Genomic DNA, 60,948 nt, shown 5'->3' with positions numbered 1-60,948 from the left:
CATTTACAGTACTGGAATATTTTAAGAATGTCACTACATATTGCTGCGTTGAAAAAGATAAAGCAGGACGTACCAAGATTCGTTTCACTACAACGAAAAGACGCATAAAGTTCGCGTAAACTGCGCCTCATTCAGCATTTGTGGGGAAAAGTTCGTGAAACGCAGCTTTCTAAAAAAAAAACATATTGACATCATTTATGAGTGTACTAAAGGTCATTCATTCACAAAATATTCGTCTATACCACAGTGGTTCACAATACGTCGTTGCTATACTTCGATTTGTGAATAAATGCACATTGCGGTATTTTTACGTCGTTATATAAACTCTGAGCTTCCATAGCAATCTTACGTTCTCATATTATTTTATTTACAACAGTTGTAGTACAAAATTTGACAGCGCAATAAAAAGTAAGCAACCTATAAGATAGGTACATTTGCGGTATTTGTGTTTAACGGAACAAACGTCACCAACACGTACTCAGTGAAATCGAGCTTAACAATTTCGCTTAAGCTGATACATGTATGACAGCTTCGATGGTAAACCTTGCTTATAATGAACGCTGCAATTGCGGCAGCCCCATATCAACGTAAACATAGAGCAATTACGGCAGAAAGCTTCTCACGATGACCCTGGATGTTTACCCGATTAGCATTGAAGGAATGTAGCGACACACGAAACCTATCACCTCCGAATCTCATTACGCCTGAGGCGCCGAGTACAGCCAAGCTATTCTCTCGAGCTTTGCTCCGGAAACGCAGCGCCATATAGCGGCGCCGCCGAGAAGTGCGCGCGTGCCGCCTGTTTGAATATTTACTCAGACAAAATTGTATGGATATGTATGGCGTAGCTTCAATTCGGCGCAGCATCTGAGCGATTTTGAAGGATTTTTGTTGTCAATAAGTAGGCGCACATACCCAGTGAAAGCAGTTGCCGTCAAAACGGATTATCGAAAAACGACGTGTACGCAGCCGCAAGTGCACAGGGAATCAGGCTTGCGTTAAAGTGGTTCGTTGAAGAACGACGCCTACCGAACGACAGGTGCTCACTGGCCCATGCTGGCGCGAAAGTAGTTAGATGCAGGCAAGCATGCACCGCAACCTGGGGAAATTCGCAGTGAACGCCAATGGCGTTAAAACGTTCGTTTACAGAGTGTGGAGAGCTGGTGCGGTGCTGCCCGGTGCACGTCTGGAAGGGACCACAATGTTTACCTTGGGCCTGACGGCGTGTCCTCGTTTCTCGCTAGATTCTGAGCCACGTTAGATGCATTCGACACCTCCTGCTTACTCTAGAAACGTCACCGAGGCACACGTCGCTCCCCTCTAGATTTAGTTGACCTCGCATGTGCTTTGTTTGTGTCCCACAATTTAGTTCATCACTTCCGGTTTCTGGCGCTTTGTCGCGCTCAGTGTAGGCGTAACATTTATTCGAAATGATTGGGGGGAACTACGGCACACAATGTAGCTATGGCATGGTACATCGCACTCCCCACATGGCCTGCAACATACCATAAGAAAGATCGACGAACATTTAATATTCTTTCATTTGTTCTTAGTCTGCTTGCTGACTCGCAAACATTCTTTTGCTTGCGTAACCTTTTTTCATATCTCCTTTTTTAAGAATATGGCTGAGCTACCAACTCTTACACGACTTTTAAGTTCTGCTCATGTGGTCGTTTCGCTGTGCTACGAAGCTCGTGTAAAACAACCAGCTTTAGAGCTGTACTGAAATAATAACTTGGTGTGGAAGTGGGGATTCTGCTTATCATCTATTGAACCCATTTCTGCTATCAGTAATACCTAATTCCCCTTTTACATAGCATTTGTCGCAGTGCCAGAGCGCACTGAAATGACCACCCGAACTTTCCCTTAACGCATCCTCCTAAGTGCGTATGCGAAATTATTGCCGCTCATCGTCATCATTATTATCCATGATCGTCAACCCCAGTGTCGAGTTGCTGCCAGCAACATCTATGCAATCATTCATTGTTTTACTGCTTGATAAGCTTGCGTGCGTTCTGCTTTATCATCATGATCAGCAGCAGCAGAGTCAGCCCAATATACATTCACTGCAGGCTTCTCCCCCCAGTATTCGAATAAACTTGTCCAACGCCAGCTGACCCTTGAAAATTCCCTCATTTCGACAGACCATGTAATTTTTTTGCCATTTAGTCAGCTTCATTTCTCCTGTCACTGGCTCATTCTTCTATTTGACATTAAAACTACCAGGCATCTGCCAAGCACATTGCGTGGCCTTCGATCTGTTGCGCAAAAGAAGAGGTGTTAGCTTACCTTTGCAGTTGACGTGCGCGTATTACTTCCAACTGAGAAATACATTATGGCAACAGAACGAAAAAAATGAAGCATACCCTTGTTGGTTACTGCACTCGTGGCTTTTTTATAAATTAACGAAACAGTGTTAGTGGAACGGTAGTGTGGAACTCATGCTAGCAAAAATCTGTTGAGGTCAAACGAATAAAATTATTTTTATTTGCAACAACTTTCAGCTCTCACAATACCTGCAGAGGTTGAAATTAAAGGACTGCTTCAGCTCATCACACAAGTATGCCACAAGGCAAGCCGAAAGACGCGATGTCGTGACTTGCTGTGTGGCTTTAAATATTCTCTTATACGTAGCGACAATCATTGAGCGTATTTTCATAAGTGGGTTGTGCGCATGGCTTGTCGATGAAAGGTCGGAAGGATCTGTACACCACCATGCAGTTATTCTTGTGAATAGAGTGATGGGTGTCTCGGCTGGCGGCCATTGCACAGCCCAGAGCACAGTGCAATATAAGAAATAGCTGCTTGCTCGACAGATGAATGCCTGGAAGCAGTTGTCCTTCACTGTGAGACAGACTGGCCCTGTTGGTTGAGCTTACTAGGGCAAGGTGGGCCATCTTCAACCCGACGACGTGGTCCAGAAGCGTATCGTTGGCGACAAATTCGTTCACCCTCTTCTGACGCCACGTGTCATTCTGTCGTGCAAAAAATATAGAAAAAATTGTGAATGCGTCGCCCACGCTGCAAGCATGAATTTTTCTATTAATTTTTAGAGATCATTTTCTACTATATTTCGTATACCTTCTGTTAACTATCCCAAGAATCTGAAGCAAACGAGCCTCTGTCGAGCAAGCCCATATTGCAAGGACGATAATGCGGCCACTCCCAAACAGCGCAGCGTATAATTAAGTGAAAAGGCGCGAGTCCGCTCCTCATCTGAGAAAGAAGTGGAGCTTATCCACGATTTCGAATAAAAGCACCTGCACACCAAAACGGTTCCAATCGTTTCTGCATACAATTTACGCCCATCAATGAAAGTGCATGATGACGTCTACAGTATATGTATTTTCGTGAAGCGATAAAGCGAAAGCGCGTAAATTCAACGTGTTGTGCTATTTTAAAGCAACATGTTAGCGCAAGTTGTTCATTTGCACCATTTTATAGAATTCTTTGGAAATCATCTGCGAAAGACGAGTTCAACTTCCAAATTTTAGCGCCTTCTAAGAATTGCGCGGCTGCTTTCCTCTGTTTACTATATAGGTTTTATTACCCATACTGTGCAAAATAAACAAGCATCACCAAGTGTTGCGACCCAAAATTTTCTGTCATTTTTCCGTCGTTTTTCGTGCTTCCTGTGTTACCAAAATTAAATCAATTACGAAAGTTCGGGTGTATTTGGATAAACGTTTATTGGGATAAACTTCACCTCGTTCTGAACATTGTCGCGGGCATGCGCAGAGCGGCTGCCTGCTTACCGTACCTGCGCATGTGTGTATCTAATCGTACTCTTCTGAATGTAGGTTCGTGAATTTGAAGTATGACTCACGGAGTCCTGTAAATTGAACCCTCTCAATCTCACCTCATTAATCGTAGCTTCCGCGCAGTAAATATTGCTGGAGTCGATAACATCAGAGCTCTCCCAGAAGCGCCGCCAACGTTCGTCCATGGATTTATCCTGGCGCCGTAGATGGTCCACCTTGCGAGCTATTGCTCGACCGACAACCTGCGTGCAGCCGCCAGAACCAACAATAAATGTTTTAATAATTCACAATGGCGTTTCCTAGCATATCGGGAAATCTCACTTCGAATTGAAAAATAGAGACATGAAACAGGGAGTGAAGGGAATGCACATAACGCTAAGTACGCCAGATTTGCAGATTTGCTTGCCGCGTCACCATGACGGCGTGAAGTCACCAAACAATAGTAACACATCCGGGTGCTTTGTGGGGTCATAACGAAATATAGCGAGCGCGGTAGATGTTGTGGGCTATTAGTGAAACGAAAAACGTAGGATGACACTAATCACGCACCAGGCAGCCTGACGTAACATAAATGTAACTTCATAACGTCGAAGGCTGGTCTTATGGGATGATCGTCTCAAATTTGTAACAGTGAAAAGCTAGACAGGGATAGAAAAGGACGTACCCAGCGCGGTGGGTGCATTGTTCTGTCCTTGTGTGTTGCGCTGTTTTAGACTCAAGATTATATACAGACAAGCGCAAATAATGACGTTAAAGAGAGAGTTCCAGAAGCAGAACTTTTATGTGTAGAAGGCGGAACCTTTATGTTTCTGAATCTTTTCGCTTAATTTCATTTCAGTTGATGTATAAGTTCATGTATTACATTCCACCAAACTTCCACCTATTCGTCGCATAAACAGTTGTCCAATGCCGCGTTATGTATTTCTTGCTTCTGATGGCGAAACTGGAGGAAGCGGTCGTCAGCTCCTCGGACGAAATGCGCTCAAAAGTGAGAAAGGTGAAGCATGTTGCAATTAACGCTGCTTACACGCGAGATACTTCCTCCTACATTAATTAAACATTGCTTCTTTGAAGAGTCAAAAAGATCATTTCTTGATCAGCACAGTGTCTGTAGCACAGCGATACAGTTTGTCAAGGATCGCACAACTATGCACACAAATATGGCCGTGAAAGTCAAATGTGAGGCCAACGTACGTGTCCCAGAGCAGCAAAGTTGTAGGCTGGTAATATCCGGGCGTCGTAATACGGCAGTCGAAAGAAGGCGTTCAGGCGTTTTATATCCGCCAACGACGCCATGACCGGAAGTAGAGCTTGCAGCAGCGGCGGGAGGGCATGCCATGCTCGGAGGCGTCTCAGCCAGAGGAGGGGGAAGCTGCTTCCTTTGAGAGAGAGCTGTCGCTCCTTCGTGTTGCCATTATGCTGTATAATAGTGGACAGTCGGTACTTCATATTTATTACGTAAAGTAATCAAACTATTCTTCCTATCGATCCTAAACAGCACAATTCACTCGATCAATTACTTAAACAACTGGGTCAATTTGGCTCAATTCAAGCTACACAACGCTAATCAAGATTTACGAGTACGTTTCTGCCAGGTGAAGGCGAGTTCGGATGAACGATAGACAGTCGCTTTGTGGCAGCAATTATTTGGAACAGTCAGTATTGCAATGTGCTTTTGTACGTCGGCAGACTAAACATCCAAATACCGGGCGAGTAAGTCAAGGAAAGACTGAAAAGATATACGTGGCCAAATTCATAATATTCGCAGTGGCTGAAGATACGTCTGCACCAACTTTTCTATTAATATATGTTCCTACGGTGTTGCGCTGTTAACACGGCAAGTTGGGCGAGCGGGTGATTGAACATGTTCCTAGGGGTGGGCAGCGCAACCCAGAGGATAGAAAAAAGCGCTCGTATTGTCTACTTCGTTTCCTCTTTCGTCCGGGTTGCAGTGCCAACCCTCCCCCCCCCCCCCCTAGGAACATGCGCTGTTAGTCGCGACGTCGTGGGTTGGACAACTGACGCTGCGGCCACATTTGCCCGTGGGAGAATATTAAGATGCACGTCGACTTATATTAGTTAATTTATGTTAAGTGTCACCTGACAGAAGCACATGGGATCGAGATTATTTCGGCGATATGCTCCTTTCCAGGCTTTACGCTCATATTGTGGTTTTCGCATGCAAAATCAGATAAATTATTTTCATACGTATTGTGTATTATTAAACATTTTACTAATAAATTCATTTCTTTTTTTACCTTTCCGATAATTCTTTTCTGATAACGCTGAAAAACGAGTACATCATTTACATGTAGTACAGCATGAACATTTTCTGCCACCCGGCAAAAATAAAGATAAGCATGAAACGTCACTACATCCTAATTCTGACCGAAATGTGGCAACAGCCGGTGTATTCAATAATGCCGCTGCGATTAGTTGGGTGCAATAACTGACGATTTCTGCAGTTTTCGCACTCCACAACTGGTTGTTCGCAAGAATCTTTGCCATAAAGTGACTTGCGCCACTGTCATGGTAAATAGACGCAGAAGATCGACTTCGTCACGTCCAGCTTCCCGCCAATTACCACAACAGAGCCCAGTTTACGAGTGGAGACGTCAACTGTGTACTGAAAAGAAAGCAAAAACCTTTTCGATCACTGTGAAGGCAGTGAAGGGGTGACCACGTTCTGCGTCGACAAGCTGTCTCGCGTTTCCCCCGGGAATGACCACTTCACGCTGCTTCGTAACAATTTTAGTGGCTCCGCCATTTTTGTTTCTCTGGGGGCTGTTGAATACTGAGGCTACGGCGTTCTGGAACTGGACCATGAAGCTGGCCACACTCTCAATAGTGTGAGTAGATACAGCGTCTATACCTGTGCCAGGAGAGCGCAAAATTCCCAATTTATAGTGTTATAGGACTACAAGTGCTAAGATGAGACAAGATAAGTAGTGAGCGTCGCAATATCATAGTGCGGGAAATGGGCGCTTGTTTTTGCAGAACACCTCTGTAGAGCATATAAGTAGAGTGCGCGCTTAAGTTGATTAATGCGAAAAAAATGTCGTGCTTTTTGAAGCACACTACCTTGAAGACGAGGTTAGAAAATTTTCAAGTTCCATAATGAACACATTGATGAATGAATATCAGGGTTTTTAAGCTATTTCTGATTTGATCAAATAGTTTTACCGAAACCCTCAAGGTGGAGAAAAGTATTTATTAATGTGAAATGAGATTTCCACCCAAACGTAGCTTAGTACTAAAAGGAAACCTACATGAATTCCTCGAAAGAAAAGCTTTTATTTCGAGCAACCCGTATGAGTTTCCTTTCTGGCACTTAGGTACGTTTGGGTGGACGTCTCATTTCCCCTTATTAATTACTTCTGATCTGTATAAATTTTCTGTTTAATCTGTTTTATTTATTTATTCAAGTACCTACATATCGCGCTGGATGGCATTACAGTAGGGGGGACGAGGCGAAATAAAGCAACAATTGACAGCACCAAAGTTGTAAATTGAATAAATACAGCCAAAACATACAGCGTGCTGATGAGCATTACAGTAAAGGGTGTGGAAGAATTGAGAAACAATTCATTGCACCAAAGTATTAAATAAACACAGGCAACAAACACGGGTAATCAATCATTGGACACGCAAAAAAAATTAACAAGCTACACATACTGACTAAGCATATCTGAAAACCTTGCACGATCAGCTGCAGTTTCTACAATGTCAGGACGCAGCCGGTTCCGTTCACTGATAGTGCGCGGAAAAAGCGAGTTCTTATAAACAGACGTGCGGGAAAAATTACTTTAATCTTTGAGCTGTGGTCTCGTCGCTCAGATACGTAACTCGGTGCCTGTAAATATCTACTTAAAACTAACGGCGTTTCATTAAACAGTACATCCCGCAAAAATACGAGGCGAAATCGTTCACGGCGCAAGGAAAGGTCCATTTAGTTAATTCGACGTTTAATATAGGAGATCCTAGTGAAAAATCGGTAACCACTAGTTACAAAGTGAGCGGCGCGGTTCTGGATAGCCTTTAAGCTATTAATGAGATGCTGTGTATGTGAGTACCACACAACGCAGGCATATTCAAGGATAGGCCGGTGATTGGTTACATATAGTGTTTCCATAACGTTCTTCGGGGAGGAGGAGGAAATAACTTTAATGTGTCCTGAGGAACCCCTCCCACCCACTCTTGCTTTAGTGGGCGGCAGGGGTCGCGGGCCGCACCCACGTTGGGACGGGAAGCCCGTGAGCCTCCGCCCTTTCGTGAGCCCTCTGGACGGTCCGGAGCTGGGTCTGGTGGTCGTCGCTTTGCAGGGCGTCCACCCAGCATACTTTGATTTTCTTTAGTTACGTGAAGAACACGACCTGCCTTCTGAGTTACACCTTGAACGTGACGATTCTATGACAAATCTGAGTAAAAGGTAACTTCTGGGCATGTAGCTTCGTTACCTGTGGCGAGGGGTTGACCATTAATGTGATAATTTGATTGCATTCGGCTTCGCATTCTGGTAAACGGATATAGCAGCACTTGCAAACATTTAGAGGCATAAGCCAGTTTCCACACCAACGGTATATATTATGGAGATCTAACTGTAAAGCTGAACAGACTGAATCATTTTTCATTTCTCAGTATGAAACACAGTTGTCAGCGCATAGCCTGACACTTTATGTTATTCCAGAACTAATATCAATAATATAAATTGGAACAAGAAGAGACCCTAAAACAGAGCCCTGTGGTACCCCGGAAGACACAGGAGCGGCAGTAGATTAGGCTCAATTTATGATTACTTTCTGTGAACGGTCCATTAGATAATATTGCTGCCATAGAAGAATATTTCGAGGTAAACTGAGAGCGGACAGTTTATGAAAGAGAAGAGTGTGAGAAACTTTGTCAAATGCCTTCTGAAAATCAAGAATGCTGTCAGTTTGAAAACCATTATTGCATGAGCTAAATATGTCTTCGGAGAACTCAGTTAGCTGTGCAACACGAGATCTCCCTAATCTAAACCCAAGCTGATAGTCGACAAATTATTATTATCAAGATGGGGGCAAATGTTAGTGTAAATCACGTGTCTTACAAGAAACGCTAGCTCGAGAAATTTTTCTGTAGTTCGAGACGCGCACCCTTCATCCTTTCTTAAGAATAGGCACTACAGTTCGTATTTTGCATTCCTGGGGGAGTTCAGAAGTACCTAGAGATTTTGCGAACACGTATAAATATTCAGATAGGATCTTTCCACAATATTTAAAGACAAAGTTCGGTATTCCGTCAGGGTAAGGAACAGAATTATGTTTTAGCTTCCGAAGATTAGGAATACTCGACCTATTGATTGTAATGCCAGGCATGACCGCAGAAATGACACCCACGCTAACTGGGGTAGGCCTTGGAGCGGAGTCCGAAAAAACAGACGCGAAATATTCGTTAAAGCAGGTTGCCTCGTCTTCATCGCTGATAAGGATCCTACCTTCATCTTATATCGGTGGGATCCCGACCTTATCTTTATTATTTGCCTTAAGCTAATTCCACAAATTTTTTTGAATTACTTGTGATTTGTGGTTAAGTAAGAGAAAGAACTCTTGTTTGCTAATATGATTTTAGAGTTTATTTCCGCACTCAACTGCTCAAGTCTGAAGAAAGCAGGCGGGTTAGTCTGGCTTCTATAGATTCTAAACGTACGATTTTTTGTTAATAAGTTTGTTTATTTCTTTATTGAACCATAGCTTGTAGCTCTCGCGTTTTATCGAAAGAATTTAGATGAGATATGTAAGTGTCAATTAGGCCCAGAACCTTATGTGTGAAGTCAGACCACAACTCATCAAAAATTCTGGTAGCGCCGTATTGAACAAAGCTGTCAAGTTAACATTGAAAGGCAATGATAATATTATCATAATCTTCTCTTTCAAAGTTGTAAACTTCGTGAGGCTGCGACACAGGGATGACCGGTTTCCGACTGGGCTTCCACAGCGTCACGATCGCTTATTCCAGGAACAACCGAGAGAGACTGCAGCAACGAAGGGGCGTTCGAGAACAAAAGGGCAAGAGTTGAGCGTGACCCATTCCGCCACGTGGCCGGTTTTGCCACAAATTGAAAAAGGCCATGTGTCGAGATAAATTCAGTGAAAGCATTAGACAAAGACCGGTGGAAGGAGAGCACTGGCAATTTATTATTACACCGAACATCAGGCATGTTAAGGTCTCCTCCGGTCAGGAAATAATGAATTGAAACTTTCAGCAAAACATTCGAGAGAGCATTACGAAAATGGAAGTCGTCATTAGGCGGGCGATAAAACGCACCGATCATGAGGTGTTCATGATTCTCAAGTACCACTTTACGCCACACTCACCCACATTTCATATCAGCGATAGTGACCGCATAGCTTTCTACATTTTGTCTTACGAGCAAGGACACGCCTCCTTCACGTGTGTTTCTATCTTTTCGGTAAGGTACACATTCTGAAGGAGACACTTCAGCGCTGAAAATGGATTCATCTAACCAAGGTTAAGAGCGAATAAATACATCTGTGTTCGAAGAGGATAGTAAGGCAGCTAGTTCGTCAGTTTTATTATTTACACTTCGACAATTCATAAGCACGACACTGATGCTTCATGACGCGAGAAAAAACGGGAGGTAGAATTATTATGAGCATCACGACAAGGTCGAGATCGATTACGTGCTACTTTTTTTGCAAACCCACAGTATCCTAGCTAACATTGTAGGCGTAGCTTCTGCCACCAATGACCGGTTTATTGTGTCTGAGTTTAAACGATAAATCTTGGACATTGCCAAACTCGAGAAGCTTTTTGTGGGCAACACGAAGTGGGCATGAAAGGTCTTCGCGAACATAAAATTCAGTGTCTTTAAGCTTGTGACACAGACCAAGAACGGCATCCTTGTCCTTATATCTGACAAACCGCACAATAGGACGACCTCTGTCTTCTCGGAAGGAGCCAACCCTGTGAGCATAATCGATGTTAACTGGGTCAATTGAAATACCGAGTTTGGTAGCGCAAGAAGAGGCAGCAGCGTCTTCCGACTGCTTCTACGTCTCTGTTACGTTATCAGTGAAACCGAAGGACCGAATATTGCTCCTTCGAAGTCTCTTTTCGGAGTCATAAAAAGCAGCCTTAAAGGTCTCTATTCCGGTCGACGGGAATTCCAGAGTGTGGCCAGTTGAACTCGCATCAATACTTTGCTCCAGTACTTTGACTCTCTCCGAAAGGCCTTTCATTTCTTCATCAGTAGAGCATTGTGTATTGAGCATTTTCGGAAGGTCTGACAGAATCTGCACCTGGCCCAACTCAATATGTAATTCACTACGCGTAAAAATATGCGACTGCCTAACACTTTGGTGCAGGCGAAACATCCGATTATTCTAACTCGGCAACATGCCACTCGCAGTTTATTTTTTTTAATTTAAAATACCTTACAGGCCCTATGGGGGCATTGTGCAATGGAGGTTACAAAATCAAGGGAAAAAAAGAAGAGTAAGAAGCCGTCTAAAGATTAATACAAAAGATACGCCTCAATGCAGGGCTCATCAAGATTACTACCAAGATCAAAACATGACAAAGGAACACATGAAGTAATGAAAGGCCCCAAAGGTACACTTAACGAAATAACATGAGTAAAACATAACGTAAGGCACTAATACTATAATGTAAAATGCACGAAAAATGAACATATCAGGGAGTACAATTCTTGAAGGGATATTTAGAGAAAAGACGCAAAAAAAGCAATAATATATACAGGCATTACAGGCAGTACAATTACCTTCAATAAGGTCTATGGCAGTGTAGCGGATGTCGCCCAGTTTCTCCAAAAGCCAATGACATTTGCCCTCAGGATTAGTCTGCAAAGAGAATAAAAAAGCACATTAAGGTTTTAAAGAAATCATTTGCTAAAGAAGCAATACTTAGCTGTGCAAAGTAAGAAGGGAAGTGGCGCATGTACCTACGTATTTGCCCAGAATATTTCTACACTTCATCTTCAGTGCTCAACTAATTCTTCCTTTATTGTTTATGGAAGCAAACATTTTTCCCGTTTTTTTTTCTTTTTAAGTAACTCCACGGTAGAGAAAGTCATGAAACATATTCTCTAGACTGTATTATATATTTAGAGCTCCAACCTCATCCCTAGACATTCTCTTTCATATGCAAGAAATTTCATCTAACTTATCATGACGCGTGCCAGAGCTTCATCACTGATCTATTATCTCTACTTACGTATCGTTGCTGCTAGAGTGGTAAACTGGTTCTCAATGTGCTCTACGTTTCTCATCATCTTTCGCTTTCAACTGCAGTGCAGAAAAATTTGTTTTGTTGATACTTCAGATAATTTTGCAAGTATTCCGCACTGCTTCTTTTCTTTTTATTTCAGTTGTCAAAGGAAAGCATGACATTTGAAATGCCCGAATGAACACGAGTCTTAAACGTAAGCTCACTGCGATATCGTAATCTTCCTGGAGATGGCTTACCAACCCCGTGTGGTTCAGTGCCGCCAACACATCGGCCTTCGCTGCGACCAAGCAACGTATCACGTGCCAAGCCAACAGGCGTCGCATCCTGAGTGCTTTTCCGGCTCGAGCCACATAGGCCACCAAGGCTAGCGACCGCTCGTTCGTCACCACGTATTCGTTGCACTTAGATTGGTTAGGACAGCAACTAGCCAGGAGAACATTCCAGCGGTCTGCGGAAGGTAAGACGTCACGATTGAGATCTGTAGGAACTAATTTTGTATTTGAAGAACTTGTGCTTGCAAAGAGTAGGAAAATATCTTGCCACGAGCATGTTAACTCAGTCAGCGGCTGTGCAGACCTGATGCATTTCGCAAAAAAAAAAAAAAACGAGAGATCATCACCACTTGGAGCTTCCGAGTGGTCTTCTTTCTAAGCCTGACGAAACCTAAGGCACCCTAAATTCTTTGTATGAAGGCAAACAGGGCATGAAGTATTACATTGCCAATGACACTGATGAAACTGCTGTTTAATAATATACAGCGAAAAAAAAACGGAAGTGATCCACACCCGGAGTTTCTTAGAGGTATCTTTTGTACGCAAAAAACGAAGTCCAGTGTAACTTATAGATGCTACAACTGAAGGCAATCAGCGCAAACAGCATGGCATAAGCTCTGACAAAGACTGCATTGTAGTCCCTAAATATTAGGCGACAGAAAAGAACTAAACACTGGGGGTATCCGGCAGCTCTATAATGTATAGATAGACCCATCCTAGCTGATGGTGTTTTGTTACCAAGCAATTCCAGATCCCGCACTAACATAGCCCCGGCTTCAGAAATACGACGAGTCGACCACGGAAAATGGAGGCAGCTTACTATAACAGCATAGGTAAGGCGGGCAGCACAGCGCGTAGGTGAAGGGTTTAGTTCATATGATCACAACGTTCGCGTAAACGATCATGGCCAGCCAATGATGCACTGTATGAATACGTTTACTGTATATTGATGGCAGAAATGTGTTTTCACGCTCACTGTTTAGACGTTATCTCTTTTTGTAAGTAAAAAATCAACACAATTATTTAGCTGTGATTTCATTCGGCGTTAACGCAGTATCTTAACATGGAAATCACAAACCTGTTGTAACACCTGTGGCTCTAGCAAGTTCTCCTATGCTTTTCTTGGCTTGTGTGCCGGACTCAGTGGTTACATTCAGGATGTCGTAAACTGAAAAAAAAGTACCAGATCCAAACTCAGTTATGAAAAGTGCACATCATCATTATCAATACACGTGGGCTCAAAATGTAAGCAGACTATGTTGCACAAATTGCACTAGCTGTCAGGTTAAGTGACATAAAATATGAATATCCTGCAACAGAGCAGTGCGTATAGATGGACTGTGATCTTTCTTGAAGTATACAGTAGGCAGAGCATGCGTAACGTCGGTTGTTTCCATAAACCATTAGTTGCCGTTTGTGAGGGCGAAGGCTTGTTACAAAAGAAATGTTACGAAGGGTCATCTTAGTGAGAGTGTATAATTACAGCGTAACATCAAAGAGGCCCTTTGTTTATTCCGAAACTTGCAGTGTTTATTGTAACGCGATCGAAACTCCGGTAGGCCACTTGACGTAAGCACAAGATATTTTCAGCCAGCAAACAACTAGTCATGGGCAAAATTTTAAGCTTGGCAGGAGATATACGTGTATACCGGAGGCAGCAGTGAAAGTATATTTCTAATTTTCGTGAGTGTGCTTGTAAGGTCGGCGTTTATATATTCCGTATTTAGTCAGGATGGTTGCATCCCGTTATAGGAGTTTTAAGAATTCTCGAAATAGTTTAGCAATGAAATCAGCAGTGTCGCAGTATTTGCAGAGCTTCACTCATCCAAGTTTTGGACATTATTTGAGACCCTGCATCCAAAGCTGCGAGTAACTCACTATCAGCGTCGGCTTCTTGTAGGTGCTGAACAATCTCAGCGTCTTCAACGAGAGCGTAGCGTCTCAGCAGAAGCTGGTAGAAGTCATCCACTGCCTCCTCATTCAAGCTTCCCAAGGACCAGAAGAACTCTTCGAGTTCGCTGCTGACATTGATCTGCCGTGAATAATAACAACGCCAGTGGTTATAAATCTAATATAAAGTAGCTATAAGCGTATTTTATTGACTAAAGTGAGTGATCGCCGAGTCCATGCTACGTGCCAAACCTCCCCGTAGCCTATAGCCCTATAATCCCGAAGGACATCAAGAAAGACTATAAGCGCTTGTTCACATTATTCATGACATTATCGAGTGCATTAGTAAAAAAGCAATAATGAGGGGGGACTTTATTTAAAGCCTAAATATCATAGTGAATACATCTTTCTTTTATAAATAAAATGTTTTTTGGAAATAATGCCTAATTATTGTATAGGCTATTACATAACAGGTCTGCTTTAGTATCTAGAACTGGAAACTGGGTACTGGGTAACTGGGAAGCTGGGTAACTGGTTAGTACAGGTGAAAAAAATCATAGTGCCGGAGCTATAAGTCTTCGGTGAATTTATTCGACTGATGCCAGATGCGGCAAAAGGCTCCCAAAAATCTCAATTAACGCAGACATGAGTCCGATTGCATACAATATCGGTGCATCTTATTAAATGAAAGTTCAATATTCCCTCTGAATCCATGGGAAATGCAACATTCAACCATTCATGGTCATAAATATGTTTTGCAATTAGGTAGATCAACTGAGCATTTATACTTTGTGTCTGGCAAATGCCGGAATTCATGTGCTTCTTGTGCCGCGAGGTAGCCCGATATACCCTCGCTCGACATTATGTTTATCCCCGTGAGTGACAATGACCCCATCTCGGGGAGAGTAAGTATTGCGAGGGAGAGTCTACGTCAATATAAGGTTCCGGAGAGCCAATTGCGGGATACAGACCGTAATGGAAGCTGGGGGAACTAGCGTCCCTTAAGTGGACCACGCCAAGGGATACCGGATGCCGGACGCTGGATGCTACAAACCTAAGCACAGATGAATTACCTCGGCTTTTTGCTAATCTAGATCTTTACAATTCTTGATACCTGCTTATCAAGGGCTCTGGAAACGAGGGCGTCTTGTTGGGAAGGCGCAATGAAGCGTTTGTTTCATTGCGATAGCAACCATACGGACACTCCAGGCGTACTTTCGCCCTCGGTGTCGGCGTCACCGTCTCATTCTGCATAAAGTACGAATGCGATAAAATCGTGGCCGCGCGCCGCCTACTATGGGTGCGAGGGGGAACTGAAGCTCGTGGCGCGATCTCTAGCGCGCAAAGGAGGAAAAGAGGAAAGCAGGGAGAAAGCGTGCCATACTCGTTCGCGGGCAAGGCACCGGGAAAAAGGCGCAGCGTTGTTTTACACCAGCGGCGGCTGCGTATGGCGCGGTTGAGCGCGGTCACGTGGGTTCAATCTTGAGAGCAGTTGGCGATGAGCACAAAGTCTAGGGGCCCCTAAGAGATAAATGGGTCCCTTCATGCGAGCTACATTTTTGCCGCTTATTACGCGTAACCACAAGGGGCCGCACGAAGGTCAATTCGCTCGCTGCTGCTGCCGCATTTCTTCACGCCAGCGTTTTGACAGAGAGGGTCCGCGTTGATCGAGTGAGATGTGTTTGTATTTTCCTGTGCGAGCGTGACACCGTGATTCTTAAATTATTTAATAAGCAAGCTTTTACAAATGTTTGGGGCCAATAAAGCTATTATCCTTCGTACTATTATACTTCGTAAAACTATTACTTCGTGCAGCTAACATTTCGCTATCGCAATTGACGCCTCGATGTTCGGGCAAAACTGCGAATTTTTTATTACCAATGCGTACGTGATGTCCTTGCGCCCGCATGCCGGTGTGTCTGCGTGGTCAGTAGCCCCATGGTTGCATGCGCTGTGTGAAGCTAGACAGCGTAAGTAGTAGCTAAGTCTAGGTGCTAGGCTGGGAAGCATCCGCTCACAATCTAGTATTTTTGAAGAGTAGATTTTTGGGCTAGTTGTGAATGCATATTTGACTTTGGCGAAGCGCAGTAGGCGGGACCTAAGGAAGGCGAGAAAGGCGGCTCAGGTGCTTGTCTCTCTGATTTTCCTTTATCTCGTTTATGGTTTTTCACCGAGAATAAGCAACTTCAGTTATATATCCCTATCTTGAAAATATAGATGTTTACGCACCGTGATATTGTGAGTTATAAAATCAATTCTTCTTTAAGTCGTTACACCTGGACAAGTGTGCGTGTATTATAGACAGCGTACCAATATTCCCCAATCATGTTGCATATAAATGCTGCAGCCATGTCCTTCAGCCTTTTTGCGTACCATTTCCAGAAAGAAAATTAATATTATCTCTTCAAATGCTTCTATACTTCCTCAGCATTTTTTCTGTAAACTACCATGATATCCTTGCAAATTGATCAGTGGAATCAAACGAAGATAAAGCTTTTATTGAAATAATCACAAGCAATATTATTTTTAATGTATCTGTCGGTGGAATCAAAAGCAAAAAGCTGATGCATCGTATATTCACAGTCGTTCTGCTGCCTGTTTCAAAAATGTCGCAAACGTTGCATTAAAGTAGAACATACAAAAAACGGAAGCACGTAAACAACGCAATGAAACATGCTTAAGTTTGACGTCTAAAATCAAGTTAACACAGTGTTTTACTACCTTGCGCAAATCCGCAACCAACCTGGACAACAAAGGCGTGATAGATGTCGGTGGTGACGTTGTAGTCCAGCGAGAAGGAGACCAGGACGTCCAGACCATGCTCGAAAGAGAGCTCAACCATGCGCTGCAGCGGATCCTCAGTTTGGTCCTCTGCGATGTTGCGCAGGTCCAATTTAAAATGCGAGAGAAATGCGAGGATGTCTTCTACCCCTTCCTCGGGGTTCCAAGCATATCGCAGACACCCCTCAGATATATAGCTTAAGCCGTTCTTCTCCTTTGCACTGTGATACTCATTTGTCGCTCCTTGGCCAGATGCGGTTGCAAAAATAGCAGGCGGCACCATTTGTTCGTCTAATGTATTCTGGAAATGTAAAAAAAGAGAGCGTCATCTCGACGAAGTGAAAACATTGTTTAAGTAAAGCAGAGAGCGCATCACGCAAGCAGAGAAATAATTGCAAGGCGATCTGCTAGAGTAACTAGAGTTGCAATTGCTAAGGGTTGTGTATCAAATACATTAGCTGGCGAAAGTACTCCGGACTCGATGCGAACTGAGTCAGTTGGTGCGTAGACGGACTCAGTTTGAGGTTAGGGAGTTGGTCTTGCTGTTGTGTGGCCCAGTTTAGGTTACTACAGCAAAGCGCAGCACGATTTTACACGCTGGTGTATCGGCCAATAACCAGGAAGGAAGGACGCATGTGGGTTCTGCGAAGAGTGTACGTGGGAAACACCCACGCGTGGAAAGAAATCGGATTAGTGGCTGCCCCGTAGAAGAGGCACCGGATCTGAAGGAAAGGGTGCACAGTCCGGGCTGAAGGGTAGCGTTCGGGGAAACGGGCGTGAAGTTAAAAGGGTGCTTCAGGACACCGCCACCGCTGATGCCCATGCGCTTCCCACATATCCCGCCGACCATCGTGGTCACGGAAACTGGGCAACAAGACACTGCTTAGCCAGTTTGAGTGTCAACGTTTGGCATCCGCGTGCGCATTCTGAGAATGCCTGTGAAAACGGCGATAGCTTTACCACCACTTATCCGGCTACGACCGATGGGTGCATTTGCGTGCGATCGCCATCGGGTCCCAATTATGGTGCTTGGCTTCAAGCGGACCGGCCGACAGCTGCACGGGGAACAGAGTGTTCTCAGTACTGGCGGGGCAGCTCATGGTCCGGCAGACATGCAGTCAATAAGCCATGGTTTCATGGAAACATTCTCGCAGCTAGCATGGCGGCCGCTTGCAAGACAAAAGGGCAGGACATGAATGGCGGATACTCGGAGCCTAACGTAGGGGAGAGGGAGATGACACGTGTCTTTGAGCAATCCTATCCCCTGGTTTGTTGTTAAGCGCGCCACTGTTTCCACCAATGCCGTGTGCGGCACGAAGATGGTTGTGCTATTGGTTCCAATCATGATAAGTCACACGTGTGATTCCATGGCTGATTTGCCACTCCTTTATGAAACTGAGGGTTTGAAATGTCGTGTTTGGTTGTGTGAGGGAGAGCGGAGTTTCGTGCTTTGATTCGGACGCACGCCTAGCCATCTGAATAAAGCGTCTCTTTACCGGACAACGGCTCTTCCTTCGCGCTGCCACCGTGCACTCTAAACATCGAGAGGCGCCGACTTCGGACATTAAAACAAGTTCCCTCCTTAACTAGTGTTGAAGTTACCAAAGGATAAAGGGAAAGGAAATAAACTGACGGGACTATGAAGTTCTGGAAGCAGACCTCAACAATTGCTAATGAAGCAAGACTTTGTATTCGCTTTGTGAATTCAAAGCGCCGAATGAAGACATTAAATGCGGTGAACCAATTTCACGCACATCGATCCCATTCAGCCTCCACACGTTTTAACATGTCTAAGTAAAACTGACAGTTGGGCGATTTAGTAAGAGTTAATTTCCTTGAAACCGCGCCACAGAAAAAAAAAGCATCAACACAGAATGACACTCAGCGTTTGTATTCGTAGTGTCATTCCGTGTTCGTGTTTATTCTTTGGCACTGCCTCAAGAAAAAAAGAGAAAAATGAACGTGTCTGACGTCAGCTCCAATCATCTCCACCTTTCGCAGGGCTTGCTCGATTTCTCTCAAAATTTGTTGCTACCGACATTTTGAGAGTACCGCATTTTCTCGGCTTTTACGCGAAAGTGTTGCCGCTCGGTAACTACCTAAGATATCAGTGTGAAGTACCCGATTGAAAAATTGAATGATAATTTGTGAGATGTGGCAGATCACTTAGGTTCGCTTATGAGCTTGATGTCATCGGGGAGACGAAGACATTTTAACACCCGTGTACCTCAGGAACCGTCTTCGGAGCTAAATAAAACTTGTTGTTGGACAAGTTAGTTCAAAAATGCTCAGGAAAAATGTACTGCGTGTGGGGCACCATTTCGGGCCCACTCCAGATTTAGATCAATCCAGGCTGCTTTTTACAGGCGCATTTGGTTTCGTCCAGAAGCACATCCGTGACCGCCGTAATTGACCGGTGGTCACGGAAGTGCTTGTCCGTGTTTATGCCGTGCCATGCTTGTCCGTTTTTTGTTCTTTCTCTATATTTTGCACATTATTTTTCTCAACCAGTATGTTTCGGATAGTAGAGCACAGAGAGAAGATGCGCAGTGCCGTCGCAAAAGATGACGGAAGAACTAAAATTTTATGTTGCCACTGACTGTTGTCTCACACATTGCTTTTAAATATTCGTTGTATATTGTGTCAATGCGGCTGTTCTTATAGGAGGGGCCGGTCAAAACGCCAAGTTTGCAAAGCACAGCTATCAGAAAAGCACAAAGATGCTTAGGTTCCCCCGCAACGCGTAGGTGGTTATATTCATCAGTGGCAGCACAAATTTCTTAATGCTCAGTAGTCATGACGTTAAAAAAAGAAAAAAAAACAATGAAATATGTTTAACACGGTGTGCCAGGGACGCAAGTCTGCGAAGTATTCGAGGAGCATCATCCACATGCAGGTAACGACACTGACCTTTCCAGCCGTTGCATCCCAGCTTGGAAGCATCAGAGAGGCATTGCAAACGAAAGTGTTGCGCTCTCTGCACGGGTCAGCCTGGCTCACTACCACCTCCTCAAACCACTGCTTAATCTTGCCGCACTGCGGGGTGTCGCACTCCATGGTGCCGTTTGCCCCGATGACCTGTGGCGACTCGTAGCTGCCTGTTGGCGAGTTGTCCTCCTCGTCCTGCTGGACGATGGGGACGAGCGCTTCGTGCATCGTCGTTTGGCCTTTGAGCTCCGCGTCCAGCGCTGCTTCCCCGCCGGGTTTCTCCCCGGCTGCCCGAGCCAACGGCAGCCAATTGTCCGCATCAGAAGTCTGCGAAAGCGTTTTGCTGCAGAAATGTTTGGCACAGTGCAACGCGCTATGCTTACTACCTCTGCAGCTGGAGCCACCGTCTCGAAGCGTCCAAAGGGACCCTCCTGGCGTTGTGGTTGGGAGTCTTTAGGGCCCGCCGCCTGCAGATCATAACCTATGAGATCATCCGTTCTGAGGAAAGAGAAGTACTAGTTTGATCTCGGACATCTATAACATCTTCGTGGGCAAAAAAAAAGAAGCTTCCCATGAGATGCCTCATCCTTGTAAACTTAACTGAAGTTATAATCATCATCTTTCGCTTGTCAATTTAAAGTGACATTGAAATGCTGTATTCAACTTGAGCCATTCTTTAAATATTTTGAGAGTGTATAGCGAATAGTCATAGAGTCTATAGCGAATAGGTGGAAACCATCGCGTTAACTTGGGAGGTTACTCGAGCTGTTTCGCTAGGTAGAGAGAGCACTTCCCGTATGTATGAAACGCGAAGAAACAACACTCCGTGTATTCGCAATGCCAACACCAAATAGATACTTGAACAAGTAAGGTGACCGGCCAAACCCACGCACGTATTTCGTCTCCTCTGGACGTAGGTATCAGCTTTTGTGCACCAGCCATCAAGAAAACGACCACTGTTATGGCAGCCTAGACTATTCAGTAGTGCCATTTCTTTCGAGCATGTTGCCAAACTGAGACAAAAAAGTCGTCAACATTCGGCCAAATTTCGCGGCAAAACTAACAAATTGTCGTTGGAGCGGTCCAATGACTTCAGATATAGCCTGTTTGGGAGGCTATAAAATCAGCTAGCTGGATGCACTCGCCGAAACGTTGCGCCAGCATTCAGCGGCCACCATACTTATGAATAAAAAGTAAGTTTACCAGCACGGTACAAGAAGCTTTAACTTTACTATCTTTACAAAACAACGAAGGATGATAGCTAAATGTTTGTGTTTCCTTTTAGACAGTAATTTTAGAATTCCGGCACCATTCCTATGAATACGTGTAGTCTGGTCTTCAAACAAGGAAACCGGCTTAGTCTAGGCTATGCCTGTAAACTTGCTTTTGGCCCCTGTGAGAGGACAATTAAATTCTGGGGCAAGCGCCTGTTAATTTTGTTATCATGGCACATGACAATCATGGTATCTTTCTACAAGTCAAATAACACGTCGCCTGCTCTTGCTTCACCGGAGAGCTTTGTGCAGAATTCCTCTATCCGAAATCCGTGCGAAGTGCTGAAGTAGGTTTGCGCACTCATCGCGTGAGTGTCTACTCAGTCCCTACGACCCACGCACTTCACTAATATATAGTATTATTCACCTGCTGCGTTCCTTATGTCTGAATCATTTTTTTAATGGTAATCTAGTTTACACCTAAGCCTACTAACGTTCCCTAACCGAATATAATTAGCGAAACTACAGCAATCATGTGTAGCGTAAAGGTCCATTCTAAGTGGTTCCTTAAAGAAAAAAAAACTAAACAACTAGAAATTCGTGAGCATGATGCTAAGCCTGTTGCTTCAGGCAAAGCTAACCACAACGTATAGGGTGGTCTTAAGCGCAGAGCGTGGTTGTTTCGCTAAAATCACAGAGTACACACGCAATAGAGCCAGTTTACGTCGCCTACTCATAGCTGTTGTAGAATTAAATGCGATCTAGAAAGTAATCTTCTTATCAACTTCCTCAACTTCTAAGTTGCTAAAATAACGCAGGGTGCTTGTCATTGTCAATTGTCACCTATCGCAAATAAAAGAAAATCGCTATACATGCCAACGAATCAACAAACCTAGCGTGAATGTCAAACTATCGCCATATACATTTAAGCCTGTTCTAGTGTCGTGCCTTGCAAAGTCCCAGCAATTCATATATCAGATATGTATTTCACATACCATGTGTGTCAGTTGTGAATTTTACGTATCGCGTGTGTACAGTTGATCACACCAACAGCTTTATACAATGTCGCAGGGATGATTACAAAGTCCTGCCGTCTTGTGGTAAGGCTCACATAGTCCAAGCTGGTCTATGTCTGATTCGCTTGAAGTAACACTACAATTTCCTAAAATGTACACCCACCTTTCATTTATTCAGAAATTTTAGTTCACTTGTCTGCTTACCAGATTCAGTTGCACTCCAATACTTCTGACGCACATAGATCGGCGCACCCGCAAAATTTCCGAAGCTTTTCATATTGAAACTATTACGCATTCTTATTTAAGGGAACCACCTATGGCTTTAACTAAATCGGAGTGTTTTTTTAGATAACGCATACCACTCCCTCACCCGCCTGACTACTTAGTTTTTCAGACCATTTTCGTTAGTTTATTATTTCTGTGGCATTTGCATTTCATTTGCACATTATTGCAAGAAACCTCCGGTTGAAAGCGAGTTAGCTGGAGTTTTTGTCCGCCCTAACTTTTTTCTTGTCTCTCTGCTTTCCCTGTCTAAATCATAAATTTTACAATTTACCCAGTAGGCTCCATTGTAATACAGTGCATTGCCGATTTATGAATCTACTATTTACGTTTGACCTGCCAATGTTAAAAGTATGACAGTTAGGCTCGCCAAGTTGGGGGCTTCATAATGATATAAACAAGCAGTTACTTTAATGATCCCGCGTCCAAAGCTCGTTATAGTAGCATTCATTTAATGTGCCAGCATAGAAACATGGCAAAGTGCATAGTAATGCCCAAAAAGTAGTGCTCCGAAGCACAATTCAATAGCCTCTGAGCCAAGGCCTCAAACTGAAATTAATCGTCCAGCAGGAGTTCGGTATGAATTTAAGCCATTATAACACAAGTAATGCTCGCATCGCAGCATGTAGTTGCGGTTTAATGACTGAAAAATTGGAGGACGCTTAACCTTCGCCTTCAAGAGTGGAACGCGACAGCGTTCCCGTCCACCCGCCAAGGGGTGTAAGACAGTGGCGTACGGCGCAGCGACTACACGCCCCGCATCGGACGCGGTGAGCGTCGAGCAGCGCCGCGTTCGGCGCGGCAACGAAATCTGCGCCTGAGCAAGCGACGCACGCCTGAGCCTTAGAAACAGCTCGTTTCTAAGGCAACACCGCATTCACTAGAGACGCTTTTGTACCGCTTTGAAGCATCCAACTCGTGGCTGAGTGGTACAATAAAGAAAAAAAACTCGTGGCTGAGTGGTAGAGTCTCCGTCTCACACTCCGGAGACCCTGGTTCGATTCCCACCCAGCCCATGTTGCAAGTTGTTTATTATTCATGAAGTGCCTGCTGGGATTTATCGCTCACGGCCAACGCCGGTAGCAAAATGAAGGCGTGGGAGGCAGCGCCTCAGCTACAATTGGGGCACTACTATAAAAAGCACCGACGCCAACTCAAGTTTTCAATGCTTGTGTGCTTATTTTTACGTGCCTCGCTGCAAAAAAAGTTATGTTATTGATTTGCCTTTCGGAGTGAGGTATACCCTGAACAGCGTAACGTAAGGGAAGGTAAATTACTAAAGTAAGAGTAATACAACATTAATACAACAAATGCGAATATTTATTGGGCAAAGGTCCATGGACATGCGACGGGCATTCATACTGTAGCCGATTTATACGCAAGATGTCCCCCGAGACGTCCAATCCTGAGCCTAATTTAAACCTTAGCTGGAAACAGGGATGAATCTTTAAGTGTCACAATGCACTACAGCGATCTAGTCATTCTCGACTTAAATTCCCGTTCATTGATTTTCACCCACGACTTTTCAAGCTGAAGCACCGGAATATATAATATCGATATGAGAACGTGCTCTACCATCCTTCTGTTCCAAGCGCTGATGACGAGGATAGCCATGATGAAACAGGAGATGACAACCAGAGATGCGTAGATTTGCTTCCACCGGAACCTAGTCGCGGCACGGCTCCGGAGTCTGACGAATCGCAAAGCTGGGCTGCGATATTCGCTGGGAAATGAAAGGATGCAACGTTATGCAACATAAACGTGAGACCGCTGCATCTCTTGTTTATTGTTCCTCCTAATACACAAAGTCCATTCGGTTGATGAATTTTATAAACGTTGAAGACCGAGTAGCAGGATTTCCTGCTACTTTCGTTTCAGGGATTACTTATAACGCCGAGGGAAAATGCGTGTACCTAAGTAATAGCTTCACCAAGTCTTTCAAACATGAAGAATTTCGTACAGTAGCTAAAAAACATTTTGCCATAAATACATAGGTTTCAAACCGCACCCGCGAAGTGAATTGCAGATGTATTGGTGCAGCGTGGTGACTCAGGTCATCTGCTTGCTGATGGCACAGAACAATCGTTTCATCGTACTGTATACGTGAGCTCTCTGGTTTTACTGCAGATTTCAGATAAATGCTTTTTATTTGTCTTTCAGGCTTTAAAAGACTAAGCACTTGCAGCGCGGTTGTAAAAAAGGCGTGCGATATCAAACTTATCGATGTCGCGACGCATTAAAATACACCCGTCGCGATTGCTTAGCGGCTGTGGGATTGCACTGCTAAGCACTAAGTTGCGGGATCGAATCCCGGTGTCAGCGGGCGCATTTCCGCGGGCGCTAAATGCAAGAACGTCCAGTGTTCCGTGCATTGGCGGCACGTTAAACATTCCCTGGTGGTCAAAATTAATCCGAAGTCCCTAACAATGGCGTGCCCTATAATTAAATCGTGGTTTTGTCCCGCAAAGCTCCAGAATTACTTCATTCTTTCACCCCCCAGAACATGCGAAGCTGACACGTGTCATGTTGAACGAGAAGCCTAATAAGGTTCATGCAAAATTAGATTCTTGCAGAGCGATGGTGAGTACTACCTAACAAGTGCCGATTATGAGATTACTCCAGCTTGAATCAACCAAATTTTATGTTTTATTGAAATAATCGCCGGCGTACTATTGTTCAGCATCTTTTTCTTATTTTCTGGAACACTTGGCGCTTTTCTTTCGTTTTCGCTGGCACGCGAAACTTCGGTGTGTTTCGTGCCAGTAGTCACTTAGATGCCGTTTCCCTAGCTTTCTTACGAGTAAATTATTTTTCTGCCAACTTTTCCCTTTTCGGTGAAAATTTGTTTTTCTATTTGACAATAACATGTGTTGTATGACCGCCCATCCTGTTCCTCAGCGTTGTAATAACATCCAATACAGAAAACAGGAAGCAAAAATGTCTACTTTAAAATAAATTACATTACCGTCCAATCTCAATAATGTCAACCTGATTTCAGCTAATGGAGCACGCTATTGCAAAAAGTATCAAATGATTTTTGGGAGAGAACACAATTTTAACGCATTCATCCACTAGCCTTTAGAAAAATGTTCTCTTCCTGACTTACTAAACCAGTCCCGGTAATTGACTATTTCGCCATTTCAAGATGTAAAAACCAGAGTTATTTAATTTTCCTTCACTTTAGTGACGCTGCTTCACTGTAAGCTAAAATGCCATCTTAGTACTATCGTATTTTGTAAATATTATTTTCTTAGAACATAGAATACGTACCAGATCGCAAAAGGTTTGCGAAGGTGGCCGAAAAAAAAAGACGTTTGGGTTACACCTGTAATAGCCCATGGTCGTGCTTTGGTCATTTAATATTGGTGTTGTATTGTAATGGTGTTGCTCATGTTTTGAAACCAAGTGCAAAATACTACCATCTACAGATAATTGTGCTTTCTACAACATCGCCTGTACAAACAACCTGAGGTGCGATCTTGTACGCGTTCCAAAATCGAACGGAGGCGGTCCGTTCTTTCCGTCGCGAAATCGGCGGTCGGTTCCGTTGCGTTCGTCCGATAGCAGATGACACGGAGTGATTGACAGCAGATATCACTTAACAATTGACGTCATGGCGTTCGTCACCATTCAAACTGACCAACCATGTGCGGCTCGGTGGAACGGACCGCCTCCGTTCTATTTTGGAACGCGTACAAGATCGCACCCCTTATGACCGCAACGACAACCTGAATAACATTACATATTGATGCAGACAATAGCGCATGGTTATTAATGTAGAAGACAAAACGTATTCGTTCCATAGGTAGCAAAAAAAAAAACGCTGTCTTAAACGCACATGCTAAGCTCTTCACCACTTGAAGAAGTTGCTTACTACAAATGGCCAAGTGTCACTATAACAACCTAGTGTGGAATCTTCATGCTAACAATAAACTAAGCGTACAGCGTTTATTACATACAAACTTAAAACAAGATCCAGCGTATGTTAAACGGTTTGCTTAGCGTTGCTTAATCAGACCAAAGTACAAGTATGCACATAATTCCTAGGACGCCTACTCTCAGTGTAACAACCATTCTTGAATAAATCCAAACAGAGACTGTTCAGTTGTGCACAGTAAATTTTTGACCTCACACTCTCCAACTGAACAAGTTTGATCTGACAACAAGTTTGACGAATTGCGCAGAGAAAAATACGGCTGGAATTCCTTTCGCAGCAACTCAGCAATAAACTAGTACTCTACCCGGCAATACATTGTGATCTAGTAATGACTAGACCAACTCATCTCACTCATCAATATGGCTTAATCCCTAACTTTGCTGAACAAACATATTTAAAGAGTTTATTTGAGCAACATTGCTGACTGAAATCGCTAGGTCAATTGCTGCCGCCCATAACTTCGTTGCAATTGCATTCCCACTTACGGACATATTTGCGCTTGTATGTCTTATTGATTTTTGTCGTTCATTTACTTTGCCCACCAGGTTCATATTGTGTAATAAGTGAAATAATATTGAATATAATTGTTTTTTAAAACCAGTAAAGATGGAAGGACAAAGAGCCGAAGAGCGCTGCAACTATGGATGTATTAAAAGAGTGCATTCATTATTCGCCCACAAATACGATAATGCCTCATCTTAAATAATGTGTCGGTGCAGGGATACAATGAATGCTAGTACAACACGGTAGGCACGACATCATGTTACCATCACTCAACTTGTCCGGTTCGTTTACATCAGCGATGGGAGCCTTCATAATTATAAAAACATTTCCTTACCTTAGTGATGTGGGAGAGGGTGACCTGAAACGACACAAACGCAAGCGCGAGCAGCTCATACAGGATTGCACTTGCCCGGCCCGGACCGGGCCCGGGCCTGAAGCATTCGGATGTGCGCTGCGCCTGATCTTCCGGGCCCGGGCTAGGCCTGGGCCTGTTGACTGACAAGCCTTTAGGTCGAATCTTCAAACACATAGGGGTACTCCGCAAAGATCCGCGGTATTCTGCGCAATGCTCAAGAGACAAGTTGGAAAAACTGGCTGCTCGACCATTAGCAAGTAAAAAAATAGAGTTATTCTATCTTTTGTTATTTCTATATGTTAAAAATTCTCCTCATTATTTTGTTGCCTTGTTGCTAAAAATTAGCTTATTCCTCACTGAATAAAGAAATTATCCTACAAAACGTTTCTGAAACAGCACGACTCTTAGCGCTTTTTGCGATTTCACTATTTCATTACTCTCGATACGATTATTTTATTCTAGTTGCGTCATTCTGTCGCTTTTTTTGTTTATTGCATCACATTGACTATTGCTTTATGTTCACTGCAGCACACATAGATAGATTGCGCATTAAGAGCATTTGCAGTGTTATTTATGATCCTTGAATTTGTGCGTGAGAAATGTTTTTTTCATGGCCTTGGGCCAGTTTGCGCATTTGCCACCCTATTTTTTTCCTACGCGAAGTGACTATAAGCTTGTTTGAACAATCACGTGCTTTTGCACCTGATAGACTTCCGACGTTTAATAATGTTTTCTTTGCGAACGTTGCCCGGTTTTCGTGGCGCTGTGTGCTGCGTTGCTGCGTTACCGAACAGGCCAAACAATCACAGCGGACGACGCGCGCCACATCGCCGCTGGGTTCCTTGCACCACCAATAGATGGCGCTCGCCTCCGCGCATCCGCGGCGGCGGCCGTGCGAGGGAAAAAAATGAACCCGAAAGGTCGCCTTCATGCACACGCGGCCGCGGTGGCTGCATTGCATTAGCCTCTCTACAGTGACCGAATAGAGCCTTCGGCGTCACTTTGTGCGGACCTACGAAAAACACAATTTCCTGTTTCAACTCTTTACGCACGCACACAAAGCTTCGCTGTATATAGATTCCAACTTGTAGTATCGGCTCAATATTTTATTTTTTGATTGCTCCAAGTACTACTACCACGTGCAAATTTACAAATTTAAATTTGTTTGTAGGAACCACACTAAGGACCCCAAAGGGGCGCTCGCACCGCCGCCGCTATGGTTTAAAGGTAACAACGCGCATGCTTAGACTGCGCGTGGAGAGTTGAATTTAGCTACTACGGCGTCGATGCCAAGTCACCCTCACGGATGGTATGACAACGGGCTAGCTAGTGCTTTATCGCTTTCCACGCCGTGCTGAAAAATGAACCTTCACTCCCTGCCTAATAGGCTCTGCTGTAGCCAGGGTATCGTTGTGGATTATACAACTGCAATTAGCATGATGTGCTCATACAGCCTTACTGCTGAGAAGTTGCGCACTTCTCCCACCATGGTGCATACACTGTTCTGAGAGGAATGAACTTTAAAGGCCAAAATAAATTTTTGGCAATGCCGAACGCCAAAACGTTTAACAGTTTTCCAGCCGTCTCATCTCGGGCACCACTGAGGTGCGACGCCAGTAACGCCGTTGCCAACATTCCTCACTTATACAGCGCTCTGACACGGCAGGTGCCTGTCAGGGCGCTATTAACTCCACAGCGTGCCTCGCGTCGCAGAAACACCGACGTCGTCGTCCGGCATCGTAGGTCGGAAGTCGCTTTGACAAAAATCATGTTGAACCAAATCCCGTACCACGCATACGCAAATACCGTCCTATAACAAAAGTTGCCCAAACCTTGTCTTAAGTTCTTTACAAGTTATTCCTCACTATATTGAGAATGGCAGCGCACAAACAAATGTAGTGGAAAAAGAACACCGACAGCGCATATCTTTAATATTAGCTCTTCTCACACTGAAATATTAACCATGCCAAACAGTAACGGGAGGCCGACCCGCACAAGAGGCCGCGTTTCTACCAGAAAGCTCGCCTTCGTGCATAGCGTTCGCCGCCAGCGTTTCCCGGTAAACGCTACGGTGTCATAAGCTTCATTTGCCGAGAACCTTGCAAAGCGATCAGGAGTCTTTGAATGATATCGCGTTCCAATCTTAATGTCGAAGCTTAAATTTTTTCACAAGTTTTTATGCGGTGCTGCCTGAGTAGTCTCGCGTGCTTTGTAGCGCCATGTGACATCTACTTCTTGCTAAGCAAAGCATGTGACAACATTAAACCTCGATATCACTACCAATGCTTCGCCTTCTCGCGAAAATGTCACATATGTCAATTGTGTGCATCGTTCTTAGGGCTTACAACATAAAGTGTACGCAAGAATCCTCTCCACTTCTGTACGTTAAAATAACTTGCCAAGAATTCTTTAAAACAGGTTTTGTTTCTTCTCTCGGCGCTATCAGTGTAACTGTAGAGGTGCTTTCTAGAAAAAAGTGGTTCGTAGTGTTTCATTGTCATTCCATGAAGTCTTGTGGTAATAGGTTAAATTACACCGCCGAGGCAACGACAAGTTTAAAGCATATCGACTAAGTACCCCAGTCAGCCTGGACCGGACACATTCATAATATCATGGGCCAGGGCCGGGCCCGGATTTTATACAAGGGTAATCCTTGAGCACCACATGAAGTGAAGGATGCGTTGCGGGTATTCACGACAGTTTTTCGCGTAAAACGAATTATTCTACATTTGTTCTCTTTCATTTTTATTATAGACACAAAAAACTTCACCGACGATTATGATGCTCCCTACAGCGACATTTTAGCGCAACTCCATACATGTTTTCATTAATTTCGCGATATATTGGCTGGTGCGGACAATGTGTATCGTGCTGCACGTTGCAAACAGATGAAAGTGTGGCGCGAGTGCCTCTCTAATCAGGAGATCCCGACGAGAAGCGCGTGGGTGAGGCATGGGCGCGATTCACAGCAGCCACCACAGACGTACCTCCCGCTCGTGTAGCGCTTTGTTTCCATGTATAGTATCGGTAGCGTCATGGGTAAACACCGCGAGCGCTACACTGGCGTCATCCCGTACACATCGTCGCTGCACAGCCCATCGTCTGCTGCGTTTTTTCTCGCGCTTTCGTCATGCCCTCCTCCTCCACTTTCCGCCTCATGGTTCCGCTGCACCCTCCTCCTCCGCTTTTCTCCTCGCGCTCTCTTTCATCTCCTTGCTCAATCATCATTTGCTGTGCTCGTTTGCTCGGTTACGCCGAGTCAGGCCGAGGGACGCTGGTGCCGACGCTTGCTGGAGGAAGGGGAGCCTAAAAGCTGCGCTCCAAAATACTTGCTCGTACCAAGAATATTGAGATATATTCACTAGGGTTTAGGATTGGGCGAGTTGGTTTTGCATTCTAAAACTAGCACAGTGCAACATAGAAAGGAAGAAGCATGCCGAGCTGGCCATATAAAAGAACAGAGCCATTCGAGAACGAATAAACACTCTGTTCTATCATATGGCCGGCTCGACTTGTTTCTTCCTTTCTATGACGCACAGTACCAGTTTAAGAAGGAAATATATTCACCATGGTTCTAATACGAATAAACATTTACGTTGTTAGTCAGTCATAATTCGCTCTTCTTCATTATAAATTTTATGGCCACCGACGCTGCTGTTTCTAATGGGCAACGTGCGTATTGAGGAAATGTGAGTTTATGTCGCCATCCGTTGATGAAATTTCTGCTTCAAGATAACACTGTAAGCGATGTATGCCTCCAAACGGATAATCCAAGTAGAGTGTACCTGCTAACTTATATTGCAAGTTGCAAGTTATATTGGAAGTATTCATCACATAAGCATCTGGCAAAAAAAAGTTCGCCTCTTAACCTGCTGGGAGCCTATCACACGCTAAATAAGAAGCGACATGTTCCCAGGTATGTGACCTATTTTCCAAGCCTTCTGTCGACTCACACATTCATCTTTTACTACAGTTGATACATGTGCACGGTCGTGTAACTATTGAACATAGGTTCAATGTCTGTCGACAAAGGCCCACAAATTTAATATACTATGGACAACGTGCTCTGCGCGGAGGCCATATATCGTGTATATTGTGCAAATGAAATCTTTGCAATGCAAGAATAACTCTAGGGATACATTTCTTAAAGTGGTCGCCACTATGAAGGTGTAAACACTCCCATACAAATTCACAAAATCCGCGGCTTCGCTATCGTGTCTCCGATGAGTGCAGTTTTGATTCCAGTCTTCCGGCACTGTGCATCCGAAATTAAGTTGTGATGAAGGAATCGTGCCAACATTAAACGCGACGACCTCTGGTGCTTACCTCAATGATGAAAGCGATGCTGAGCGCGACCTTGAGTGCCACCTGAACGGAAGCATGCTTGGCAGCTGCTGACGACAGCCGACGAGAGGAAGCCGCAAGTGTAGCACGTGAGCAGAATCTGGGGCAAAGGCCTTCGGCGTTGGCGTTTCACCCAGGAATGGCGGCTGCGTTCTAACAGAAACGTCCGCGTAAACCGAGGGCGCAGGCCTAATTTCAAAGATTGGCCAAGATGATGATAGTGATGGTGTTCCTCTTTTATGGCGCGTACCCACTGAGCGCGATAGACCAAGAATCGGGCGGTAGCAGGTAACTCCGGAGATTGCTTATTTGCACAGGAAAAATACAAACTAAAAGGAAAGGAAATGCTAGAATAGCTAGAACAATATGCTAGAGAGCAGTCATACTAACTGAAGCACAATTTTATGAGAAGTTAATACCAAGAAGAAAATAAAGACAATTTTTCATTAGGTAACATGGAGAAAAATTTTCAGTAAATTGAACAGTGAACGGAGAGGCAGAATAAAGCTATAAAAATATTAGCGGGGTAATTATTTTGTTTCAGTTAATGAATTAAATACTGTGCGACAAACATCACTGCAGTCTAGTGTGAGGCCTTAAATGACATCATGACTGATATACCTAACCCAAACCCAGTCTTGCAGAGTAGAGCTTCGAGTAATATCTTTCTCGGCTGTGGATGTACGTTAGGCAGGATACCTAACAGCGACCTATTGATATAATTTCCTTACAATTAGGCCACTGTGGGGAAATCACCAGGCCATCACTTTGTAAACAAAATTCAAATGGATGCGACAGCGTAATCTGGTGTATGCAGCTACCAATTGCTGAGGACACTTCTGTTTATTCCAGCAAAAACAGAAATGAAAGGCAGGGCATCGCACAAGCGGTAATTTATTTAAATCATTTTTTAGGTAACATTATCTGTATTCGTTATTTTCCCCCTGTGCAGTAAGGGCACATCCAAAAGGGCCATCTTGTCCCCTTTCTTTTTTAGTATAACTCTAGTCCCCGTTGCACAAAAATTATGAGCCAAACCGGCCCTCCAGCACTCTCTGCACGCCGATTGCATTACTCTCTTGACCACCAAGCGCAACAGGGGCACAATCGAATACTCTCTTGAAAGAGCCGCAAGACGGACCGAAAACATGCGCGCAGCATCGGCCTCATTTGCTAAGCTCCTAAATCAGACGTCCTTTTCCTTCGCCCCAAAAACTCTTTTCCTCCAGCAATATCAATATATATTGATGAGAAACTCACGCCTGAGTCAAAAGTGTGGCAGTTTGGCCGAGTTGGTACGTCATGACTTTTTTTAGGCTTGTAGCGCAGCTCAGAAAGAGCAAAAAGCATGGTGGGAGGGGTGATGAAAGGGAACGGAGAACAGAGTGTGCGCTAACCTATAACTGATGGTTTATTGCGTGACACACAAGGCTACTTATACAGTCGGCGAACCATGTGACATCAAGAGATTGCACAAAACCAAGAAACAAAACTGATAGTAACCAATGAAAAACATATTCGGACAGCCTGTGGCTACAGTCGGAGGTACGCCAATTCATTGCTTGGTAGTGACAATGAAGGTGAGCTTGCACATGCATGGCCCAGACCTATGATAGCTTTTGCTTCGATGATTTCTCTTGTGAGCTGATCACGACTACGACCTAGAAGGACGCAGTCATCTAAGACAGGTTCGCAACCACACGTTTTACAATGCTGCGCGAGAAACCCCCCAGCCGGAATAGAATTCTTAGCATTCTAACCATGTTCGCACAGCCTGTCATTAAGACATCTGCCAGTTTGAGCAACGTAACGTTTTCCACACTTGAATGGAAAACAATAAACAACACAATGTGTGCAATTAACGAACTTCTTTTTTTTTTATTCTTACAACAGCTAATAGGAGCCTCATTATTCGGATTAGTGAGCTTGCTAGTCCTCATAAGCTTGTTAAGGGTAGAAAACACTACACGAATATTCGTTCACTTGGCGATTTTCTTGAGATTATGTAAGACGGTGTCAATATAAGGAAGGATACTTGTTCTACTCTGAGTAGTTGCAGAATTATCTTGGTGCTGGTTGTTTTTTCTAAACTCTCTCAGAAGCCGTTCTGCTACTGACACTTGTAGGGACACGCGACAACCAGCCTGCGAAAGCCATTCGCACTGACAGGTAAAGCTAGACGAAACACTATGGTGAACAACTTTTTCAAAGCATTATTTAGGCAAAGGTTAGTAAGGCCTCTCTTGACCGACTTAGAATGAGCAGAATGAAACGGAAGAAGTAGTTTGTTAGCACGAGGTTCATAGTACCAACACGTATGAATATCCAAACAAGCTAAGCGCGGATCCAAAAACCGGATTGTGTGATGCTGTGGGAGCTCGTAAGTAACGTCAAGGGGCGCAAGGCATTCTTTGACTATTGGCACTACCATAGCAACCTCAGTCTCATTACATTGGTCAAACTGGCCGATGTCTGAATGAGAGGCCCCACGGACGTGGTTACAATGCTAAGAATTGTATTACAGCTGGGGTTTTCTTGCGCACCACTGCCAAACGTGCGGTTGCGAACCTGTCTTAGAAGAATACGTCATTCTAGCTCGTAGGCGTAATCAACTCACAAGAGAAATCATCAAAGCAAAAGTTATCATAAGTCTGGGCCATGCATGTGTAAGCTCACCTTCATTATCACTATCAAGCAATGAAATGGCGTATCTCCGACTGCAGCCACATACTGTCTGAATATGGTTTTCACTGGTTACTATCGGTTTTGTTTCTTGGTTTTCTGCAATCTCTTGATGTCACCTGGTTCGCCGTGTGTATAACTAGCCTTCTGTGTCACAAAATAACGCATCAGTTGGAAGTTAGCGCTCACTCTTTTCTCCATTTCCTTTTATCACCCCTTCCACCATCCTTTTTGCCCTTTCTGAGCTGCGCTACAAGCCTAAAGAAGTCATACCTGTGGTAAACAACATAAGAATTCAAGGCCTCCACATTTCCAATAACGCTTCCAATTCTACACCTACAGGTGCCCTACGGAGGTCGGTGCAGAATGCCTCCGCCCTCATATAGAGGATTTCTAATCGTCCCAAGAGAATGCGCCATGCAGACACTCGCCACCTAGTACAACTGTTCTGCCTCTGCATGACAACTTACTCCCTCCCCTTTCTGCACCTCTCACCTCTCAGAGGCACCAGCTAGATCGCCTCATCAGCACAGCATATAAGACCGCCATGCACTTTCCTAAGACTACTGCTACGAGCAAACTTCTCCAGCTGGGTGTGCACAATACGATTGACGATTTAGTCGCAAGACTAAATAATCAATCTTAAATCATTATTCCCGTCTTTTTCAGTATTTCTCTCATTATACTTCGTCAATATCCCTTGCACTTGTTAACAATGTAAAAGCATTACTTTCTACTGGGTATGGGCAAAGGAGCAGCCAGTATAAAAATTATTGTAGGATTTATAATATTTGAAATAAGAAAGGTCCCACATATTTAGGACTACTACTGTTAGTTTTTGCGTATTTGTCGTCCGCTCATGACAGAATATATAGCTTAATACTGACACTTTTTGTTGCCATCCTTTAAGAGCATGCATAAAAAGGCCGGGCTTACCCTCGGGCTCGGTGAAATAACATAGTCCGCGCGTATCAAACGCTGCTGTGAACATCTCAACCAAGTTTTGCTGTCGTACGCCGGGCGTGGAGGTCGCAAGCGGATCGCGAAATGATTTTTCTCTCAAACGCTCTCCTGTCAACGGAAGGCCTATCCTCATTTTCTTGCAGACTCACTATTTCGTCAACGGACGCACCATTTCGTCATTCCATTAGACGACTGCTATTCGTCGATAGCTGGCGTCAAGCTCCGGTCGGGTACATGGCATAGATACTGCGGCCGCCGCGAGGTGCCGCTACGAGTCCACTGGCAAAGCGCACTGCGGATTCCTGGTGACAACCACGCTTGTCTAATGTTTAGCGCGTCGTAGGCACTAAAAGCGCAAGTCGTGACGTCTACGTTAACATGCAAAACGAAATTTGAACTGCGCGCCACGGTGAAATTTAGAAGGCGGAGCGTTGTGGGTACCCCCCACTGCGCCGCAGCCTTCGCACCGCAAGACATTGAAGAAACGGAAGCACAGCAGATGTCGCGCTTGATTGCAATTAACTGCGCTTCTGCTGAACGCATAGATGTACTTTTTGCGGCGAACTATTTCTGAAATAGCCAATTTTCACTTCAAATGCCTTCCCGCACTTCGATAAAAAAGGGGTCCTGAGCCCATTTAAGAATGATATACGGCTGGGGGAAGTGGTATTTCATTAAATATAAAGGAGCGCCAGAGTCGAAATATAAGACCAAGGAACCTATAACGTAAACCTATTTCAAAATTTTCTATTTTAATTCTGCAATCAGCCCTCCACGATTGATCAAAACTTCTTTGGACCATCCCCACTTAACCTGTCTCTCACTCGACGTCACAAAAACCGTGATAGCTCCCCACATGATATGACATGTCCACATTTATTATGCATAGAACAAAAGAAAAATGGTAGAACAAAAGATTGATAGAACAAAAGTAAAATGGTTATTTATGATTGGACCCCTTTTCGCCATTAGCCCTCGGCTATTGTTCAAAAGTTTTCGGGTTGCACCCATTTCACCTGTCTGCCACGCGATGTTAGAAGACCACAAAAACTTACGCGTCAACGTGACCTCTACGCGATAAAGATGCATTAATATGCAGAAGAAAACTGAATTTTCTTCTGAATAGGCGCAGGCTGCCCCGTTCCAAAAGGAAAAAAAGATGGCTGCCACCGATCGCTCAGGCACTGGCGACTCCTACCTGCCGGAGAGCATGAGTTTGTTTGCGCATAATAAAGCTGCTTGCGTGGCCATGTAACGTTTTCGAGCACTTTCGGCACGTTTACAACCTCGTTCTGTCAAATCTTCTTTGCTGAGGATCTGTTTCAGCGTCATTCTTAAGCTTCCGTTGCATGCCGCCGCCATTTTCTACGAGCCACCGCAAGCTAAGTAAGGCAAAGCGGACCAACCGCAGACGCCGGCACCACCCTCTTCATCCGGTTATCGACTTTCAGTGCAGTCGCCCGGCCCCATCGAATCCCTCTCCACTTGAGCGTGTTCCTCGCCTCTTGTCAGCCAATTAGATAAAACAAGCCGCTCAGTGTAGGCAACGTTATTCGTTTTCAAGCAAACAAAAGTGACCTCCTATGAACGAGGAGAGCGTTTGATTAGTCTGTTCAGACAAACCTGTGGGTGACCGCCCGATCCTTACATCGGCGGTTACGCAAATGTGACGTCAGGAGTTTGAAATAAAAACATACTGGAACAGTTTTACGTTATAGGGCCCCAAGAAGGCGACAACTGAAGCGCTAACTAAACACTTACGGTTTATAAAGGATGTTTGTTACTAATAATAAGGTTGATTATGAAGAATTGATTGTTTATAATTATGTTTCACATGCATTTCACATGCTAGCCAAGATACGGGTTCGGAGTTCTGAGGGTAGACGCTAAAGAAGAAGACGACCTAACCTTTGCCACGTACTGAGCGTTGCGAGATGGCTAGAAGTGCGGAAAACACAATAATCTCCCCTGATGACGAGGCAGACGATAACGAGAATCTGCCTATGAAAGTCTACAAACCGAGCACCTGGTAAGCGCATTCTACTTTTATACGTGGTCAGTGATCTCCGATACCGAAATCTGTGCCTCCTCGTTGGCGAATAGTTGAATGAAACAGAAGACGCCAATCCTGCTGTATGAAGGGCCCACTAATAATGGTGGGTATTAGACACCATAGGAAAGTGGCACGTCAGTCTCTGACTGATGGCATATGTAAAGGAGTAAAGTTAACCCTGACTAGTAAGAAAAAAGCGTTGCCTGGCTGGCTCTGACTGAATCCACATTTCAGCCCCAGGCCCTGAGAAATGTTTTTATTGTTTCTGCCCACAGCAAAATGAGTGTGGTGGCGGCAAGGTCATGAATTTCCTGCAAGCAGCGTGGTGCTATATTGCCAGCAATGGTGCGGCGCATGGTCAATGTCCTTGTGGCCTCGACACTGGCACGTGTCCTATTTTGCAGTCTTTCATGGCCTACATCTTTCTTGGCGCTATTTAAGGATATCTCAATTCTGGAATTCCGACAACCTAGCCCAACGTTATTCTCTAAATGTCCACAAGATGTTCACACAAGCATGCAGTGGCGAAATGAGTTTACGCCGATGATGAACAGAAGCAAGTTTGGTCGCAGGGTCCTCATTAACCAGTATTTATTTTACAGGGAGCTTCTCCACGCAGTGGCAGTACTTTTTCTGTGGAAATTTGAGAACACGTAATCATACTCATCTAGCTTCCACAAGATGTACCTCAGGTCATTCATTCTAGGCACAACAGAATATCCACTATATCTGGTCACCAAGAACAGCTGCTTCAATTTTCTTCAATTTCCCGGATACGCAGAAATGGCTTCAAATTCAATCGCCCTTGTGCTAATCAAGGTTAACATCCTCTGCCTGTTAATATGCTTCATCGTCTTACCTCTATTATGCCCACGTGAGAGCTTCGGCGTCTCCAAGCTCTACAAAGTTTAGTGTCTGCTTTGTGTGCAACACACAATGTGCATGCATGCAAAGAAATTTACTTAGTTCCACAATAATCAAGGGGCGGTGAGGTTAAATCCTTGGCATCTGTCGAATATTTATTTTTTGCAGGACATCGCAACCACGTGCCAGTTTGACTAAAAATGGACAAAGAAGACAGCCTGCTGCTGCACTCCTGCGAAAGCAACGGCCGGATACAGAACGGAGCTCTGCAGCACCATACGTGGACCGTCCTCGGGGCCGTGGGAAATACGACGTAGATGTCCGTTTTACTGAAGATGAAGAGGGATTACACACAGCTACAGCCATCCCGCAAAAGGAATCAAATGAAGAACTAAGCTCCGAAGCGCAAAACGCCGATGGCCCTCCGAACAGTGGGAATTATGACGTAGATGCAGGTCCGACTACATATGGACTGGGAGGGCAGCCCGCTACAACACTACCCGAAGTGCGACTACGAAATACAAAACGAAGCTCTCCAGCGCAACTCTCTGATGGACCTCACAGCAGCAGGCGTTATGACGTTGTCGAAGACGAGGCACCATACGTGGACCGTCCTCGGGGCCGTGGGAAATACGACGTAGATGTCCATTTTACTGAACATGAAGAGGGATTACACACAGCTACAGCCATCCCGCGCAAGGAATCAAATGCGGAACTAAGCTCTGAAGCGCAAAACGCCGATGGCCCTCCGAACAGTGGGAATTATAACTTAGATGCAGGTCCGACTACATATGGACTGGGAGGGCAGCCCGCTACAACACTACCCGAAGTGCGACTACGAAATACAAAACGAAGCTCTCCAGCGCAACTCTCTGGGCCTCACAGCAGCGGGAGTTATGACGTTGTCGATGACGAGACGCTAACGGTACAAGATAATGAAGTATTTAGTGATATAGGCAGCACAGGCTTCACATCACATTATAGAACGGCTCCAACGCCCTTATATTCCCCGAAAAAGAAGGCGTATCTCAATATTCCCGAGACTGAACAACGAGGAGAACATGGCGATCAATCTCAGTGGCGAAGGTTGTTGGTGAGTGTCTTGACTTCAGAATAAAATTGGCTGCAGTGCAAGTACTTGAGTGCGTGTTGGGGGGAGGGGAGGGGTTATGTGCGTGCATGTGTTCCTATATAACGAGTCGAACCTTAAAATAGCTTGCCCATTCACCATAGCCAACATTAGCCAACTTGTGAATCTATATTGGCATACCTACGGCATTTAGAGTAAGTCTTCCTGCTTGTATATGGCTATCGGTGTAAAAAAACCTTGTCTGTAGAAGCGCAATGTTTAGGAATAGGCAACGCAGTACAGCTACTCTTACTGACAATATTGCGCGTAATAAAGCCCAACTATGCTCACGATCACGAAATTCGTGCTTTCTTTTAGGTTAGCAATATGAAAAAAAAGGTGGTGAGTGTAGGGTCAGGCTACAATGCACGGCAGGGTTGTGCTTCTGCTATTTGTCGTGGGGTGCAAAATGTTTGAAGATGTTCTGCGTCGTTGCATTGAGTTTAGTCTAGGAAATTCCTTCGACTATATATGAAATATTGCGAAGCTTTAGTCATATGCACTCTTAGCACTTTCTTTTCTCTACGTTACTTTTTTGCTATCATTGGAAATGGCCACTATTGGTACCTATATCTTCCTTTGTGCATTGACCGTGACTTGTAATGTTTAACAGTGTGTGACCGATCTCGCAGGAAGCACGCTCAGAAGTAGCTGTAACAACCGCACGGTGCTACGGTACCTGCGTGCGGTAAGGCAGGCGGTACTGACGGTACCGTACCCCAGGTGCTAGTACCACCCCTAGTAGAGTGCCACCATACATTCATATGACGGGTGCCTGTGTTACAAGCGGTGTTAGAATGCCATCTTGTGGTACTGCATGGTGGTATGGTTGTAAGGGGGCCATTCTCGAATTCCTCCCCACGTGGCAGCTAGCGTTTTGAGGCGGTGTCCTCGAGATGCTACACCTGTGGTCACAAACAAAGAAACAGGCGCCGTCATTCAAGGCGCTGCGCCAAGCAGAGTTGGTCTTCGTTACTTTACTGAACCGGGTTGCGAACTGGGACTTGAGCTTGACTTAACTGCTTGGCTCCCACCTATGGGTAAAGCACAGTAGAATGGGGTGTGCCGCCCGTAAAAATTAATCTCACATAGTGCTACAAATAACCACTTCCCAAATATTGCTAAAGGAATTATTGTATAGTGACTGCGGTTGTTTCGTCATATTTTTCCTGGCTGGCTTCGTGTATCGTACACTTTTTGTTCGTTGCCCTTATCTCGAGCCATGCTTTACTTCCTCTCCTTCCTCTCGGAGCAGGACGCTACCAGCATACGGGCCACTCTTCCTGACGCGCCGAAAGAGCGACGAAGTATGCCGGCTCAAGGCAGCCAAGGCTTGGCTTCAATCCCCCGAAGCACACAAGTGGGCTCCGGCCATGTGACACCTGGGCCGAGTCCGGAAGCTTCCTCCCGAAAGGTGCTGCTTTTAACTACAGTTTGGTCCTATTAATTACTATTATGCTGCCATAGCCGCAACCAAACTCACTGAACATTTCGCTAACTTTTTTTTGACAAGCAAAAAGAGACTGGGATACTATTCCACGCAAGACAAACACGTCGAAAGAGGGCGGGGATGTGTACCAACTTCATGGTAGCACCACGCGCGCGTTCAGCAGTAAACATGAACAGTCCTTATGAGTTTATACAAGCTATTCCACAACGCAGCAGTCGATGGGATCCTGGACAAGAAGTTGAGACAGCGAGCACTGATGGTGACAAGATAACCACTCTTCGTCATTCCTTCTCGTCCTTGTCTGGTTGCGCTATCTGATGTGTACGTAATTCTGTGGAACGCCACGTAGCCCTATCCCAGACCGTGTTGGGGATCAGGCGCCCTATAACCTAAAGCTATTCAAATCAGTTTCTGTTTCTATTCCGCGATTAGCCCTCCGTGACGAGTGAAAAAAAGTCTTGATGCTGCGCCCACATCGCCTGTCTGTCACACATCACGAAAACCACGAAAGCTCCCTATCTTAGGTGAACGTGTGAAAGAATCTGAAATACGCGCATCTCACCATTATGCCTCCGCTATTGGACAAAACTTTCCATCCGTGCCCATTTCAACTGTTCTTGCCGTTCTGTGACAGTACATGACAAAACGGCCACAACTCAGAGCGGGCAAGGGACGTCTGCGGACTAAACATGCATTATTATGCGAGCAAAAGTACATGTATTTCTTCAATTGCCGGAGACTGCTCCGTTTAGAGTGGAATAGAAGATCGGTGGTCGACGATCGCTGTAGCTCTGGCTGTTGACGAGAATGTATTTACTTGGGTATGATAAAATGAAATCCGAACCGGAATGTCAAGCGACAATCAGTGTGTATTCTGAGCGAAATAAGGTGAAGCTAAATACTTTAAGTCAACGCTCAATGGAAGTTGCGTAAGTTGCGTAAAAATTTGGTTGCTAACCTCGTTATATACCCCCATTCCCATTTTCTCGCTTCAATCCCGAAAATGCAATATTCCTCTGTCGAATTTACACCTCATTCCGATACCTCAGTTCATCTCACACAGCTGTATATGCGCAAGTAGTGGTAACGCAACTCGTAGTGCTAATCACAGTTTTGGACAGCGGCTGCCATCTTATGGCTTTATAAATCGAAGTACTTAAATTTAATTCCAAATGCAATCCAACCGCTTTTACGGGCAAGGGTTATAAAACAATTCTGCTTTCAGTATAGTGCAGACTTCTTCATCTGTTTATGCCGAAAATGAAGTTGCTATACCGTGCGTCCATTAAAAAAAATCGTACAATAGCTACCAAAGATGATTAGCTAAGTTAGCGAATAGCTTTGTTACGTCGCTGAATTGCCCGTGGATCGTTCAAATGCAAAATATCTACTAGCAAGCCTCTGAAGACATGCTTGTCAAGGCAATAATGGTATTTTGATGATAATGCATGTATTCGTTCTATAATGTTTCGGTCATTAAATGCGAATGTTTCGGCGGAGCAATAAACACTGCCAGTTTATATCTTATTAGGTTATCAATACTGACTGTCTCACTGAACCGACAGCCAATCGCGCACACCACAATAAAAAGAGTACCTCTCGGAGTCAATATTTGCACAGCAGTTAAATATGATTGCTGACGTGTCGTTTCACAGTGCTGAAGGCTGAACTCCCGATCCAGTTGTTGCTGCCATTTCCCACCCCCTCCTCGCAGTATAATGTTCATCATCATCATCGTCAGCCTGGCTACGCCCACTGCAGGGCAAAGGCCTCACCCATACTTCTCCAACAACCCCGGTCATGTACTAATTGTGGCCATGCCGTCTCTGCAAACTTCTTAATCTCATCCACCCACCTAACTTTCTGCCGCCCCCTGCTACGCTTCCCTTCCCTTGGAATCCAGTCCGTAACCCTTCACCCTTGTATAAAGTTTAATGTTGCCGAGACTTTTTGTTGCGTGGACGACGTCGCTCTGCCGTCTATTCTGAGGATCCATTTTGGCGGCATTCTCGTCGCCTCGTTGCACACCACCGTGATCGCCGAGGAGCAACAGCAAGCTAAGCAAGATAACTGAGACTAATCGGAGGTTCCGTATCTACTCCCCTCCGCCCTGCCTATGTTATGTGATGCCGGGGTGGTGCCAGCGCCGCTCTAACCTCTCGCAGACCCTGGTACAACCCTCCTTGCTTGGCCACTAGCTTGGCTCGGCTTACATCCTTTCCACTAATGAGCACTCATCGCCTCCCGCCAGCGAGGGAGATAAGAAAAATCTACCCCCTTAGGCGAAGTTATTTCGTTTGAAAACCGAAGAAACCGAACCGAAGACTGACTGGGCCTCGTCAGAAAACGTTGTAGGTTCCCGCTTACGCTTACTTCAGCGATTAGGCAAATTCGACGTCATGAGATTGGAATAAAATAACAATGGAATACCTCTACGTAATCGCTCACCATGCATCAGGCTGCGTGGTTTTTCCTACAATCTCCAGCTGGTCTGCTCAGCTGTAGTCCGTTCCCAAATTTACAAAAAAAAGAGAGTCCTGGCTTTGCTTGAGGTCTCCTCTGTTAAACGTAATTAAACATTTACTGGAATGAACTGTGATCATACAGCAAACGTGGAAAAATTGGACATAGCAGATGCATTTGTCCAATATTTGTGATTTTGGCTCCTAACCTTCATGCAAGGTTGCTGTTTTACTATCCGCAGTTTAAAATTTCAAGCTAACATATTTTTTTCTAAACAAGGCAAGAAAATGTAGCTTTCTGCTGCCGGGCAACGTGCAAAATACTTCTCAATTGTTTCACCACTGAGGCAAGGTTTTGTTGAAAGCGATCACTTGCAAGTCGCAGAGCCATTTTAAGCCAGAAGGGCGAAGTTTAGCCAAATCACTCATGTCACTAACAAACAGGCTCAGCCAACATACTGAACCCCTCCTACTAGTTATAGCGTTCTCTTTAGTAATTTTGTACAAAACCATGTTTTGCCTACCTTGCCTAAATAGCGCACTAAATTTTGCGGGAATAAACGACAATGGCGAGCTGTTGTAGCGCTGTAACAGAAGCCAGTATACTCCCTGTACTTTTGCGCTGCATCTACTCACAGTTTTACAAACAGGTTGCAATGACAGTTAGAATCACTGCGAACGATGCAAACGGCCTACAAGCGTACGGAGCACTGTAGTTTTGTAGAAACAAGCTAAAAGTATTTCACATTCGAGAGTTACATAAATAATGACATAGGTCTAACGTGTACAGATAGTTTGTAAAAAATGTGCCCCAGTATTGCAAGACATATTTAACACACAGGTTGTTCCACATATGAACAGGCAAGATTCAACGTTTGCTATATGCAGGTTGAGCGAAAATTACGAAACTCAGCGCGAAACTCAAGTCTGCTTGAAGCCATTAAAATAGTGTGCCTACTATGTTGGCTGCATATATTAGTACATGTATGCATAGCACACGTGAAATTTTAATATACACTTTACACTTCAATTTTTCAGCATTCAGAAGTCATATTCCGAAGTCTACAAAGATAGTGTCAACCTGCTTGTCAACATCAAGGTTAAGCAAAATGTCATGCGTAAGCTCAACTGCGTTGTACTAAAACCATACCTAAACCCATGCTATAGTTTATATGGCAGATTATGTGATTGCAGAAGAAGTAATATGTGTTTATGAATGATATGTTCTAATATTTTTCATGATTCTGAAGTTATTGAAATCGGTCTGTAGATCGACAAACCGCTTATCACCGGATTTATAAACGGGAAACGCTTTAGCTATCTTCCATGAGGAAGGAACGGTGGTGGTAGATAATAAAGATTTGTTGACTATGACCATAGGATATCTGGATGGCCACAAGGAATAGCGAACCAAGAATGCATTGTGTATCCCGCGCGGACCGGTGCATTTCTTGGTTTAATGCGCGGTTAAGGATGCCTTCATTGCTTATGGTAATCTCACAGATTGCTTCACAAAGAACTATATTGGAAAGAGAAGGAATGAAGTTGTTATCGGGTACAAATATGGACGGAAAATACTTTTCGAAAGCATCTGATATTACAGACGGCTCGCTGATAACGTCATCATCAATTTTGAGTGAAGTGGAGGATGCAATGGGAGGCAAACTGGAAGACCAAAATTTACGAGGGTTAGTTCTGAACAGATCAGGCAGGTAAACGCGTAAAAAGGATCTTTGCGCGTTTGCACTTATAAATTCATTGTTTTTTTGCCTTATGATATCTGTCCAGGGTTATAGGATTTTTGGTTTGTTGTACATGACGAGATACAGGAAAGATGTCACGAGTCATCTAGAGAAGGTTAGCATTATTTTTGTTAATTTTAATGGGCACAAATCATTCGATAAAGGAGAAGAGCCTGAAAGTAATTAACAAGAGAACTTACATCCTCTCTGTCTGACAAAGAGCAAAACATATTGAAATTATGAGCTAATGAGCTATGAGATTTGTAATAGAATGGTCGTCCGCACGAGTGAAGTCAAGGAAACTAGTATACGTGCAGGTTGGTGTGGATATTGGAAAAGAGAGTGATAACAAGACGCCTTTATGATCTGAGAGCCTTTCAATTACTTAGCAAGAGAAGTCGTTTTTCGCTAGACCAGCGCTTAAGAAAACGAAGTCGAGGATGGAATTTATCCTAGTTGCAGTAAAAACAACTTTAGTGAGCCCAAAGGGCGAGGAAATATTGATTATTTCATTACAATTTGATACCTCATGACTTGTTGTATTTAGTTATGGCCAGAGATACTAGGGGCGTTAAAATCACCCATGCAGTTAAATAGTGATGAAGGAATGTTAGCCAGGCACAAGAAATTAGCAATAACAAGAATGACATCAAGGGAATAACCGGGTGGACGATATATAACGATAATTACAATACACTGATTATTCAAGATTTTTTTTATTTCGTGCGCAGGGACGTACCCCATCAAGATGATTTCTTTCATATTTGAAAGATCGATAATTAAATGAGAATAATTACCCAGTAAACAGATCGGCCAGAACAATATTATCTGCCAAACCCTTGAGCCGAACGTTATTCTCACTCAACACTAGTTCCCGTTGGTGTGCCAGTCAGTCCCCACCTTGCCTCACCGCCGCCTATGCGATCGCTTGTCAGCGTGAGTGAGGTTCTGCGAGGCATGCGATGACCTAATTGTCAGCAACCACACGCTCAAGGCATCCGGTCATAACAAAACTCTAAGTTTAGTCGGCTACTCTTAAACCCTCTATTGTTTGAGTCCCCACGCCCTCCTTCACATAGTTTTACAGTGCGAGCTGATAAGGTTTTCTTTTAACGGTGTTTTGATAAGAGAGCGGCGCGACAAGGTCGAGGTGGGCAACGTTCACTAAGTTACTACATGACCTAGGGGATGAAAATTGATTGAGTCCTCGAAGTGTGTGCCTACCTAGATAGTTGTATAGCCCTCACAAAACCTCTGTGATTTAAATTCACGTAACATAGAGGAGCTGTTAATCTTCTCAAATATCTCGCGTACCGTCCTGGGTGTTCAAGATGATAGCGAGATCTGGAGCACGGCCTGGAGATGTCACTACTGTAAGGATATTTTCATGTCGACGTTTTAAATCACTCTCACAGTGCTTATTACGGAAACTGGCCTTTTTTATAGCAATGCTCGCGTTTAATGCAAGTCTATATATGCTCACCATAACGCATGTTTCCTAATTGTCGAGTTACAAGACGTTTGAAGCTCTACCCGAACGTTCTCAAAGAACCCGCTAATTCTCAAACTAGAGAAATTTTCGTAACATTTGGAAAACAAGGCAGCATGGTGGAGCTCGCGGCAATGGTGAAGCGCTCTCTAAAGTTGTTGGCGCAGTTGGGGAGGATAAATGAACGTGACCTCATGCCAGCACGTGAGGGCTATTCTGTGGTAGAGTGAGTAGGGGAGTGTTTTATGATGTGATGTTTAGGGTATAAAACGAGCATAAAAGCAGTACTCAGGTTTCATTACTGTTATTGGAACCCACGTATGTTCGTGATAACTTTTAGTTGAGTCATGCTAGGAAACCGACTTAAAATGTTTTGAGAAATATATTGTGGCAAGTTGGCCTATCTAATACGCCCGCAAGAAAAATTTTGCGTACGTATGAGCATTATTATGCCATCTCTGAAAATACGTATATGTCCGAACATGCGTGAAACGCTAGAGACAATGTTCCGTTTTATAGCGCTACAAGTGATGTACTCCCAAGTTAATCATGCACTGGCCAATAGACTGCGTCTAGTGTGGTGCTGGATGCTCAATTCAACTGATCGCACAAGAATTCTTTTAATTCCCACAGTTATCATTCCGAAATGAAAGCCTCCTTTTTCGTGCTATTACCCTGTACAATTCTTGTCCTGTCCTCATTACCCTTACCTTTTCGGTATTTACTTGTTGGCACAAAGGCACGGTTGCACAGACTTGTAAGTGATGCAGATATCAACCAGGGGTTCCGCGTCCTTCTGTTTATGCAGGAAATGGCCAACATTCCAGCCTTGTATCCTGACGGGCCGGGAGAAAATGATCCTGGCATATACTTTTATGACAACACGCCGTCGCGTTTGTTGGACCGTACAGCCAGGAAAATTTCAAACGTCGTGGCGCCTCCAACCAGCACGGCTCCACTCGGAAAACAGGTTTTGAGAAAACTCACGTTTTACTTGCCTGTTGCTTTTCTCTGTAATATTCGTTGCAAATACTCTATCAAGGGAATCGTTTCACGGGTCCCATTCGCTGTCAGCCAGTCTTGAATCCTAGTTGGCTGGGATGCACCCGTCATGAGCAGGCCACCCAAATGACTGTTGCTGCTGTTGTGCATCGCTTCCGCTTGACGCTCACAGTTTGCGTTTGTTATTTACAGCAATAAAATATTTATTACACGAGGAACTCCCTCAGGCCGCCTCAGATATTCTGTTGTTTTTATAAAACATCTACACGTTTATATTCACACAACTTGGCCTGTGTCATAATATTCGAGGAAGAGTTGGAATTTTTTTAGAAGGTCTAGTGAAATGAACCAATATTGGTGAAACTAATTCATGTGTTACTGCAAAATTTTCTGCATATGGTGAACGCATTCGTGCGCTCAATGTCATTTCACAGAACTGATGCAAATTAGACATATATTAAATAATAGTACCACGAGAATGAGAAGGTAAACGCGAGAGATAATTTACACTGTAAGAAGATTCTTTCATGATATGGTGTTTCATTCCAATAATATAGAACAAACTGGAAAGTACATTGTGTAGGTGCGCTCAATTTATGTATTGTCTTCTATTTCTTTGAAGGTCTAACGTTGCACTAAACACTATAGTGCCCGCGCTGCACCAGTATGAAAACGATAACTTGACCTATGTTCTAACAATTAATTTTGCCGTCGCCTAAGTCTCAACCACACCAACTGCCATTGGCTATGAACTTCTGGAGTTGAACAATACCGTCTATTGACTTCTGCAGTTTTTTTCCCCACAGGAAAAAGAAAACAACCGCCTGTAAATGTGAATGGCGCGAGCTGCACCTTTAACGTGCCCTGTCATATATTGCGTCTTCCAATGAACTGCTTTGCTAGTTGTATTGATCCAAGCACGATTTTGGTCGTGATTCGAGACTTCAACGCAGCGATAATCACGCTATTCTTTCCCCATTCAAATCCCGTCATTCCAATTACTCAATTAAAAATATGTGTTGGTCATGTGATTCTGGACACTGCACATTCTTTAAGTGCTGCTTAAAAAAAGGAGCAGAAAGAAAAGAACCACTTCCCACTCCGGACACTAGACAGTCAAGAAACAACTAACTGAACACATGATACCACCGCGGGTATCACATCCCACTATCTATTTCACTGCTTGATAACACTGTTTCACTCTTACCGTATTTCGATTGTTTTGAATTTTGGTTCCGCACACTCAGAAATGCTTCTCTGATTACGAATAATCGCAGCAGAATTTTGAATTTTAATATTTTTCTAATCGCAAACGTCAGCCGGACATCATCCATTTCAAAGGGACTCTCACGCTATTTGGGACATTTAAATGTTTAGCATAAAGTAGAAGTCCTAGATCTTCAAAGAATAAAAAGTAATGACACGCGTCTGAGCACCCTAACTAATTGACCATGATAGCTTTTCTAGAGACCGTGTCTGTTTAGTTTGCCAGCTGTGTGGAGTGACGTCATTACGCCAAAGGCGGTGAGGTACGAGCATAGCATCATAACGTTTTGGCATTCTTGCCTGCTAAGCTGCTACACTCTTCCGCACCCTTGTAACATCATAGCAGACTACCGAACTTAAATACAACAATGAATAGCATTCCGATGTCCTATTCATTGGCGTTGGGCTTCCGACTGGGAACAGTTCCCGTTCATCATATCTTCTTACCATGGGAAGATGGTGTTGATAAAAACATGCATAGTCTACTTAGCAGCGTTACTAATTTCCCACCGATATATTTCACTGTTTATGTTTTGGGCAAATCATTTTGACTTTCAAAATTAACATCATCATCAACAGGCTATATTTTTGTCCCTCGCAGGATGAAGGCCTCTCCCTGCGATCTCCAATTACCTTTGTCCTGCGCTAACCGATTCGATGTAGCGCCTGCAAATTTCTTAATTTCATCCCCCCACCTAGTTGCCGTCCTCGACTGCGCTTCCCTGGTTTTGGCTCCCATTCTGTAACCATAATGGTCCATAGGCTACCTAACGTACACGTTACATGACCTGCGCAGCTCCATTTCTTTCTCTTAATGTCAATTAGAATATCGGCTATCCCTCTTTGCTCTCTGATCCACACCGCTTTCTTCCTGCCTCTTCACGTTACACCTAACATCCTTTGCTCCATCGCTCTTTGCGCGGTCCTTAATTTGTTTTCGAGCTTCTTTGTCAGTCTGCAAATTTCTGCCACATATGACAGAACCGGTAGAAATCCGCAGAGTAATATCAGCCTCTCAATATGGCTTTCACAGATTACGAAAATGCTTTTCATTCAGTATAGACACCAGCAGTGATATAGGCACTACATATTCAACGAATACACAGGCGTACATCAATATTTCAGGAAATATGAAGAAAGATTCCACAGATACCTTAATCCTCCATATTAAACATACGAATACACCAATAAAGAAAGGGGTCAGACAAGGAGACACAATCTCTCCGATGCTATTCGCTGCGTGCTTGTATGTTGTGCTTGTTGTGTATTCAGGCTATTAAACGTTGAATTCTTAGAAGTAAGGATCGACGGCGAATATCTCAGCAACTTTTGGTTTTCAGATGACATTGTCCTGTTCAGCAACACTGCACACGAGTTACTACAGGTGATTGAGGATCTTAACAGTGAGAAAGTAAGAGTAAGGTGGAAGATTAACATGCAGAAGACAGAGATAATTGTAAATAACCAAGCAAGGTAACATGAGTTCAGCATCGCCATTCAGCCTCTAGTGTCTGTGAAGGAGTAGGTTTACCTAGGTCAATTACTCACAGGGAGCCCTGATCATAAGAAGAAAATTTACAGAAGAATAAAAATGACTTGAAGTGCAATCGGCAGACATTGTCAGATCCGGACTGGAAGCTTACCATTATCATTAAAAAGAAAGGTGTACATTCTAAAGTAAACACGTTTTAAAATGAAAACTCAAATTCATGGGCTGCCCGGAACGTGCAGAAACACCAGCACCACGGTTTTCGAGCAATACAACGTGCTGGTAATGGCTCAACATTGTGCTTGCGGTGGATGCGAACCACGTCGTTCGCTGACCACCATAAGCCAAAAAAGTGGTCCTTAGGGGTTCAAAAGCACAATGCTGTTGCTCTTCCAGACGATCGTCCCAGCATTTATTTTTTTTTTGTCCGTGAACGACCAAAAGCGGCCTAACGGGCACTTCACCCGAACACGTTAGAGATATGGCGGACAACAATGGCTGCGAGAATACGGAAGGCGATGTTGCGATTTAGCAAAGAAAGCAATCAGACCGGGCAAGCTTGATCGTGTGTCAGAACGTCACTAAATACGTCCCGCATGACCACCATCTGTGCCACGACGACATGACATCTACGCCTACCGGCAGATGAAACTAATGCAGGCTCGTAGAAATTTAAATTACTATGAGTGTTTCGAAGCTGGTAGGTAATTAGTCAAGGGTTTGAATGCCTGTAAGACCTTCATTCAACGAAAAAAAATATGAAAAAAAAAGTCGGAAAGGCAATCTCCGTGATTCTTTGAAATAACTTCATTATCTGCGGTCTGGGTCCACATCCACACTTAATTCGCGCGCTAGGATGCTTCATAAGAGAAGCGCTGGCCAAGCCAACCAACAATTGCTTACACACTTTACTGGCTAACGATAGACCGTTCTTGCAAATAAGCCTCGCCAATTTGGCCACTGTAATTCCTAGACAGGGTTTCTAATCATTGAAATCAACACTCTGTCCAGTTGTATGGAAGCAGAACAGACTGCTGGGTGAAGAAGTAGGCAGAAAGCTCAGCTCTGCGCCAAGAAGCAACTGAAGAAAATACGGGTGATGATTGTGTCGTTACGTATTGCTGGTGCTCCCATTGACAATGCCGCCCAAGAATCGCTAGACAAGAAAAACAACCATGGCCTTACTGTAATAGCCATATATCTTTCGTTCTCCTCGCTCCCATTCTGACATCGTGCTAAAAAAAATCGTAGCGTACTGGGTACCGTATTTAAAAACAAGTGTGGCGGGTGCACAAGCAGTTAAAATTGCCTACCAGGACTTTTGAGGGATCGGGGGTTCTATGCAGGATGTCTGAACGTTTTCGCTTGCTTGGCTTTGTTCGACGGCAGTCGGCGAACAAGGATAGTTCGGAAAGCGCGGAAGCTGCAGACAATGCTATGCAAAAATAAAACCACGTATATCAACGCGAGCGTACACTGCGCAGGCCGGTTTCTTGTTTCAAACATTGAAAACTGGGCAATGCTATGTGCATGTGACCCTTATTTCTTACCGGCAAAATATCGCAACAGCACGACTGTCCAGCTGTCTATCTAAACATTCGGTTGAAGCCGCTTGCCGGATCTTTCTGGGGTGCATCATAGGCGTATCTCCTCTTTCGGGCATTATCTGTCTATCCACCGTCGAATGCGAATGGTGCAGGCGCGGTGCATTCCCACGTCAACATTTTCTTTCTTTCGAAAACATTAAATTATTTTTTTTCTGTAACTGCACTTCGGGATAAACAAACGATAAACAAATGAAAGACCCGAACCATGCTTTGACAACGTGTATCCGTTTTCGGCTCCCCTTGAGGTAATAAAGCCCAAGTAATGATAAACAATGAGTCAGTCTAGAGAAGCCAATGACACTGCAGGAGTGCCGAGGGTTGAACTTTCTCTTGGTATTGCTCATTCATACGAGGGCGTCGCCCGAGCTCGCGGAGATTCCAAACTTCGTGAAACACGGGCCTTCCTGCATAGTAACCGTGGAAACAAAAAGAGGGAACCCTATGAGCGTGCAGCTCGATTATATGAAAAAGCAAAAATACACCATGACGTTCCGTTACCAATGTGCTACTATGGCAAATTATATTCTTTATTTCATTAATTACTGTTCTTCGTGTTTCCTTTTCTTTCATTATAATCTAACGAATGCACTTTTTATTCAGGTGAGCTCTCACACGAGCATATTTCTCTTCTTTCTTATTTTTTGTATGAGGGGTATTTACCTCTTTGTACAGGGTGTCCACATGAAACTTTCCTCATTTAAAGATTAAGTAAAAAACTATGATATAGTGATACCTGAAGTTTGTGGCATCATAATAATGAATTAAAAAAGTCTGGTGGTTTGCGTAGAAATTCATGGACAAAATTTTATTATACAGCTATGGGTGACTTCGTTTCCGCATACCACAGCACACCTTAGGCTGTATCTTTAGGTGTCACATTTGGAATTTATTCAGCACCTTCCAAAAAACAAGAACAATCGCTTCGAAAATATTTTTTTTAAGTTTCACTTTGCATGATGCAACAAACCGCAGGCTTGTCGCTATCAGTTTTTTTTTTCATTTTGAAATGAGCGAGGTTTCATGTGGGCACTCTGTATTTTTGTGATATATGTTTAATTCCGATATTGTACATGTGGGCTCACATTTCCTTTGTAGAGTTTGAATGCAAGGAAATACTATCTAATGCGTCACATTCCACTCGTGTCTGAACATTTCATATCGGTGTTTAGTGCACTTCTGTATAGTTCTTATTCCTGTCTTCTATTGCACTCGTATGCCATATACCCGGAGCGCAGACCATGTCAAGCTACCCACTGTAGATTCTTGCCTGGCGTCCCTTCCAACTCGGAGGAGAATAAAGTGTGATTTTGATCAAATTTCAAGTGGAGTAGCGTCATCTGCCTCGTTATCCTGCGAGGAAGCAGCGGAGTGAGCTTGACGACCTCAGATGCAGTATACTCGGCTCTATGTAACATCCCATCCTGTTTAATCTTTTTGCATAATTCATTCCATTTTCTTTCTTTGACTGCTTAACAGTGGCTTTTGCACCTAACAGTTCATTCTTTAGGTAATTCACCTAAAATGTAACTGTGTAATCGTTTGCTGACGGACTCGGGAAAACAAAATGAAAGCTATATAATATGTCGAGAACATTTACGTCAGTTATTAGGAGACGCCTCATTTGGCTGTTATCGGTGCGCCAGACCATGTTTTCGGTCACTAACAGCAATCAACGAAGAGCTATATTTTCTATTGCTCTGTATTTATTATGCCTCTTTAAACGGCCAGGTAGCACCAGCCGGCGAAGAGGGCCATGAATCTCCGTCATATGAGACAGCCCCAGTTCGCAGCACTGTCGTTGAAAGCGCCGGCGAAGTAAGCAATTTTTTTCGTTTTTTCGCAATCCCTTAACCGGCAAGTTTGCAAAACATTTGGCTGCAATCTTTGGTGGGAGCCATTCTGGAGTCAGATAAATACTTTGAGGCGAATGACGTCACATCTAGGAAACAGAAATAAAACGTTACCGATGACCACAAATTTGTGCTACTGCGCATGCTAAGCAGTGTGTGTGTGTGTTTGTGTGCGTCCCACGTCAAGCGCCACTAAAGCTCTCCGAATCTTCATGGCATATAAAAATCATCTTATATTTTATTCTGATAATATCACGGCAGCAAGTTAACGAAGCTGAGTTACCTGCAACTTACTGATTAAGTCCTCGTTTATAAAAAAGTAGAAGAAAAAGAAAACCCTCAAAATAGCTTACCTCACTCAAGTGTACAATCATATCACGTAAGCACCTGTGTAAACATTCGAGAGCAAGTGCGGTACTCAATGCAAATGGATTTCTTTTTAATTGCAAAATAATCGACAAGGATGAAGACGACGAAACAGATGAAGAGATAAGCGATATTGGAACGCACGGCTTGCTATACTATGCCTGGGTGCTAAGCACGGCGCTGTTCATGCTGTTGATCGTGCCTGTGGCGATACTGATACTATCACGCAGGCGCTCCGATTTCGACGCTGCTCGTCTAAAAATGAACGTGACAGCCCCAATGGTGAGTGAAAACACGTTTGAATCACACATAATTCCACAGTAACGCTTTCCGGATAAGGCTTTATTGGCATAGAATTAAGAACCATTGTTGAGTGAAACTGCGTCTGTCAGGAAGCGGTCGAGCTTCACGCGTTTACGTGAACCGTAATGGGTTCACATATACATCTACAAACTGTTGGCTTCCGTGACACGAATGTTTCCGCACTTCACTTTAACGTTACCTTGGGAATGAGCAGGTCTAAAGTACCAAAAGGTATGCACGAAAAAGTCAATGTAATGAGTATAATATTAAGGCTGCTCTCGCCATGTGCTTCACGACCATGCCATTATGAGTGACACGATGCAATCCGTGCTTCAATCAAAGCTGTTGTGAAAATACTCAGAGGCACCATATGCTGAGACTGGCAGAAGTTGCCGGCCTCGATCGCAAGACTAATCTCACCTGTTGTTAGAACTCACCACTGCACAAAACACCAGGCGCAATCTCTGGCGAACTATTATGCCACCTATGGACTTCACAACTAAGCATAAAACGCCGCTCTTTGAGGGCAAGACTAAATGGTGCGTGCTGCAAGCAATCGCTGCGATTAGTGTGTTTAATGAGCGTCTGTTCTTTTGGGCAGATCAGATAAGGTCAAACACTTTTTTTTTGTGGCAGTGGCTGATCACGTCTTCTCGCTCATTGGTGGAGCGTCGTTCGATTTGGTGCTCCACGACAATTTGGCAGTACAGAGAAGTAGGGTATAACACACTGTGATTTTACCAACCATCCTGCTAGGATAATTACTGCGCTCACTCCTTCGAACATTTAGCGAAACCACAGTATTTCATTCTTACTTTTGCGAACAGGCTTGTGTGGAAGATGTGAATGACACAGCTATGTGCAACGAGTACCCTAGCAAGATGCCGAGCTTTGAAGATGAGGACTGGCAGCCGTCCAATGACAGCGCGCTCTTCCCGCCACGTGATCCGAAACCCCGCCGCCAGAGACCGGCCCCCGTCGTCCGACCGGTTATCTGCGTCCTAAACCTTAAGTGAGAATCTTTGAGTGCCACTTTCAATATACCCCAACATTGATAAACGGGAATTCAACCATACCGAATTCTAGAAAGTAGCGTACGTATGCAACTGAGCGTCAACCCGTCCCTTCACGTACTCAATTAATTCTTCTGAAACACATTACGAATGAGTCAAAATATTTTTTTCTAATTGACACAGTTATTTCGTGTAAAAGATCTTCAGCAAAGCTTTTTTATTCTAGGAGCTCTGATTTACTTGAACTGCACAACGAACATAATTTTTAAATATAACTACTTACCTGTTTTAAGATTGGCATATTGTGCGATCAGACAACAATCACATTAAAATTCTCATTGGACATTTATAACACGTTGCGAAATATAGTTACGACTATATAGAGTGACTTGGTTGGATCCAGAATCGTGAAAGAATGTTATTACATGTTCGAACGAGAAAAAAAATGCAGTGGGTAAAATACTGGCAGCAAAGAATGGGAGAGTAATGGTCAAATTGACCTGAATGCAAAAATTTGAAAATTCATTTGGCGACATGTTGATTCCTTAACCATTTATTAACCATTAGCTACTTTGTACTGAAATATAGACATAGAAAACATAGTCACAAAGGAAAGGACACACGTGCCGCTCGTGATTTTCTGGTGTTCGTGCCCTGCACGCCTGTACTTTTCCGCACAATCACTCTCAGCCAACTTGTCTACCTTCCTTTCGTTCTAAGCTGTTAAACATATCGCGGCCTCAACATAAGGTGATAACACATTCTGTATTTTGATCACTTAGGATTACCCTGCCTGCTTTTTCGGAATTCTAAGAACCCTGAAAAGCAGATGTTCTTGGTTGTTTTACGATAGCGGTGCAAATTATCTGTACCACGCGCGAAATTTGGGACTTGTGAATTTTCAAGTAAGTCACAATGCCTAGGTTGGAAACAACAGGCTCCGTAAATGGCAAATGTTCTGAGTCTGTAATAGGATTGGCCAGTGCATTGCACTATAAGTGATGGTGCGTACAGCTTGATGTTGAATGTTTTGTGGTGGCACTTGAAGTGAATGGTTTGTGACACGTCATGTCATCTTGCCGCAACAATAGTTCTGGCCTGTGGAAGTAAAGTCAAGTTGAGCAGTTGTACTAAGGTAGGGGACACTTTTTAGAAGAACTTGGTTAGCACGTAGATGCAATTTTGTCTGATCACGCCGAAATATGGGCGGCAATTTTCATCTGAACGTCCCAAAATATTTAAGATTTTTTTAGCGCCAAAGCATGTATATTTTGATATTCGCTAAGTCTATTAACAAGCAATTTGAATCTGAATACCTAACTTGACGTAAAGATTTTCCTGTTATCAGAGAGTAAACTATGTATTGGGCACAGAGGAAAATGCATTTGGACAAATCTACACAAACTGAAAATAAATGTAGTCCAAAATTGGAGCCATGTGGAGCACCTGTTCACTAAGTTTGAAGGTGTTGACTTTGCCTGCGATACTGCATGCTTTCTGGGCTCGGTCCAAGCAAACGAAGATTCTCAGCAGCGGGCTGATGAAGCAGCTGGGAGCACCACGAGGCGACTTCGGCAAGCGTCACCAAATTTACTTCTTTGTTGAAATGCTACTTGCGAGATGGTCGTAATGACTTGCAGCAAAGTTGTTGCAAGCTCGTTTTATTTTTTATTTTTGCCTTACTTAGGAGGTTGATTGTGTAAACTGCTCTGTATTTATTATAACTTACGCTTGACTTATTTGGGTCTTGCTGAGTGGCCTAATTGCCACAAAAGCAGATACGCAGAATGTAAAATAAAGGCACACACGACGGCACCGCTGAATCGGATGCCACCGCTTCCTGGCTGTTAGGCAATGATTCAAGTAGCCAACCATACGCTCTCCCCTGGAAACAATTTTTTCACATGGCTCCTTTCTGCGCTTTCTGTAGCGAATGTATGCGGCGACACCAGTGAAACGCCACAGCTTGGTTTTGTTACGGAGCAACAAATTGCGGGCTCGAACACCTGACTGCGTGTGCGAATTCTGATTAGGCAAAGTGGGCTTTGGTACCACTCTGCGTGTGCAAAGAAAAGAAACACACACGGACAAATCTAGCTTTAAGCCATCAATTCGTCGTTGCTTCACAGCCCAATTCGCTGCTAGTAAGGAAAGTTGTCCTTATAATTTGGCAACCCTGTTTATCACTGCTAGTTGCCCTAAGCACGTGACGTTTCTTGCGATATCGTTATGAAGAACACAGGATCTCTGGCTGCCATACGTGGAGACCGATACGATATCCTACTGCACCGTTCTTCTGTGGGAAAGCCTGTCTATTGGCACGCCCAAAGACCATAGGATGGGCCGGCGGGGCACACTCGCCCTCGACCAGGAGAAGTTCAACCAGCTGGTGTACCACACGAAGCAGTTCCGAACAGCGGGGGACGGCAGCCTGCCCATATATGTGACTCTCGGCGGCCAGCGCTCCGACAGCCAAGCGTACGTGAGCATGCTGCTTAACGAAGACTGGCAAGTGTCCGTCACGGTTTCGCTCCATCGTTTCAACGGCATCTTCCACGTAAGCGTCGCCACTTGTGAACCCTTTTGACCTTCCTGACTCTGAAGGGGCCCTAGCAATGCTTTCTTCGAAAGCAGCTGTATGGTTGCGTCACCACACTTCTTCTGCGATGTATTGACTTCAAGCGCTCTACGTACTCCAAATTGCCATAGCTTGCCGAATGAAATGCAGCTTTAGAACAGGAATATAAAGTTAAAATAGTGGTAATTATTGAATGAAACCGTAAATAGGATATTTGATAGGGTAGTTAGGATAACTAGGATATGTAATTATGTGGTTTTGCGTGCCAGAACCATGATCTGATTATGAGCCACGTCGTACAGGGGGCTCAGTAATAACTTCGACGACCTGGGGTTCTTTATTGTGCGCTTAACTCCAAGTGCACGAGTGTTTTCGCACTGCGTCCCCTTCAATATGTGGCAGCTGTGGCCGGTACTTTAACCACGCCATCGTGCATAGCAGCCCAAAACCATAGCCCCAGGAAAACCACGGCAGGCTAGGCTCATTTAAGAAGCACCAATTGAAGTCGGAGGCAAGGCATCAAGGCGACCAGTGCGCAAGGACTACCACGTAGCAAAGGGACATAGTAAAGAAACGACAAAGCATGACAGCGTCTAACTCAAGAGATGAGACAAAATTCGCTGAACTCTCAAAGATCATAAACAAAAAAAAAAGTTAGCGATATTTGAAATTATAACGTCGGAAAGATTGACGAAGCAGCAAAATGACCGTAGCATAAATTAGTGAGAAGAAAACTTAGCCTACGACAAGGCAAGACGTGTGCCCCGAAAGATAAGCAGGACAACGCCAGCTGCAATTTCGATGATATAATAAAAGTTCGGACTTTTATATTCACCTTTGCAGCACCGAGAGCCTCCCTACCTTCTTTCGAAGCAGAAATGAACAGGATGCAGGGGCTCCTGCTATCAGTAGCGATGAAGTTAGGAGACGATCGCAGGACATTTCCCGAAGAAAAGCGACAGGAAAAGGAATAAGGGCCGATTGAATCAAACATGGAGTAGATATGCCTGAAAAGCTTGCCGTTCTTTATAAGCAATGCCTCAGTATGCTAGATAGTTAGAACAATGCCAAAACTATACTAATCCACAAGAAGGGACGCGTTAAGGAAATAAAGGACGAAAGGCGCATTAGCTTGCTTTCATTATTGCATAAAATATTCAGGAAGATAATTTGCAATCGAGTCTGGGAAACACTTGAATTAAATCAACAAAAAAGACATACTGGCCCGAGGAACGGGTATTCTACAACGCATGACTTGCATGTCATAAATAAAATATTGCAGGCATGTCCGGAGTACAATCAACCTCTCTATATGACTCAATGAATGGTAAATTTGATTCAGTAGAGATACCAGCAGCCAAGGAGGCGTTGCGTAATTGAGGATTACAGGAGGCATACGTGAGTATCTTGGCAAAAATGAACAGAGATTCTACAGCTTCCCTGCTGCTACGCCAGAAAAGCAGAAAATTGCCTGTCAGAAGGAAAGGAGACACAATTTTTCCAAGGTTATTCACTGCTTGTCTAGAACTAATCAAGCAATTAGACTGAGAAGGCTTCGGAGTACGGATCGACAACAAATATCTGAATAACCTTCGATTTGCAGGTGGCATGGTCCTGTTCAGCGACAATGAGAACGAACTCCAACAAACGCTTGAGGACATTGACAGCGAAAGTGTAAGAGTAGGGTTGTAGACTACTAGTCTGAAGACAAAGGCAATTTTCAAAAGCCTGACAAGAGAAAAATTCCTGATCTCCCAGTGAGCCTCTGGAGTTGGCGCAAGAGCGCTTTTATTTAGCTCACTTACTCACAGGTGGTCGTGATCATGAGAAGTAAACTTACAAAAGAATAAAAGTGGGTTGCATTGCATACGGCTGATATTACGAAATCCTAAATGACAGTTTACCGCTGTCGTTGAAAAGTTTGCAATCGTTGCATTGCACCGGCGCAATAGACGGGGCAGGAAACTTGATGGTTTACACATAACCTCGAGAACAAGTCAAGAACCGTGTAAAGAGTGATGAAATGAAAAATGTTGGACGTAACGTTACGAAACAAGGAGAGAGCGCTTGAATCAGAGAGCAAACAGGGATAGCCGTTATTCAAGTTGACAATAGCAGAAAAAAATGCGGCAGGGCCGGCCGTGCAATGCGTAGGGTAGATTACAGGTGCACCATCACAGTTAAAAAGTGAGCGCCAATGAAGAGGAAGCAAAGTCTAGGATGGTCACAAATTTGGTAGGGTGATGAAACTACGAAATTTGCAGCTGCAAGATGGAATCAGCTAATGCTAGACAGTCGTAATTGGCGATCGCCTGGAGAGACCTTCGCTCTGCTAGTGTTCGTAAAATGTGGTGGTGATGACGATGATGGTGATGATTACGATGCCGTATTACAGGAGCGTGCTTAGTGCATCAGGTGCAGCAGTAGAGATAATATAATCTAATCTAATTGAAAAGTTGTTCAGCTCTATACGTCTGCTGGCGTGGCGCCTGTTCGCGGCGTGCGTAAAGTAAACCGGGAAGATCTTAGCTATGAACAATCGTGAGGAGTACCACCTTACGATGCAGTTCTTCACTATTGTAGTCCTAGGTCCCTTTGTACGCCGAAAAGATTATGCTAGAAGGTTGGAAGGGAGAGGTAAATTATATATTTGTTGTTGTTTTTGTTCCTGAACCATCCGTTAACTCTAAGTTGAAGCTCATCTTGTTCTCATGCTGTTGCCATCCTAATTACTGGAATTAGCTTTAACTCAACATTAGCAGTTTAGTATTTCACCTATGCTGGATTGGATTTCATTTTTATCTCCTATATTTGCATCCAACAAGCGGATCTTTCTTCGTTCATCGGCTATATTGAACGGTATGTGCACCTTGCAGGGAGTCAACGTCTACTGGAACTATCCACGCGACAGCTGCGACACGAAGAGCGTGACGAGCAGGAATGCGTTGTATTTGTTCCTTCAGCGTCTTAACAGCAGAAATATGGGTGTCATGCTGACGGTGCCACCTGTCAGGGATCTTGTGCGCCACTACGGGCTGACAGACGCACTGCTTGACAGCCTGTCGTACGTGTTGGTGACGACGCATAAGCTGCAACGCTGCGATGGCAG

General features: G+C 44.1%; 2 protein-coding genes across 6 annotated transcripts in view; one reads left to right on the top strand and one right to left on the bottom strand.

Annotated features, from left to right (window-relative positions):
• Positions 1–2,482: 2,482 nt before the first annotated feature.
• LOC135921058 (uncharacterized) lies at positions 2,483–31,725 on the bottom strand. Its single transcript, XM_070523616.1, has 14 exons — positions 31,514–31,725; positions 27,167–27,190; positions 23,967–24,114; positions 20,266–20,346; positions 19,862–20,206; positions 16,914–17,252; positions 14,159–14,312; positions 13,359–13,448; positions 12,212–12,456; positions 11,542–11,620; positions 6,407–6,633; positions 4,956–5,180; positions 3,860–4,003; positions 2,483–2,975 (listed from the first exon to the last, which is right to left on the bottom strand). The coding sequence occupies exons 1-14, from the start codon at positions 31,567–31,569 to the stop codon at positions 2,625–2,627; spliced, it is 2,508 nt and encodes an 835-aa protein (XP_070379717.1). The 5' UTR covers positions 31,570–31,725; the 3' UTR covers positions 2,483–2,624.
• A 5,343-nt stretch (positions 31,726–37,068) lies between these two features.
• The window catches only part of LOC135895945 (uncharacterized), a 28,171-nt gene continuing 4,291 nt past the window's right edge, over positions 37,069–60,948 (top strand). For 3 of the 5 annotated variants that reach the window (XM_065424244.1, XM_065424228.1, XM_065424226.1), the window contains exons 1-9: positions 37,069–37,205; positions 38,262–39,186; positions 40,478–40,636; positions 47,174–47,335; positions 53,458–53,544; positions 54,042–54,227; positions 55,076–55,260; positions 57,497–57,818; positions 60,716–60,948. The exon at positions 60,716–60,948 is cut by the window's right edge and continues 103 nt beyond it. In XM_065424244.1, the coding sequence (XP_065280316.1) occupies positions 37,111–37,205; positions 38,262–39,186; positions 40,478–40,636; positions 47,174–47,335; positions 53,458–53,544; positions 54,042–54,227; positions 55,076–55,260; positions 57,497–57,818; positions 60,716–60,948 (2,354 nt within the window). In that variant the 5' untranslated portion in view covers positions 37,069–37,110. The remainder of the gene's footprint in view (positions 37,206–38,261; positions 39,187–40,477; positions 40,637–47,173; positions 47,336–53,457; positions 53,545–54,041; positions 54,228–55,075; positions 55,261–57,496; positions 57,819–60,715) is intronic. The other 2 variants (XM_065424249.1, XM_065424237.1) reach the window with 2 other exon arrangements.

This window comes from Dermacentor albipictus, chromosome 8 (genome assembly GCF_038994185.2).
Source record: "Dermacentor albipictus isolate Rhodes 1998 colony chromosome 8, USDA_Dalb.pri_finalv2, whole genome shotgun sequence".
NCBI classification, from domain to species: Eukaryota; Metazoa; Arthropoda; class Arachnida; order Ixodida; family Ixodidae; genus Dermacentor; species Dermacentor albipictus.
Note: the sequence above shows the minus strand (reverse complement) of the source record. Positions and strands in the feature narration are given on the sequence as shown.

Coding starts and splice junctions, on each gene's coding strand:
- LOC135921058 (XM_070523616.1), bottom strand. CDS start 31,569: ATGCTTCCGTTCAGGTGGCACTCAAGGTCGCGCTCAGCATCGCTTTCA. Junction 14,313..16,913: donor ATCACGCCTTTGTTGTCCAG/GTTGGTTGCGGA, acceptor TATTCACGGCAG/ATCAATGTCAGCAGCGAACT. Junction 4,004..4,955: donor ACTTTGCTGCTCTGGGACAC/GTACGTTGGCCT, acceptor GGCTGCACGCAG/GTTGTCGGTCGAGCAATAGC.